This window comes from Aythya fuligula, chromosome 11 (assembly GCF_009819795.1).
Source record: "Aythya fuligula isolate bAytFul2 chromosome 11, bAytFul2.pri, whole genome shotgun sequence".
Lineage (NCBI taxonomy): Eukaryota > Metazoa > Chordata > Aves > Anseriformes > Anatidae > Aythya > Aythya fuligula.
In genome coordinates this window covers 5,791,118-5,856,607 of record NC_045569.1, presented here as the reverse complement: position 1 = coordinate 5,856,607, position 65,490 = coordinate 5,791,118, and the positions used below count along the sequence as shown (strand labels likewise).

Below are 65,490 nucleotides of genomic sequence, written 5' to 3'. Positions count from 1 at the left end.
AAAAAAAAGCTTGTTGCTTGTATGATAATGACCCAGTTCTTTGTTTGTGTGGAAAATCAATGTAAACATGAAAATGGAGTTATACGGGAGTTGCATTTTCCTTCTCAGACAACTGAGAGGTAAAAGGCACCTTTTGAGGTAAATCTCATGAAAGTGCTTTGCCACAGAATAAAATTAGAATCCTTTGGCATAGAAATTCTGCCCAATGAAGCCTGGCAGTGTGTCAGGAGCCTGAGAGCCACGGCCAGCCTAGCTGAAACAGATACAGTTCCTTCTGGATGGTGGTGTCTAAACAGTATCTCCGCAGTACAGATGGAGTGAACACTGCCTTGTTGTCATTTGCCTCTAGGTTTGAGTAACACAAAGCCTCTTCCCCATGCTTTTGGGTAAAATATGCAGGAGATGCTGCAGCAAACCGTAGCATCTCAGGCTAAAAGTGTGCCCTATGTCTCCTTTCAATATGGGTTTGCAATCAGGTATGAACTGAAACACAGCCATGTGGGCGTAATAGAACCGCTCGTCTCTCAACTTTGCAAACTGTATGCACTTATGTTTTAATACTAACAAAAATGAAGGAATGATTTTGGTTTTGTTGCTCAAGATTCCGAGTACTGTAAATACAGCCTTTGTATAATGCACAGTACAGAAAACGCTGTTCCCGTGGAGCCTCTCAAGGAGCTTTGCATGTACATGATACCAATCTCAGTTCATTCGTCACAAACCAAGGAGAACAAACAAGATTTAAGCCCAGATTAAGTAATGAATGGAATTAGACACTCAAACCTAAACATTGAGGAGTTCCCAGCCACAGCTGGGACCATAGGCCAGCTTTGAGTTTTGTAGAAAACTCTGTCCAAATCATGTAGGTTAGGTCTGTGCTCTTTCCCGGGGAGGAGCAGTTACTTCCATGTGTTTTTCAAGCCCACTGTTCTTACCCTGGTAACTCCATGTTGTGTTTGTAATGTGCCAGCCTTACCATGATTCAGCTGTGATGCAGTTTTTCAGAACTGTATGGCTCTTGTGTTCCTGTTGGGATCAATCTAGAGCTTTATTGTTCAATTTCAAGTAGTAAGTTACTGTTATAAACTTTTTGTGACATCTTGAAGTTAACTGTTGCATGGCTGAAAGACTTTGTTCTCCTTGGAAGGCCTTGTTCCTCCTCCTTGATTCTTGTGACTGACATTTTTGTATGGGAACAGTTGAATGAAGCATTAAAAAGATCAATGCAATTCACATGTATTTCTGACATTCGGTATACTTTTTTATGTGTGCATCCTACACAGTCCAGTGTTGTTACAACCCAATGCTTCTCAGATAAGGGCAAATTTTGTAGGACAATCCAAAGTACTTTACATAAAAGGTATACAAAAGGGACGAGTAGTGATTTGATCACAACTTTATACTATATAATGTGCCCTCCCCAAATTGCTTGTATATGTTATTTTGCTACCTGCTAATATTTTTCCTTTCACATTCTACTTCCCTAGCCAAGTCCTAAAGCTCTTTCTTCTCATTTGTGCAGGATATTTTTTAAGCCTCTGGCAGATTTTTCTTCTATGTTAAGTTTGTATATGGAGCGGCTTGTCTGCACAAAGATTTGAAATAGCATGGATGTCACACTCTTAGTTTATAGAAGTTCATTTACTCATTAACAAAAGGTCTCTGTTCAATTATATAACCAAAGCTAATTAATTATAAAAATGAGGACAGGTAATGTGACCCTTTCTAATAACCTAGCAAAGTCAGCATTTTTAAAACCGAAGAAATGTATGATAAATGTATTTGTCACTTCAGTCCATGTTTCAAAGAAAGATAGTTGGCTCTCACCAAAGCTTAAGTAAGGTTAACAAGGAATAAAGAAGACTCACTATTTTTTTGTTGGCTAGTGTCCTGGTTTCAGAATTCAACTTTCTGGTAGGCACACCACCTTTCTTATTTTTCAGAGCTTGAGTTTCTTACTGTCTTCTGTAAGTTTATACTATTTTAGCAAAGATTGATTTTGGATTTTAAAAAAAAAAAAAAGTATATATATCAGAAATTTATTTAAAGCTGAAGTGACTTTACAGGTTTCTCCATATTTGACAATTTTCATGCAAAACATGGTGTATGAATGAAGTGAATTTATCTTTTTCCATTGCCTTCCCTATTCATAATTTAAAGATGCTATTGGTTGCAGTTACTTTTGTCTGCAAAGAAAACACTTGATCATTTTTAAGCTGCCACATGTTTAAATCCATTTTTCAAATGAAGCGAGCATTAAACAATGTTAAAGGATAATTAATATTTTTTGTTGTGAAACGTGTGAGTTCTTGAGAACCTTTTCTACATACAGTTTTCATTCTAATTCAATTTAAATGTCATTTTTAATCTGATCCATACTTTGACAAAGATGATGTGTAAGAGCTGTTTTTAGCAGTTGGATTGTTACTTTGTAAAGTATTAAGCACTAAACCAATTTTTGCAATAGCTAGTAAAACTTGCTTATGTTTTGAAAAACTTCCAGTTATAACTGTCGCACTTTTTATAGCAGAACTGTATTTAATTTCTTTCTTTTATGAAAGATTACTCCAAGTAACTGATAGCTCTGTAATCTGTGTGAGTTGGCTTCTCCATTATTTGAAACGGAGAGAAGCTATAATGCCTATTCAATAAAATTAATTTATTTCTAAAGTATTTGTTTGCTTGAATTCTTATTTGTGCTTTTTATGCATTCTCCTCAGCGTTATGCTGGGGAAACGCTGAAGCATGGAAGAGGAGCGTGCAGGGAGCATGCTGCAAACCAGTGGGGTTATAATTGGCTCGTCACAAGCTTCCATTCTGTTGCCATAAAGTCACTCAGTTTCAAGATTAATTTGCATAAACTAGGTAATTGGCAAAAGCCAGAAATCAGGCACTGTCAGGCCTGTTCAGCTTTAGTTTTTATGGAGTATTCTGAGCTCCTAGGCTCTAAAGGCACAAGGCCCTCCCATGCAAGGACTGCTGCAACACCTTGGACTGTGATAGTTGTTACTCTCCTCAGGAAATTCAGGCCTAGAAATGACCATTCATTAATTAACCATTTATTTAAGAACTTTTGTTTCTAACACAAATTTGCATAGTAAGCTTCTGCCTTTGGATCTCATTTCACTCCTGAGTAGTTTGTTGCCCTTGGAGTGCTTGTACCCTGTGACGGGGCCATTCCTTAACCATCTCTGTGTCAAGTTAAATAGCCTGAGCTTTCCAAGGGTGTTGCAAAGGTGTATCTCCAGTTCTACAACCTTTCCCATGCCCATGCTTTGACTCTCCTCCAGCTTTTTAGCATCTCCCTTGATCTGTAGGTACCTGAATCAGACTGACAGGTTTTTTCTAAAACACACTCCAGATTCAACAAGAGTTAATTCAGACAGATCCTGCTGCAGGCTGTGGTAGGAGGTGAGTCAATCATTGCAGCCTTTCTTCTGAATTAGTCTCTGACTCCATGTAAGAATTGATAGTTTTTAAGTTTCAGTACCAGCTTCCCTAACAGAAAACATTGTATGTTTATTCTCGAAGATGTTTTTAGTCTTTTTGGGTATAAGATGTGCAAAGAACTCTCATTCAGTTGCTCTTTGACCTAGTCTTTTTCAGATTTCTTACTTCCTGAGCTAAAGACCTCCATCTGGTGAGTAGCTAAGGGTGTGCATTAATTTTTCCTAAATGTCTGACTTAATCTTTATTGTATCAAGCCCATATGGTTTGTTTGGTTTTTGATTTTTACTGAGCAATCTGTACTAGCACCCTATCATGTATTTTTTTGATAGTAATTCTTTTAAGTACTTTTCCCCCGTGATTGATAAAATTATATGATAGTGTAGGGCTGGCCCTCCTTTGAGACACTGGACTGGTGGCAAAATGTTTGATCAGTTAAACACCTAATCTTTTCCAGTAAGCTAAAAAGTTTTGAAAGGGCCTATTTTCTCTAACACAATACAGTGTTTTGTTTTGTTTTTATTTCACCCTTCTTTCATTCTTGATTAAAATTCCATCTTAACCACTTCATTATTTTGCCTATGTTCACAGTACACCATTACCTTCAGTAGTTGTTGTTTGACAACCTCTTTGAATTGGGGATAAATCAGTGATAAAATAATTTCCAAAACAAAAATCAAAATCTTTCAACGCACCTACCTGTTCTGCAGTTCTCAAAGGTTCCATGTGCTTCCATCTATTAATGTGCCAGCCTGCCATTAGGATTTCCTTTATTCCTCATGCAAATGTACTGGATCTAATAGGCAGAAAAGAAGCTAAGGATCAGCAGGGGTTATGGAACTGCTCAGATCTATGCATTTGCTGAAGAGTCTTCTTGACTGATACGACCAGACTAACTGTGCTGAGTATTACAGAAGGAATGGCTTAGAAGAGCACTAATGCTGCTCGGAGATCATTGCTCTTCCCAAAACAAATAGTAGAGATGTTCAAAGAAAATTTCCTCTGAAGCTTAATAGCTTTACATCTGTCTCCATCTTCTGACCAGCAGTCAGGGAAACACTGCTACCAGACAGGGAAGAAGGTTTAGGACTCTGTCACAAGAAAAGAAATCAGTGTGCAACTTGAAGAACTGCAAACTGAGAGAGCTTCCCCATGTAAGAGAGCTTCCTCTATGTCAGACAGTGTAGTGCCTACAAAACAGTATTTCTTGTGATAGTTTTCTATTGACTTGACTTCTTAAACCAGCTCATTGTGGGGTAATGTGAATACCAGCACTGGCACAAAGGAAGCATTTGGAGTTCAGAAGAAGGGGAGGAGAGTTGCAGGACCGCCTCCCATGTCAGCAAGCCACAGGATCATACGGTCCAGGCACGTTATAAAACATATCCTTCTGATGGGAGAGAAGATGGAGTAATAGCCAGAGAAGGAAGGGTGCAAGGGTAGAAAATTATCCTTCTATCTGCTAACCCAAGCACAAGCTGAAAGTAAGTACCTAAACTTGCTTAAAAATAAAATGAAATGCAAAATTAAGCCCTTCAACAGTAGCAACTAAAAATCTTGGTCTGCATGTGGTATGTCTAAAGCACTGTATAAATCTGTTTCTTAAGCAAAATAGATTGCCATTTGAACCAAAAATATTTTGAAATACAAATCCTTGGACTATTTAGTAGAGCTATTTGTGGACATAGCTTTAAATGCTAGTTTTAAGGAATATGGGTCTTTATATATAAGGACATTGTAATATTAAACTTCTCTGCCTGGCTGATTGATGCTGGCATTGTGTTACCTTTATTGCAGTGGTACACAAAATAATTCATCTGTCCTCTTTTTGTATCGATTTAGAGGCTACAGTCATGGAATATGTTCAGTATAATCAGATTTCTGCATCCTTCTAGAGCTATATCAACTCCAACAGTGTTGCAGGAAAAAACAAGGCAGATTAGTTTGCAGAACTGGAATTTACACTCAAGAAACACTTCAGGACTTCCATGGGGAAAGGACAGTAAAGCAAAGTAAGGCAGCATGTGTTGAAATCTAGCATTGGTTGTCTTTCCTGATTAGCATCCTAACCAAAATCCAAACACTCGGATTCCCTCAGCCTGTGCTAGCTATATGTTTCCTTTTTACTCAGAAATACTCCGGAGGAATACTCAGTCAATACAGAAGTTTTGAAAATAGCATTGTAATTTATGCTGCTTGTCTCTAATCTCTTCTGTAAGAAGATTTGAACAGGAAAAATGGTGCTAGTAAATAATAGCTTCTTTGGGGCCGTACTGTAAAATGGCTGGGCTTTGGGTGAGCCTCCTTCATGGGTGGTTTGCTTGCTGCATAACCACAGAGTCCTCCCAGACAACTGTTACCAGTTACCATCCGTTGGTCTCCTGCTGTGGGGATGCAGGAAGCACTGCTGGTATTACGTACCACTGGCTGCACAGAAAACTGGTGATGGATGCTCATTCTAATGGCATAGAGTGAAAGTCTGATTTGTTAATGAAAGAAGAGGAACTAGCCCACATCTGCAGAGTGCTGATAAAAAGGAATTCTCCTCAGCCTGTTGGCATTGGTGCAAGTGATTCCATTTTTCTTCTGTGGTATTGTTTTCCTCACAGACTAACTAGCATTTATAGTGTTGTGGTTTTTTTTTTTTTTTTTGGGTAACTTTAGATCCTATAAAAAAAAAAAAAAAAAAAAAAAGTACATTAATTTACTAGCAATGTTGTTTAAATGTAGAAGTAGTATCTTTGCTACAGGAAAGCTTTTTTACTTCTCTTTTATTTTTCATTCATTTGCATTTTATACAGATGGCTCAGTCAAACTGCATGAGTAAGTGGAAAACATTTCTAAAAAGGAGCTTTTTTTTTTTGAGTTCCCATGAGTCAAAAAGTCTAAACCTTGAGATTTGAGATTGATAAATTGCAGGAAAGATTACTCATCAGGTAAGCTTTGCCCCTAGCACTGGAGGGCAGCTCTGTAGCCAGAACAGTTAAATAGGATATAATATACTGCTTATCTGACTCAAATATAATACTGCAAATGTTTCAGTAAATAACTAGCCTGAAAACAACAACAACTAAAAAGGATTTTTACAACATTAAATGTAAGTGCAAACTTGATTTTACTTTATACTTACGTTAAAAAAAGCACAGCTTTCTTCATAACATGTTGCTATACTTTGCAGCTGAACCCTTCTCTAGTGAAGCAGTTACTGATTGCTCAACCTCACTGGAGGTGTTCTCATCTCTCACTGTTCTTACCCTTTATTATTCGATCTTAATTCTTTACTAATCATTTCTGAGTTGTTCTTCATTGCAAATAGTTCTGGTCTTCAGTTTTTACATCTGGCCTGTACTTCCATGGGCTTTTCTTCATGTTCTACTTCCCATGGTCTCTTTGATCAAATCTGTATATCACTGAGTTGTTACCACATTTGAAAGACTCCCTCTACTTTTAGTGCTGCAACATTTTTATTCATTGAAAAATTTATAAAAAAAAAAAAAAAAAAAAAAAAAAGGAAGTGATTCAGGATGCTTTTTAAAGGAATAATTTGGGAACCTTTTCTCTAGTCTCCACCTTACTTAGATGCTAGGCACAGATAAAGCTGGTAATAGTGCTAAAGGAAGCAAAATGGAAGTAGTGCATAGCTAACACAGGTCTAGAGTAAGTACCAGTCATGTGGGGAAAATGTGTTTTTTCCTCCCTGTTGTAGGGGTTGAGTCTCCCTTGTCCTATTTTGGTGTAAAGACGATTGGTGACAATGGAACTGCACCACTGAAAGTACCTGCACCACAACTGCCAGGTGGGAAGTATGAGCCACAGCTCAGGGGCCTACGTAGCATAAATGGGGAGTACGTTGCAGTTTGCCCTTCGAGGTCAATAATCTAAAAACAAGATAAAAGCCAGAGATGGAGAAGTCAGAGGGACAGAAGGATCCCAAAACAAAAGCAGAAACTGTGGCTGTTTGTGCCAGGTGTGTATCTCCAGGAGGGACAATGAAGGCTTTGGGGAGAATTGACAGACCTTACAGGGCTATGCCTGGAACTAACAGTAATGTTTAACAAGACTTGCCAAAGGGCTGATCTGAGCTCAGAAGGTGCTGTGAATCTAAGACTAGAAAAGGACAAAAATCAGTTATTACAAATGTCTATCTATATGCAATGTAAGACCTAAGAGAAACCGGACTGGTGAAGCAAAGGCCGTGGTGGCTATCTGAGCTCCTGGGCTTGGAGATATCCCTACATGATCCCTGGCCTCCCTCTCCCTGCCCCATTTTACACTTGCAATTTACACTGCCTGTCTGTGTGGGAAAATGTTAAGTCACTCTGTTCATTCAGGGAGATCACAGAACCACACTAATAGAAAAAACATGTCTCAGTGCTGTGCAGAGTAATAGTGAACTCAATTTCTTCGTTCTACAGCAAATCATCCTCGGAATTATGCAAAGGTTGGAAACTGTTGGAGTGACTGGAATGAAAGCAAAGGAGACCTAGCAAACTGTACCTCTTATGCAAGGTTCAACAGCATGTAAGTTATGGCATGTCCAAGTTCTTTTGAAATTCAGAATCTCACACGTTAGACTTCACCTGCCAATTATAATAAAAACCCTGATCAATTAATTGAAATAAGTAGTAGGAAGGAGATGGGCCAAATGGCAGTGGCTAGTGTAGGACCCAGTTACTAATAGGTGTAAATTAGTAAGTGAATAGATTTACTGCAGGTAGACCTGCCTGCATAAGGCCCTGCCAATGCAGGATGTGTAGGAACAGCAAGTAAGCTCTTTGGTATGGTTAAGGAGAGAACAAGCACCCAGCCTGGCCCCACAAAACCTTCTGCTAACCCTCACGGGTGATGCTGTCCCTTTCCTGACTTCCACAAGTCAGTGTCCATGCTGTTTGAAATTACATTGCCTTGAACCGCACTCCTCCTGAGGCAGATGCTGCCGTCAGCTCCGTGCCTGCCACCTGCTCTGCCCCTGCTGGCTGTTTGGCTGGGAGTTGCCCTGATGCCACCAGGCGCTCCAGCCCCAGGTTGAATGCTGATGAGTAGAGCTTCATGACTGCAACTTATATGCACTTTCTGGTGCTTGTACGTACCACCAGCACGCTAGTTTTGGCACGTGGATAAACATAATACAGAAGAGTTCAGTTAGATTTGAAGTCCAGCTTCTCATCCAGGCCATCAGGACACGTTGTGTCTGCTCTAGGAAGGAACCTGAAGGCAAGCACACAGCACTGGGGTTCAGAAATGACAGGGATATAACTGCAGGGGAAAACTCCTGTGTCTCTCTCCACAGTGCTGATAGGTAACGTTCTCCAGTTAACATCAGTTATGTGAACAGAAGGAGAATCATGAATTTAGTGTGGTATCAGTTGGCTGCAAAACCTATTATTGGCTTCATGGCTTCTGCACAATATTCCGGGAAAACAGAAAGCTGGCAGGAGGTTTGTTTAAAAAATAATGCTTTCCTTCTTTAAAGAAAGCTTTTAACTTTGGAAATTATGAAGAAAAGGAAAGCTGTTTCCAGACAGCGCTCCGTGTGTGTGTCTGTGGGGTAGCCATGGGTGTCGGTGGCAGTGACTCACTGAGTAACCACCTGAGCGCTGGGTGAGCTCCGTGCGCTTATTTCCTGTGTGGCAATGACAGCTACTGCTCTTGGATTGCCTTGCTGGTATTTGCTGTGTGTGGGGCTTAGATTTGGACAGCTGGGCGGTGACTGTGTATCTTACTGCTGATTAAACCTGTACCACAGCCAGTCTGCTTTGCTTTTAGCTGCTGCTGTTCATACAGTGACCTGCTTTTTTGAGGAAATTATCAGAGAAGCCAGAAGCTCATTAGCTCTATCATAAATATCTTATGAATCTGGGCTTCTGAGATTTCTAGACAATACTGCTCTAACACTTCATTATCAAAAGTAATTGGACACATACGAAATATAAATGCTTCAGCTTAACTTTTACTGTATAGTGCTTCATATAATTTAAACGTGGCTAGCAGTGAGTAGTTCAAACACTCATCACAGTCTCATTCACGTCTGCAAACCCCTTTGAAATTAGAAAGAGTATTCATTACAAAAGACACTCTGTAGTACATCATTATTCTCCCAATTGGTTTGTAACTCCTCAGAGCTGACCTCCATCTCCCTGGCTTAGAAATAAACAGCTCCTCAGCCAGTGGGTTTGCAAAGAGGTTCTGTCTAATTAGGGGCATGGGGCAAGTGTTTATCAGGCAGGACAGGTATGATTAGGAAATAATATTAATTCCCAGGGATTTTTCCTAGCTCCAACCCTTCCCAGCCCTCAGTCATGCTTAGAGGAAATGGCAGTTCCAAGTTGAAAAGAGAAATTTTTGTGTGATGCTTCCCGAAGTGAAGAGCCAACTCTTTTTAGAGGCACCTAAGAGGGAGGTACAGTTTTAGGTATTGTTTGACTGCTGCCCCCTGCCATGTTCTGCTGCTGTTAGGTATTTCACACAAATGTTCCCTGTGGTGTCAGGAATTTACAAGCTGGGCTCGGTCTAAAATAAGGTGACCCCTACAGTAGAAAAAAAGTGTGTCTAACGGTGAGTGTGGGTTGTGGTTGGGTGGTAAGGAGCCAGTGTTTCTCCTTGGAGGAGAGTGATGATGCCACTCAGGTCTGTAGTGACTGCAAGGTGCCTTGCAGATGCTGAGCAGGCAGGCAAGGAGGCCCTGCTCTGAAGCAGGTCCTGTTTGGAAAGAGATGAGAATTGAAGATGGAGATAAAGAAGAGTGAGGGAAAACTCAGATTTTTTTCTTCTGCAGGCAGTGGTGACATTACAGAATCACAGAATTACAGAATTTCTAGGTTGGAAGAGACCTCAAGATCATCGAGTCCAACCTCTGACCTAACGCTAACAGTCCCCACTAAACTATATCCCTAAGCTCTACATCTAAACGTCTTTTAAAGACTTCCAGGGATGGTGACTCCACCACTTCCCTAGGCAGCCTGTTCCAATGCCTCACAACCCTTTCAGTGAAGAAGTTCTTCCTAACATCTAACCTAAAACTCCCCTGGCGCAACTTAAGCCCATTCCCCCTCGTCCTGTCACCAGGCACGTGGGAGAACAGACCAACCCCCACCTCGCTACAGCCTCCCTTGAGATACCTATTAATACCAGTTCAAGTCTGTGTTGTAAGGCTGAGGGACGTGAATCTAAATCACTATTATCAGTAAAATAATAGCTGAATTTTAAAAGTATTGCACGTGTTGTTCCATCATGTTTCAGGCAGGTTATTTTAAGGACCTGCTTTTTAATGTCAGAAAATATTTCCATGTTTTGTAGAATAATACAGCCACGCTGGGATGGGTGTTGCATGTGGCTCACGGGGTTTTCTAGCAGACGGCGAGGGCATTAAGCAACTTGACTGTGATTTTTCTCTTACTGACTTCATGCAGAGAGCTGGGCACAGCCCGTGCCAGTTGTTCTCAAGGTCGCAGCCAGCCCCTCCCCAGGCGGGATCACAACATGCTGAGATGCCAGCAGCCTCTGCACAGCTGACAGCTCTACAAAAACACGGCCAGGGCACAGCTGTGTTGTAAAGCTGGGCACTCACTCCTCTTTAATACCAGTTAAGTGGTGAAATGCTGCCTTCCAGAAATGCTTCCTGTCTCTTAGCAAACACCATGTAACATACAATTTTTACAGTGATTTGTAGCATATTTTTACTCATGAAATATAACCCTTCCTTTCCTTTTTACTCCTCCTTAATCACAGTGGACAACTTTGTGGAGAATACAAATTTTTCCATTCTTGGACTCGAAGCTTGATATTTTCCTTCCTTATTTCCTTCTGCATTAATTGTCCCTCCTAAAAATAGAGAGCTGGAGTCCAAAAATATCCAGCGGAGCCTTAATGGAAGGTTCCTTGCAGGGAAGCCAGCAGCCAGCCCCGATTTCTTCACCCAATCCTGCTGTTTGGGCGGTCCCACCCTCGCAGGGTTCCCTGGGCTCGCCTCTGTTTCCTCAGCCGGGTGATTCAGTCCAGCTGCATGCGAGGGCGCATTAAAGGGGAACCATCCATCCCTTACCCGGTCTTCAGACTTCTTGCTGTGCAGAAGCCCGGCCATGCTGCGGCTGCTCGGAGCCCTCTGTCCGAGGGTGGCTGTCCCACAGGGGTCTGCCTGTCCCCGCAGCCGGCCCTCATGGGGTGCCCAGCGCTGGGCTCACTGCAGAGGTGGCGAGGAGGGAGTGCCAATCCCAAACTAAATTTTCTTCTGTCACCTTCTTGACAAACCATCTAGGGGGCTGAAAACTGCAGTTTGAATGGCAGCCCTGTAGTGGGAAAGCTTGGAGTTGTTTTTGACTAATCCCAGAGTCAACCCAAAGGCCATGTTTTAAACCAAACCTCTGTGACTCTGTGATGCCTTATTGTCTTGTAATACCACAGGGCATAAGATAGTTCTCAGCACAGGTTAGAGACAGAGAAAATGCCCTTCACTCGATCAGTGGTGATTCTGCCTTTTGGTATATGAAGCCATGGCGCAACCTGGGCTGGGGGCAGGCAGCTTGAGGGGGTGCCCATTTCCTTACTCCTCTCTGGGGAGATCACGGTTGTGATGCTGACTTTTAGAAGCGTAGTAGGAAAGTTAGGCTGCAGTCTATGAGCTTCCCAACGTGGCATTTTGAGAGTCCCAAACTGCCATCGTTTTTGCAGAGGGTGGGGCACGAAGCTTAAGAGAAGAAGTGAGGGGTCTTTGAAGTAAAGCGCTTTGAAGTTAAAAAGCTAGCGAATTCCTGATGCAGCTCACTCTCTGTGGAAAAGCCATTTAACTGAGGAGACTGGATACAATATTTACAAGACCAGACTGGAGGCTTGCAATTGCAGCTTTCATGTTTTTAGCTGTTCGTGCAGTGGTGGAGAAGGTGACCTTGATTCGAAACATGTGCGCCATGCAGCGCCATCAGCCTGCCCCGTGCTTCTCTGCCGCTGGGAGGCTTTGAGGGATGGCTGACGTGAAATGCGTGTGGTGAACGGGGAGGGAGGGAGGGCTTTCTCTCTTCCCGTTGCTATTGTTTTGTTATGTTTTGTGCCTGTTCCGTTTGTCTCCAGGATCAGAGCAATGACTCAGTAAGTTATCTCAGCAATAGGAGAGCATGGGAAAATACAAACATCGGGCTCTTAAAGATGCATCGTGCTATTTGTTATGTGCTGGCACAGCTCCGCGTCCGGCCTGTTGGGAATGTCACCGCAGGAGCTATCGTGCTCCTTCCCCCAGACCTCCTTTTGAATCTTGCACCTTATCCCTTTCTTTTTCTCTATGTAAAAGGATACAGAATTGCCCTAACCTATCCTTTCTCCTTTTTCTACACCAGTCTTCCTTCTCTTAATCTCACATTCCCCATTTATTGCACTATTGATCTGCTTCCCACATTTTTTTGTCTCATTCCTCCTGTTATACTGGAGCTCTCTGCCTGGCCAGCACACCTCTCTCTTGGCCTTCAGCTGGCCTTTCTTTCTCATTGGTGTCCTCTTGTCCACCCTCTGGGCATCCTGCACCTTCTCCTTGGCCATGTCCAGGTTGTACAGGGTAGGCCTTGGGAAGGATCCCTGGGTTAGCTCAGAACCAGCCGGCTTGGGCGGTGTAACCACAACTGCATTGAGATGATGCTCTGCCCAGTGAGCCGAGGGCTGTTTGTCAGTCCAAGCAGTGTCACGTTAGTATCGCTGAATCACCTCCGGAGTTAGCTTGGACATCTCGACTTGTTAGACACAGCCTGAATCTAACTCAGCTCACAACAGGCAGGGAACATAAATCTTATCTCTATTTGCAAAGCACTGCTTAAGTTGGTGATGGCAAGCTTTAAGAGACAAATCCTAGAATGGCAGCACTTCAGGATACCTGTGTAACTCTTCAGTGGTCTTTTTCTCCTGCAGTCTGAGGAACATGGAAAATAGGGGTCCGGTTCAGTTGTCCCTTCCAGCTGACTTCTTGCAAACACAGGTGAGTCAGGAGGGCAGGCTCCAAGCCTTTAGTTCTCATTGGAAGTACAATATTGGCCTTCTGATGTTAGTATTTCTGTGCCCACTACTACTGGCTTGCTACGGTACTTGTGCTGGGGGTGACAGGGTGGTAAAGGTGTGACGTGTGGGCTTGGGGACAGCATGACCCGAATGTCATGCCTACAGACAGCACGACAGAAAGGGTGGTGCCCGGATTTAGCCCCTGCGAGGGAAGCAGTAGCAAGAAGTGTGGTCTGAGGCAGAGGATGTGCTGCGAGCGTGGCTGTGTTTGCGCCAGCCTCCGGAGGCTCCTCCCGGCAGCGGCTCGGCAGGCCCAGGCGCGCTGCGGTTAGGCCCTGACGCAGAGAGCAAGCAGCAGCTCAGCACAGGCCTGCCAGCAGCAGCGCCTCAGAGCCTCTCGGAGCCCAGCCCCTGATGCCAACCCCTCTCTGCCTGTTGAACATTCGTTCCTGCCAGCGGGAGCCAGAGATTGTAACTAACTCCTGCCGGTGCCAGTCGGGTTGGGCGGGTTGGTCCTTTATTTACAATTATGATGAGGCACCAATTACACTGTAGAGCTGCTTGCTCTCGGTGAGGCAGAGTTATTACTAAGATGTAAGCGTTTAGGTTTTGTTTGCAGTGCTCATAGACCTTTGAGGCCTGTTCCTGCCTAAAACCTCACTCAGGTTTTCTCAGATCCCTCTTCCTCACTCTTTTTTTCTCCACATTTGTTTAATGTGCTCTTGCTCTCTGCGCTGCCCAGAGCACAAAGCTGACTGCCACAGCCAGTGTTCATTCACGCCTCCCTTTCCCCCTCTTGCTGCCCAGATGGCTGGGCATCCAGACTCCCCATCCTGGGCTTGTGTATGGATTGAGAAGACTATTAAAAAGTCTCTTGTTAAACTCTTAGCCATGCCAGCAATGCGCTGTAGCTAGCTAGATGTGTGATTGCCCACTTGAATTACTCTTTGATGTAGGACCCTTTTCTACTGCTCACAGAAAAGGTGCTGTGGTCCTCAGTATTTGGAGGTGCTGCCCAGCCTGGTCACCCTGGAGTTCTTTAGGAAGCCCCACATGTATTCTGGTGCCATGGGAGCCCTTCTGGTCAGCAGCTAGGAACTCTTGGCTTGTCTCATTTCCCTCATCTTTTTTTTTTTTTTTTTTTTTTTTTAATTTCAACCTGTCTTCCCTTTCTTCTCTATCTTTCTGTTGATGGTATATTTATATTTCTGTCGCTTTAATCTCTTGCAGTCAAATAGCAAGGCACATCATGGCTGTGTTTCCTTGAGGCGCTGGTGCAAAGAACCTTGAGGTGAACTGCTTTGGAGACGGCAATCATACACAGGTAAACGTGAATATAAAAATCCCATCCTACTTCTAATAGCATTTTCTCTTTTCTTCTGAACTGATGGACTGCTGCCAAGCCTATGAACATCTGATGATGAGCGCTGAGTCATAGGCAAGACAGAAACCCATATATTTAGCAACCAAGAGGAGCAGTTTCTTTTGTGGATGAGAATGTGTTACATGTTTCAGTGTGGGTGTCTGCGTGGGGATGCACGTTAACATTATGGAACCAAGGCAACAGCTCCATGCTCAGACTGAGAAGGCATATCCTTTCAGAAGGATTTGTTTCTACTTTCCTCCTTCCAGAAAGTTCAGAAAATGGTCTTTTTCTGCTCCTCTGTTATCAAACATGAGGTGGAGCCTTCATGTAGGAAGGCTTCGGAAGTGCTATTTTTCAGAATCTATTTTCACGAGTACACAACTCTTTAAAGGCACTGTTTAACCTGTATTTTCAAAAATGTTCAGACCTATTCTTTAATAGAGAAGAGGAGCAAGAGACTATTATCAACTTTTTCCAGCAGCGGTGAAAAAATGCACCTCACCACCTTTCCATCTAGTGCAAACAGTGAATTCAGATGGAGCAAGTGGCCAAAAACTGCGCAGGGGTAGTAGTCAGAAATGTCCTTATCCATAGGAACCAAGTAGCAGAAAGCAATTAGTCTTCTAAAGCAGCTGCGCAGCCTGCCTGCTAAGGGGTAAAAATGGAACTAAGAAATGTGAATGCCGTGAAAGGACAGCCGAGGATGCAAACTCAAGGGAAGGACTGCCAGGAGCAGGGTGGGGTTAATTACTTCAGTTAATCTGAAACTGAAGAAGTTCAACAGTCAGACTGATGGACAATGAAGTACGCACGCTTTGGTATTAGTTTACCAGAATTTTTGCCTAAGGACTCTCATAACCTGTAATTTCCCATTTATACCAAAGACACTGCGAATAAGCAGACAGCACCCACATCATGCCAATGTTTGTCGAGAAGAATGAAACAAGACTGTGGTTTTCTGCTGGACACAGGCATTTTATCTTCTGTTCCAGCGAGGTTCGCTAATAGAGTCAAAGCTATCCACTGCCTGCCCAAAGAGTATGGTGTTCCCAGATAAAGATCCCATAAATACTGCATTAACATATTTAAGCATTTATGTGATTTAGCTAGTTCCTTTGTGTAAATTATAGAACAACAGTTGCTCGTAGATACATAGAGATGTACAAGCTAACTGGCGTGTGGTCCAAGATAATGAATAGCAGTGACAGTTCAACACAACCATAAACACATGGGGAAGGCTGCTGTTAAAGATAACGACTCTCCAAGTCACTTGCTCTGAACAGTTTTCATCACCCCCACACAAGAAAACGTATTGATTTTAAAGTAATTTCCACAGTTGTCCCTGGCTTGGTGAGGATATTTTAGCTTTCATCTTTCAATAGTAGTCTACTCTTTCAAATTATTTTTGCAATCAGATGTAATGTTCCATAGACAGTTAATCACTGTAGCACACAAAATTGTTTTCCTGTGGGTGTGGTGTTAATTCCAAAGGAGGACAAAGACATGTATCTGCAATAGCCTCACGTCTTTGAGGAAGTCACTCACTTATGCTTCAATTTCATCATCTCTAAAATGAGGTAAGAAAACATTTGAGGGCACTATGAGATTAAATTATAACTGTTTTGATAGGACATTGCCATTTGTGGAGAAGGTATCAGAAATTTGCAAGGAACTATGCTTTGAAAGAAAGGATGGTTGACTCTGAGCTTCAATTTGTGTATATTAATCCCGTAACTATCTTGTAAAGAAAAATGGAGTATATGCCAGCCTTGAGAAAGGAATTTCACTATGCAGCTCTAAAATATGTATTGAAGAAGAATACAAAACAAACATCACACAAACTTTTTCTCAATGGTTTAAAAAAATCCTGTTTTAAACAGTAGCGCTGATTGAAATTTAAACAAAGATATCAAACAACATACCAAACCTCAAACTAACAGCAGAAATACTACCTAGTTGATGCTTTTTAACTGATACAGAAAATGAAATTATAGGTAAGGCAACACTTCATATTATAAGTTTTATTTTGGAAAATGTAAACGTCACTAACCATGCATACACGTTAAGACGATGCTTTACAGCTGTTAATTTTCTTCCTTTTTCCTTTTTTTCCTTTTTACTGTTGTTGTATAGACATTATCACAATATATAATCTATGCGGTACAAAATACATAAAAAGTTACAGCAGAGCAAGAATAGATGAGCATATAACTGTACAACTATAATACTTCAATGTAGTGATTTATAGAGTTGAAAAGTGACCATGGAAGCATCCGTGTGCTGTTGATAAAACTGTCCAAGAGAAGATGACACCAGTTTACCAAGGCTGAACGTATGTACGTAAACGTGCACATTTGCACAAATATTGTCACTCACAGAGGCATACACATGTGAATAAGCACATGTGCGCACACACACACACACACACACGTCCCCCAGAATGCATATATACACAAGTAACTACAGCTGTAACCAGAGATGAAACTAAACCACAAATCTCAAAAAACAGATGCAAACTTTCTAAAGGCAATGGTGTTTGGATCCAGGACTGTGGTTCAGACCAATCTCTAGCCATAATGAAACGGACACCTAGTTTTGCACTGTAGACATCCCTTTGTTATTCTGTGTGTAGTATATGCACACTGCTGTATATTTATGTATACACACACACATAGTATACAATATACACATATTTTATATATATATGTGCATATGCTTATATAAATCCATATATGTATAAAACCTATGCCAGTGGATGGGCTTTTGCATTCTGTATTCTGGTTTATGGGGTAAACAAGAATAACAGTTATTTTCTACTGCCTAAGGCTACAGTTTTATCCCCCAAAACGTTAAATATACAGACGTTCATCATACCATTCACTGACATAGACTATGTGTTAGCACCCAATGGACAAAAAGATGGTGTGAAGGAGTAAAAGAGCACCTGAAAGTCAGTTTGTAGGCATCACCTGGTGAAATTAGTATATCAAATGGCAAGGGATAGGCAAGCTTTAATACGTAGAGTTCATTTTCCTTAATCTTTCCTCATAAATCATATTCCTCAAAACAACAATGCATTTCACACTAAAATTCCTAGAACTCACGGCAGAGAACTGCAGATAACATTCAGATGTTTGAATGTGAATAGCTAGAAACATGTAAGCTCCTCAGACAGCCTTTTCCTGTCTGGATGCAAGGAACAAGAAAAGCACTGAACTTCTGGACAGAAGGTAATGAGGTTTTAAAGATGTACAGAGGGCTCACAGAGCTCAAAGTTATTGCAAATATCAATGCAGTACAGAGGGGAGGATACGCACAGGAATTAGGTGTTACCATCAAACAGGCTTCTGATGATTTGTTATAAATATATACCTTTGCAGTTATGTAATTTAATGTAAACAAATACCATGCACATATTACAAAAGCAAGGAACAAGTAATCTGCAGATACAAACAATTCTCACAATAAAATCTAGCTGCCTAGATTTCAGGACTGCTTTCTAAGAAGGAGGAATTCATGTGGCCATTAATGCACTTCAGGCCTTTGTTTAGGATGAGGTTAATGGAAGGGGTGAATGAGTTTGTATCAGTAAAAAATTGATTAGCACTCTGGAGGACACTAATACCTTTCATTTCTGCCTGTGTTCATGTACTACAATTAACAACTTGACCCAGTGCAAATATCTGAGTTGACAGTTTGGAGAGATTGTGAGCATCTATAGTTTCAACTGAATGATAGTAGCAAGGTGATGACTTTAATTTGCACCCTTTTTCTACAGCAAGGTAATTCAGCTCAACTCTGAGAGGAAGCTAGAATCATGGCTTGAAAAAAGCATACTTTCTTAATATTAATAAACCTGCTACTGTGCTCTGAAATCAAAAGGAAAAATAAAATAAAGCAAGTTTGTAGTTTGTGGGGACCCACCTCAACGGATTACATGGGTAAATTGGGAGGCCTATGAAAAGATTTGTACCTTGCCAGAGCAATTATTTCCTGCAGGTGTCGTGCCTGCTGCTAAACCAGAAGATTGGATTAGGCCACACAGCTGGGCGAAACAACAAAAGGGTAAAAATCTGATGTTAGTTTGGGTAAGTAACCAGATTTCAAAATATAATCTGAGCTGTTCAGACTTCTCATATCTGTAAAATTTAGGAGAAGCAATCATGTGAATAGTCTTATGACCTAACTGCTGTTTCTGCTTCCCAGAAGACGCTAGAAACCCCCAAATGCTGGTTTACCATATCAGAATGCTGAGAGAAGTTTTCTTCACATTCAGTTGTGAAAACTACTAGTGGTTTGGACTTCATCTTTGGATCATAGAGCTATCGTTTATTTAACGTTTAATGGAGATATCTGAAGCTCTAGCTAGGATTTTAAAACTTGGTAATTTGACTGTCAGCCTAACAGACTCTGAGGTGCCTACAGCTGAGATGTCAAAAAAAATAATTTAAAAAAAAAAAAAGGCAAATTTCAGAGAATTTCCTGAAAGCATAGCTATGTTGGCTTATATATAGTCTCCCAGCCTTCTTATTAGATGAATTGGCTGAACTGGAAATTCAGCTTTGACCCAGTCGTTTTGGCCCAACAAAGCCTTGGAGAATCATTAGTAATCTCTATGAGGAAAATGCATAAAATGCTTTAGTTTACTGCCTGAGTTAAAGATTAACTAGTTCTTGTCTCAGAATAGGTTATTGCATAACCTTTACATCCCCATAATCCTAGTACTAATATAACATGGTGGGAATATCTTTCTCTAGGCTTTAAAAAAAAAAATGTATCTACTGATTCGTGGTGAATATTATGCTCTAAATGGATGGACTGGAGTGGTTCTTCCCTTGCTACAGATTAAATGATGGTCTTGCTGGAGAAGGTGATTTTACACCAAACTGAGGACAAAACACAAAACCTATGATTGCTGCTGATACTAGTGTCCCCTCCACCCCCTTATCCCTCTATTAAGGTGTAATGATAATGACAAATGTGCTTATGACTTGAAGTATGTGCACAAGGCACAGCTGACCTGTAAAATTCCTTTAGCTGGGTATCTTAATTGCCTCTTTCCTAACTACAGCACAAGAACACTTTGATCAGTCACAGAAATGATTGGAATGTGAATTCCTCTTACCTGAATAGCATAAAGTTGTCACCATTTTTTATCTCAGTAGATGAGATTTCAAAAAAGAAAATAAACTTGTGGAAGTAAACATATCTGGCTTTCCCCTACTATGCAGTGGTTAGGCAACTTGCCACACAAATTCAGCAATGCTTGTCTTCTTGCAGCAAAAAAGAAAACTGCAATATTACTTCATTTTTTGTAAATGTGGCAGTAGAATTGTGCCTAGCATGACTTCCAATTCAGAAGGAGAAAATGTGGTTTTCTAGAGGTGGAATCTGAAGTAAATGAACATGAGAAAATACTGAAATATCTGCACTTTAACTGTCTGCAAGTATTGATGCATACAACTATATAGTTAGGAATAAAGTAAATATTATGGAAGTACCCATGAAACAACTCAGGATTCTATATTAGCCTCTCACAGTTAATATACAGTACAAAAAAAAAACTTGCAAAATTGTTATCAATGCAAAGCAGCAATTATGATACAAGTTCATTTGGAATGCGGATGCATTAATTTGATATCAAATGGCACATTTGGCATATAGAGTTTTCTTTCACCATGCTACACTTAACTGAATTTAGACTTTACAGTAAAAACAAGAACACCCCCCTCCCCCAAATTCCAGAATCGAAAGGACCTGAATTTATAACATGCACCATCAGAGCCAGCCATAACAAGGAAAGCATATTTGCTGCTAGTGAAGTCTCTAGTACATCACAATGCTCTGGTCTTTTGCTGTTTTTTACCATATAAAACATAAAGATCTACTTTCTAGTGCTTTATCTTATGCCCAATATTTGAAAATTATTGAAAAACAGCCAAGATTCCCTTTCTGTTTTTAGGCAGTTATTCAGAAATGGGAGATCCTTTCTTTATGCTGGTATGTGTCTTTTTGCAAAACTTGAAGGACTGCTGAGCTAAAATGCCATTTTTTTGTAACACTTAAAAATGCGTATTTATTCTAGTCAGAAGATACCTTGTGATTTTCGCTTCCTTTTATCAGACCATGTCTGTGATGCAACAGGATACAAAGACTGTCTTAAGCAATTTGTCTTGCTAACATACAGCTGTACAGTAGGTAAGTACCTCGATAAAAATTTTGATGGGCATTGGTTCAGTTATGCTATTTCCATAGTTCATTAAAAAAAAAAAGAAAAAAAAAAAAGGAAAGGATAAAGAAAATTGTTCAAGTCAATGTGGTTTGGTTTGAGTATTCTGTTGGTCCCATACTGAGCAGGCAGCGCAGATAGCTTAATGACTTGGCGAGAGAGAGAAGACAGAATGCCTCTGAGATTCCATGCCACTTGCAATACAGTGTTACCCAGTGTAAATGTGTTTCCTCATGATTTAGGTTATTTACTTAAGGCATCACATTTAGATTTTTTTCTCAGAATTTTATCTGGTATAAAACAAAAAGTAGTAGTTTATCAACTTCACAAAGATTTTTGGAATAGTTGGTTTCGGAGCATCTTCAGCATGAAGCAAAAAGGTGACTTGCTACCAAAAGCAGCGGGCAGTTTGAAGAAAGGAAACTCCTCTCTGGGTGCTCCCAAATGTAGATGTATAACCAGGAAAACAAACAATGGAAGAGTCTGGTACTATATTCCAGTACTGGTTTGGTTTTTGTATTGTTTGTTTTTTATTTTTTCCCCAGTGTGTGAAAGAACCCAACAAAAAGCTTCTGAGTGCAAATATATTTACATAATAAGGCTGCGGTTAGGGTGTGTCTTCATTGTAGTTATTGTGTAACATAAATATCCATCCCTGAGAAAGGAGAAGGGGGACACAATCCAACACAGTTGATTTCTAAGTGTATGTATGCTCATGTTGTGCAATCTGGTCTTACAAAACTACTTTGACACCTGAAGTGATATTTTTTTTCTTTTTTAGATTTTCTCATTTTCTTATAAAGAATAATCATGAGGATATGTTATGGTTGTAAAATGTATGGGATACTGAGACAGCAGGAGTCACTAAGTAGAACATGTAAATCCATCTGTCCATGAGGTTAGAATGGCCACTCGTGTGGTTGGGTAAAGAAAATCTGACTGAAAATTGCAGTGGGAGGCAGCTATTTACTGATTAAAAAAAAAAAAAAAAAAAAAAAGAGGTGAGGGGCAGGGACAAATTGAGGAGGGGAAGTGACAGAGTTTTTAAAACATGTGCAACACAAACAAAACTCCACATTAAGTATTAGAGGCAAAGTGCTGACATCCAGTGCAGGTAGGTCTACGGGGAACTGGCAGGGCTAATTGTAGGACTTGAGGCATCTGAGCGGCTGTAGTCACTGACAGACCCTGTTCTTGAATTGCTTCCACTTCGCCTCTTGAGCATGCTTGGGTGGAAATTGGCGTGGCGACGGGCATGCTTTGTCAGATGGTCACTGCGCATGAAGCGTTTCTCACAGAGCGGGCAACCAAACTTCTTTTCTCCAGTGTGAGTGCGGTAATGGCGCGCCAGCTCGTCAGAGCGAGCAAACTTCTTGTTGCATTCTTGCCAGCTGCATTCAAAAGGCCGCTCACCTGCAGGGATTGAACATGGCATAATTAGAAGAGACACAGCAGTGTTATCCATGGTTTTCACATGCAGAAGTTAGAACAGAAAGGTTGGGTGTGAGGCAGATGCTACTGAGCACTACATGGATGGAGGTGGAGGCATTCTCCACCGCAGAGGGAGGCCACTGTGGGGTTCCAACATTTTAAAAAGTGCTGGAGACAAACGATTGATACCTTGTTTAATAACTGGATCTTCAGGGATTCTGATGCTTTCAGGGACGTCACATTCCGTATCTCTGGTAGGCTGCTGGATTTTACTTCTGGACTTTGTATCTGTACTGAGCTCTCTAGGATACTTGGTTCCGAGCTGTCCCTATGCCTGTCTGACTCGCTGTAAAAATTCAGAAGGTGTGATAAAGCCTCTCTCTACAGCTACTTAAAAGCAATTACAGTGAAAATACAGGACAGCAATTCTGAGGCACTGAATGTGAGGCTCTCGCCTTGTATCCTCTTGTGTTTTCTGTATCTGCTGCAAGATACAATATTTTTTCTTGTTCACTGCCTTAGGTCTCATTTAGGTGGGAGGCAGGTAGCACATTATCTCTACTAGGTAAATGTGCCACTTTGAAGGGAGCCAACTGCTGTCAATAGCTATCCTAAAAAACATGACCTGTGATGCTTGGAGTAGGACCAGTGACCCAGTGAGCTCAAATAAATATCAGTCGGGTGACCTGATGCACTTCTCAGCAGACCTCAGGCACTGGAACCATCTCCCATGGGACCGGGTGCCCATGCACAGCAGTGCTGCAGGTCTGCAGCTGGGCACTGTAGCAGCTGTGCAGCCTGAGAAGGAGAAAAAAGCAGCTAAGATGAACGGGACTGCTTTCAGTTTGCTTCCCTTGAACTAAAGTTTAAAAACCTAGGTCCCCACAAACTTTGTGGAGAATAAAAACTCCACCAACTGGTTTAATGGACATAGTTTTGTTGCTTAAAAAAACATGTAAATCCATTTGGTGTCCTCCTGAGCCTTCTCCTGCAAACTGTCAGGGACTCCTCTCTTGTTCTGCTGATGGAAATGTGAAACATGGGAAGCAAATATAATTTGGCTGTTTGTCATGTATCTAGTCATCTGCTGGATATGCTCCTGCCTATGGTGGGATGTGCTAGTCTGTTGCGCCACCGGATACATCAGTCTTCTCCCCGTGTTTTGGTCATACAACAGACACACTTCTATGACAGGGGGAGGACTTTGGGATCCTTGGCAAGAAGGGCAATGAGACATGGTCTGACTGCTGGCTCTGGCCTGCAGGTTTGAAGTTTCTCATCCCTGAGCAATGGCATCTTTTTTGGTAAGGCAGTGGTCTTTGGACGTTTTTGTTGCCTAAGTTAATTTTCTCCGTGTTTTCATTGCAAACGAAATCAGCAAATGTTCTTCACTAGAAGGACTGCCCTGTGCGATGTCTGCTTTCAGACAAGGAAGGCAAGGGTTAAGATGCAATGTTTTGCTTCTGCTGTCCACAACACCATGAAGCATGAAAAAGTCCCTTTCTGCTGATCAGCTGGCATGGCATCAGTGTTCTTAAAAACATCTAGCATTTGTTAGCCAGAAATAGGCCTAGCAGTTCAGTTCCTAATGAGGGAAGAGGTTCTGGAGCAGGATTATGTAATAACTGCGTTATCCAGCACTACCAGGGAGTTGATGAAGATATTGCACAATCTGTCTCCCCCTCTCCTCACTGCTCATCAGATCTGGCTGGGAACATTCATGTTCATACTCATCCGTCTGATTTGATATTTGTGATGGTGGTGGTGATGATTTGGGTTCCGAGCCAAAGACAATGAAGCACTGTGCCTTTCTTACACTAGTTTTCTACTCTTTTCTGTTCTCCTCCTTCCTAGGAGATATTTTTTCCCCCTCAGCCCTCTCTAGTCTATATCTTCTTGGAGTTGCCTTTAAATTTCTTGGCCAAGCAACTTTCCCTTCACTGCACTGTCTGACAGCTGGCATCACTCTAGTGGTGGCAGTGAGTTCTCTAGAGCGCTTCCCACCTTTGGTGAGGTTTAGCAACAGCTTCTCAAAGAACAGCCGTATTGTCAGGAAATGCTGAATGTCTCATGTGAAGATGGGAAAGTCATTATTGTTCATAAAAAATGAGCACACGGTCTGGAACGAACTTGCTGCGGGGTATTAATTAAGACAAGACCTAGCTACTGCTCCAAAATCAGTCTGTCATCAGTCTCTTCTCTCTACCAGAAGGGATGTGGTTTTCTGTGCAGGTTAAGTTATATAAATGTCCTTTTACTGGCAGTAAAGCAATCAACAGAATGAGAGATTGTAAGAATCGATTGCCTAATCTCATTAGGGAACACGCAGTCAGAGTACAACTTCCTTGCATAAGCACTAACTCACGGACATGTTGTACTCAGAACTTTGTCATTCTAGAATGACTACAGAATTCGATCCTATAAATTAATGGCAAAATGTTAAAATAAATAAATGAATCTTAAATACTGCAGTGAACATGTCAAGCGTGCCAATGTGTATATTGAGATTCTTAATGCTATGTCCTGGCCGCAGAATATTTGTATGCTTTTTGAGTATTAGTAGCAGTTCTCAAAGAGGCAAGTCTTCAAAAGAAAAACTGTTATGCTTGAAAAGAAAGGGAGCAAAAAGAAACTACAGCTTCTTTACTATTCAGAGACTGACAAGAGATGCCTTTCAAAGATAATGAATATTCTAATAAATACTCTTATTTTTTCCAATTTTAAATAGCTTTGGATTTCCATGTTCTAAATCCCCATGAACTGCAACCTTTCCAGATCCTCTGCCAGAGCACATGACATCATATATGTTGTGTTTAGTTATACAACCTAATGGAAAAATATCACACTTGAGAATCAAAATCAACTGATCTTAACTGGAAATTACACGAGCAAGAACATTTTTGGCTTCTTCCTGAACTCCACCCAGTTCAAAAGAAAAAAATGTGCACAGAACTGCATTAAGAAACTCAAAGTGCTCACAGAGTAAGACTAAGTGAGATCTGCAGGTGCACCGAGTCCTGAATTCGTTTCAGTGGCACAGCCCTGGGTGCTCCTGCTGATTGCATCGTCTGCCAGAGCCCAGTGCCAGAGGCACCGCAGAGTTACCCAGACCGTAGAAGCAGCATTAAAAATGCCTCTCTTCTCTCTTGCTGGAAAGAATTCAGAAGCCAGCAGGGCCAATCTGTTCTTACAATGTTATATAAAGGTCCTCTGTATTATTCTGTATTTGATAACTGTTATTTATATTGAGACAACTATATGTAGTCATGGGAAAGATGGTGGAACTACAGAGATGGTGGAACTACAGAGATGGTGGAACCAGATCTGATGTGTTCTGAGCTTGATTTGCTCTGTCCTTTTAGGGTACTGTTGACTTTACTCTGACCCACATGTTTTGAGGCCTCCCTTCCTGTACAGTGACACTCCTATGCAGTCCCTGCAGTAATGTGCTTTCTGTTTCACTAGCTCATCTGCGTGGTATCCAGCATTTGAACGACAACTAAAAATGATACTAAGTACTGTGTAGGTCTAAGCACGCTTAAAAAAATAACCTACAAATCACTGAAATACCAAAGCAGGTTGTGAGACTTGGGATACAAACCAGTTTCAGAAGTACAGTGTGATAATTAGAAAATAGTATCGGAACAATTGGAAATGTGGTATCTGCTGCCCTACAGAATAAAATGCTAGTAAGTCTAACCACTTACTGGTGGCTATCTTTTCAATTTATCTTAAGTAGTAGCTTTGCACATTACGTTAGCATCTTCAAGCATATGCCAAGGCCATGAAGTAACAAAGAAATTCTTTGTATCTTGGGACTTCTAAGAGTGACTGCAAAACCAGAAACAGTAAGCCAGAAACAAATTGCTCTGTGATCTTTCTCTGTTCTGCTGCTTCACGGAACAGAATTCTATGTTGTCATGAAAACAGACGAGAAAACTGCACATGCCACTGTGTGCTATTCTTACATTTCTACATTTTTATATGCACAATTAAGGGTATATTTGGAAACACTGACCAGGCTGGGTGGGGAGGATGAAGAGCAGACAGTTAAATAGATGTGCAACTGAAGCACTCTTCCTCCAAGAAAGGAAATGCTATCCTGGGAAAAAAACATTAAGGAACACAGACTGCTTGGCTGAAGAATGGCTGTTATTAAAAAAAAAAAAAAAAAGTCATCCTTCAATAGCACTGACATATTTATGAATATTTTCATTTATGTTATTCTCTTGCTTATAAACAAGCACTTTTGGATATCTGAAAAACAAGCCTTTAACCTTCTGAGTGCAAGAAAGAGAATAACATAGCTTTGATGTTAGACAAACGGTAGTTTCTTTATCTACTATTGAAAAAGGAACCAAAAAAAAAATATCTGAAGTCTCAAATTTCTGAATTCCTATAAACTAAAATGAAGCAGTTTTAAATTCATGATTCTGGTGGAGACTTATTTCATAACCAAACAAGCCAAATGCAATCATGTTTTTTGCATCTGCTTTTGTGTTTCTGTCCAACAGCTTTTAAATGTCTTTGCTAACTTCAACCAAATCTGACAGAAGTAGCAAATTCAGCAGTATTAAGCTCTACTAATTCCACAAAAATTAGGAGGTTCAAGTACTGTTCTCAGTGAAAACATTACTTCTTTTACAGGGTGAGTTTGACTTTCATTAGAAACCAGAAGCCCAATATGGGGGAGTGTTACAAATGCCCAAATCCACAAAGAGCTTTGAAGCTGACATGTTACTAGGCACTGGGACATACGGCTTGCCCCAGGCCTAGGAGACAGAGCACCAAGGAGCTAGGTAGGATGCATGACAGAAGTGTGCGTGTCCCTGCTATTTCTATCATCTGTGGTGTGATGGTTTTTTTTTAGGAACTGGAATTCTCAGGTTTCTAGCAGGCATGTACCCAGGCATCTAGTACAAACTCACTTTACGGTGTGGGCATCTTTATTTTAATCTTAAAAATGCAGTCATTAAATCAGTAGGTTACTGGCTCTTTGTATTCTGAGTGCATGTGGAACTGCTGCTGCTGTGCAGGAGCAGCACCAGCTACCGTACCATCATTTAAATCCTTGATTTATTTTCTGTGTTGTAACATTTTCGTTGAGTTGTTTAGACATACGTTAATATTTCTTGAAAGGGGAAATTCATAGCAGCAAGTTTACATTTTACGTTAACGTCTGTTACTGCTTGCTCTCGAAGTGCTTGTGTAATTCCATTTAGGAGCACAGATTACACCCTGTGACTTACCTTTATCAACACAGCTAACTAGAACAATCCAAAACAAAATGATGAACATGCATTCAGATACTACAATGGCAATGGCTACAAGGACAGAGAAATGTAAGTAGTGCAAAATTCTTATCCTAACCTCAACCACAGTCAGATCCATCCAAGAACCAAAATAACTGATGTTCCATGCAGCTATCTGATCCTTCTTTAAAATATCACCAGTTACACTTCTGACCACAATGGAAAACATCTTTTTTTTTTTTTTTTTAATTACATATTACATTCTATTATCAGTTGCATTTCAGGCCTTTATTTCAAGCTCGCTCAATAGTGTTGGCCAGATCTTAAATCTCAGTTCATAATAATTTTAGCTATTTTACTGTACTGCATGTTCATCAGACACATTTGCATTCTCTTTTCCCAAAGCAGAATAACCCTAGCCTTTTTAGGCTTTTCTTTTCCAGGATGCTCCATCACACTCTTTCTGTTTTCTAAAACATGCATTCCTTGAATTTATTGGATCTCTCTTCAAGGTGGATGCCCAAGACAGACTGCACTGTCTGAGTTCCTGAATGCTTAGCACTTTTTAAATAATTACTTTAAAAAAAAATACCTTTTCCTGCGTTTTGTTTGAATTAAGAATATGAATTTGAACTTCTCCTTAACAAGTCATTTTCTGCCTAACATGGTAACTTCTGTTTAAATCCTGTTTAGTTCTCACTTTGTACATGTATCTGCTGAAGTGTGGTCAGTACATGAAGCTCTCTGTTCCACTCCCAGCTACAGCCTAACTCCAGACCACTTCATGCACACAATCAGCAAGTAGCTGCATGTTAAAGTCCAACATCTGGAAAATAAATCCTAAAGCAAAACGGTTTTAAAAATAAATTGGCCACAAATTATATATATCTATATATCTATATATATAGATATAGATATATATGTATATATATATATATACACACACATTTTTATTGTCAGATATTTTATCTCCATTCCCCAACTGGAGCTCTGAATATCTATATCAAAAGGGAACAATTTCATTTGTGTTTTCAACTTCCACTGGGCTCCCTGTATTTATAAGCACAAGGGATTCTTCAAGACAGCCAGCCAGGACAGGCTAACAACTTAAGTGTAAGAATGATGAAATTTATCCTCACCTTCACAAAGAAGTCTTGGAGTGGATTTTAGATCTATGCTGAGAATGTGGCAGAGAATATGCCCCCGGCACTGCAGTGTGGTCTGTGAGTCTTAGGTGATTCCCTACACTGTAGGTACATAACACTTACTTTCCAGCGTCACAATAAGCTTCTTTGGTTTCTTTGTGCATTTGTGTTGCTGAGCTGTTTTGGAAACTGTTGGTTAGTAATGTTCGCACTACAAAATAATACCTTTGCACATCTACAGCAGGACTTTCCTCCAGGATTTGTGTATTAACAAAAATAATAATAATCAGCACTTGCGTCACAGAATCACAGAATGGTTGAAGATGGAAGGGACCTCTGGAGATCATCTGGTCCAATCCTCTTGCCAAGCAGAGTCACCTAGAGGATGTTGCACAGGATCACATCCAGGTGGGTTTTGAGTATCTCCAAAGAAGGAGATTCCACAACCTCTCTGGGCAACCTGTGCCTGTTCTCTGTCACCCACGCAGTAAAGAAATGTTTCCTCATATTCAGCCAGAACTTCCCATGTTTTGGTTTGTGCCCGCTGCCTCTCGTCTTGTCGCTGAGCACCACTGGAAAGAGTCCAGCCCCATCCTCTTGACACCCTCCCTTTGCATATTTGCATACGTTGATCAGATCCCCTCTGTCTTCTCTTCTCCAAGCTAAACAGGCCCAGCCCTCTCTCAGCCTCTCCCTGTATAAGAGATTGCAGTCCCCTATAATGTCTGGGGGCACGAGGTTGTAAAATTTCTCATCTCCCCCTTGCCTTCTAAAGTGTGCCCTATGGAGTCTCACTATGCGGCTGCAAATAAACATTCCCCTCCCACACAGTTGATGAACTGGGGGCAGAGGCAATTATGTAATACAAAATATAGTTAAGTAGCCTCAGTCTCTTTTTCTCTCTCTGCTAGAGAGTACTCAAAAAATTGGGAAATCCTGTTGGGTAACTGAGAAATTCAATTCTTTCCCACATAAAGGTCATCAAATCCCCTTTTGGAATTCCATACTTAGAAATTCACATCTACGTCTGCAGACCTGGGTACTGAGAGTTTGATGCTATGGGTTTTACTGCACCTTTGTACCAAGACACATAGTACTTGTTATCTCTCATATTAGGCTTTCTCCTCTGCAGCTTCTCAGTTCCTGGTTTCTGAAGAGTTCACACTTTCTCTCTCCTCCCTTCCTCACACAACCCCTCCCTACCTTGTATCTTCCTTTTTCGAAGTACAGAACAAATCAGTTGCACTATCCTAGTGGCTTGTGAAGCTCTGAATTCAGTTACACAGAGTATGTCAAAACTGGGACTGTGTAAACATAGTTAAACTTGTTCTGGTAAATTTATTGAAGAGTTTTTCTCTTGCAACACAATCAAGAGCAAAATCACTAAGGTGAGTTCAGCATTCAAGAAAAGTCCTTTCATGATGGGGTCTAGATACGTAAACAATCCTTGGCATGCATCCTATTAGGAGTAGCAGACGTGTTATAAGCCACTTCAGCAAAAAGGCTGCATAAGCTGAATAAAGCATTGAACCAAAGGTGCTTTTATAACTTTCTGAATAATTCATGTACTCTGTCATACGGTCACCGCTTAGGTAAGAATGTGTGCATCTGCCAACTCAATTTGTTGCATCAGTAGAACCTAGTGGGACAGAAAAGCCTGCGGAAATACAACTCAGAAACTAAAAGCTGAGAAAGGGAAAGTGAGGGATGGGTATATGTCTAATTTTTGCAACACTCCTATGGTTTAGAGATTCTTCAGCGTTCTTCTAACCAAGGGTCACAGGCTACCTTCAACTACCAGCAAAATGAATGGAGTTCTTTTAGTGAAGGGTGATGAGAGCATCCTTGTCTTTGTGGTCTTTCCCAGCTTCCCATCATAAAACTGCTAGCAGCCATGATAAGAAGGTAAAGAAACAATATTCTTGTTGGTATCTACAGGGCTAAAATTTAGCAAGATAGCTCTAAATAATATCTACAGTGCTGTGTTTCCATGAAAATACATGTATTTAATGCTTCATAGCTGATTCTCTCATCTCTTTGTAAGTAACTGTTAACGGTAAGACACAGGTGATAACTTTGAATATTCTGATCAGCTGTCAAAGAGCAAGGTTGTAATGTCAGCATCATTTGTCTATTTAAACAATATATATTATGTGACCTATTCAGCTCATCCTCATCAGCACTCTGCATGACATGGTTTCACAGGAAGGCTATGCTGTTCCGTGTCAGTCTTGCTTGCCTAAAATGCCAAGCTGTTTCTTTCAAATACAATGAGGTTACGTTCTGGCCTCTCCAAACAACTAATGATTCTGTAATCCATATCTTCATTTGCATTGTGCCTAAGCTTGGTGAGAACACTCTTGTTTATAAAATAATGATTTATGTATTGCTTTTCGTTAGTCTCAGCTGTATTGTGTCTCAGGCTATAAATAATAAGTTGCAAACTAGAGAAAAATAGATGACAGTAAAAGATGGTGTCAGACAAATGTCACTATTCCGGTCATCTTTTTCCTCCCTAGTCTGAAAAGTGGAATGGTTAAAAGGTATGGGAAAGTAACAGAAAAGCAGGAAAGAGGCAAAAGGAAAGGGCTTGCAGGTGAAATTTTGTGGCCTTACAGTGAAATCAGAGTAGGCGGTGGCAAAGTATGCCCATGGCCTCCTCTACAAGAACTATGTTTTTAGTACATGCTGATTTGCTGCTAGTAATGCCACCTGGCTTCACAACACATCCTAGAGATGGAAGGACAAATCTTTTCCAGCCTAGGTCAGTGACCAAAACTAGCTGCCATCGCTTCCATTCCCCAGTCCTGGGTAGGGCAGTACTTTGTACGCTTAAAGGCCAGGATGTATTTTCCTCTCCATCTTTACTCTTGCTGATGTTCTTAGCAAAGTGTTTCTGGGGGAGTTACTGATCATATCCAGATGCAGTGAGACCAGTTTTTTTTAGGATATTAATTTGGTTATTAATAGTTTGAGTGCTATGGTTAACCATATGGTAACCATAGTGCTATGGTTAGCCATGGCAGGTATGAAAGAGACACACATGTATGTGTTCTCCTCACAGCAGTATAATGAGTGATGTTCCAGGTAAGGCTCCCTTCTGATGGCCAGCGAAAATAATGCACAACTTAGCAGTGGCAACTGTGATACTGCTGTATACCTAGATGGTCTTGTCAAGATCTAGATGCGTAATACTTCTCTCAACTCTTTTCTGGCATACTTGCTGTATCTTTTGATGTGATTGCACTGATAGTATACACACATTAAATGCACTGCACTTGAAGTGTACTTCGCTATCTCTTAGCCTATACAATTGTGACTTCTCAAAACTTCAGCTACCTCTTACAAGGGTGATAATCCAGCAGCCGGAGGAAACAAACATGCTAGTAATGATGTTACATGGTTATGAGATGGTGTTTACAATGCATGCACTTTCAAAGACAAGCTATAAATGTTCTTACAGTTCTATATGGATTCATTGTTGTTATCTAATGCTGCTTTTCTGTTGCTTCTATCCTTATTCAAGCTTTACATTCACCATTTCACTCTCTTTCCCTGAAGTTCTGATACGCAAGCAAAATGGACACCTCCCACCTAAGAACAGAGGGACATCTGAGCCATTCGGATACCCACGAGGAAGGAAACTTCTTATCCTACCTAGCAGGGTGAACTTCCACGTGTAGAGGTAAGCACGCAGACCAGAACAGACCTCCTCTGCCCACAGGAATAGCTGCTATCAGTCGTGTTTCCTTTAAGCCCCATGGCTTTGTTTACATGGACTTCTGCAGCACCCTATTATAAAAGCAGGTTTGTTCCCCTCTGCTGCTGGAATCTCTGGGTAACAGTGCTCTTTACAGAGTGCCAATGACAGGGCTAAATCTCGGGAAATGAAAGGCAACAGCCTCAGTGCCAAAGAGCTTATATTCTAAAACAATGTGATCTACCAAGCATTGCTTTTTCTATGAAAGTTAGGTCCCTGTAATTGCTGTATGCAATTTCTGTTCAGTAAGCCTAAAACTCGTACTATCTCCTTATCTCTGAGGCATCAAATCCTTGACCAGTGCTCAGTGAAACAGCTGAAATGTCACTAACTTAAAAGCGCAGCAACTTCCACTTGATTTTCTCTCTCCTGTGGCTTGTTCCAAGGATGAAGATCAATAGCTGACCCTTTGACTTTGCACTTAAATGCAGGATAATTAAACTGTGTTACGCTGAAATGATGAATACTAGGGGGAGAGGAAGATGTGTCTTCGCTATATCATTTCCAAACCACGCTGAAGTATCAGTCTCCTCGCATAGTAGGAGCCCCTTGGGACTAGTAGAGCAGCCCTTTAACTGCTATCTTCTTCTGATTTGTTGTTCTACTCCGTTCTATGAAAGTAAGAATGTCAAGTGAATATTAAATCCTCTGTTGTGAATAGAAAACAAGAAACAGTGTAAGTAGAGCTTTTAAACACATCTGGCTATTACGGAATGACAAAACCAAAAGATGGGGATTTTTTTTTCCTTTTCTAATGGTCAATTATACTTTTTAATAAATATATTTCAAAAGAATACCGGGGCTGCAAAAACAAAAACTGTAAGTGCTAATCAGCAGATCTGACCTACCGCATCACCCTGACAAAGGAATTTCAGCCTAGAATCCCTGCCTCGAGCCAACAACTTGTTGAGCAAGGGGCTCTCTTCATTCCTTAGGTAAAAAAGCTTGTGACTTCAGCATAGGTCAGAGAAATCTGGCCTCTTACAGTGTAACAGGAATAAACATCAATAAAGGTATGTGGGATTTTGTTCCTCTTTTTCAGACATGATGAGCCAATTCAAGCCTCTTAAAGTGACAAGGCACTGGAGGAGGGCTCTCCAAGTATGTGTAATACTCAACACTGTTTTTATCAAATGAATCCAGGTAAAATCTGAAAAGTAAAGTATTAACATGAACCCTGGTGAAAATATATGCTGGACTGAGATCTTGTTTATTCATTTACAGTCCATGTTTCTTTTGTCTCAGCATGCCAGTGTGCTGTGTTGTTGTATGCTACAAGCTGATGATTTCAGCTGCTATGATTCGTTAGAGCAAATAAGGTGATTAATGAAAATGTTATGCAGACAGCAACTGAAGCCAAAAAGGAAACTCCCCAGCCTTGATCTCCCTCCTCCAGGAAGGGGAAAAAAATCAGACCCACAGCTGACACAACTGAACCAAACGTGTCTACAGGGAATGTATATAATTAAGGTACCAACAAAAACACGAGGTTTCCATTACAAATGGCTGTCTGGATCTTTCCTCTTCTGCCTCAGAATTGCTCAGTCATTACCAGTCCACTCTGCAAACTCCAAAGAGCTCCAGACATCTGACTGTTAGCAGTTCCATGGGAGCTCTTACGATTATTACGGTCCCTGGCACCCTCTCTCTCTCCAGCCCACTCTTACAGTGGGGAAAAAAAAAAAAAAAAAAAAAGATCCTGTGCTCACTACAGAAGGGCACTTCCCTACCTTCTCCCAGTCTGTGCTACCTCCTTTTGGAAGGCAGGATTATGTACCGACAGAGCAGACAGGATAGCTGTCAAGCCCTTCATTCTCAACCACATAGTCTGTCATGCAGAGAAATTACATGTAGCAGAATTAACCAGTAGGTACTCATGGGTAAAACGGCAAACACGAAAAAAGCAGTGTGGTCATTTCTAAATGTATCAGCTGCTTCTTTGGAGATTCTCTTGCCAGAGTATCTCAGAAGATAATTGTGCTCTTCTTCTGATCAATGGATGGCCTGGCTTCCCTCAGCCATCAATGTGGGGTGTAGGTTATTCCTTGCTCTTCAAAAAATCAAAAGTTCTTCTGATAGCTTAATTAGGTGGTCTTAAATTTTAATGTATCTGAGTTCTGATCACTGTGGAAAGTAAGAACTGAAAAGTCTGACCAAACCTCAAGCCTCAAACATGAAAAAAGCTCGTATTGCAAGAACATTTGAAAACAAATTGAAATGTCACAAACCATCCCTATCTATACCATGAGCACAAAGCTACCTCTGTAGTGGTTTAAACAGTGCCTTCAATGAAAGTTTACTTCACAAATATTTTTGTGGTGCATTTCAAAATGTCCATGGTAATGTTTTTGATCCCTAATACGGGAATTTAAATGTTTTAAGTGGGAGAGCAACTGAATAGGTAATGACAAAGTATATGTAACTGGTATGAACTGTGGGTGAATTCATGTTGAAATTGTGAAACTTTGGCTCCCTGAGCTGTTACCCAGCACTTGCTTTAATAACTGTAAAGAAAGAATCATATGACTCCATGAATCAGTCTTTTCTCTGTTGACATATAAATGACTTTTTATTATTCTATTCTACTAAAAACAGGAAAGTGCTTGTAAAAGCAAAGCTTAACAAATTAATGCAAGGTTGTCCTGCTATGCAAAATAACATACTAAAGGATTATTCTTCTAAACCAAGACGTGTGCTTTATTTATCTGAATTCTGGAAGATGTTGAATGTGATCTGCCTCCAACTGAAGTCTTTGGCATGAATAGACACCGAGGGTGAGTTATGACACATGACATGCACAGCACTTCCCAGGACTTGGTGACAGAATGAAATCTTATTTTGCTAGAAGCCAAGCAAACAAAAGTTAGTGAGGCTGTCTTTGGTTCTAACTGTGAATTGTCTCTTCGTGAACTTTCAAATTGTTTAATCATCAACCTCACAGTAACACAGCATACACGAAATGTGACACTGATTCAGAGCTTATAAACACAGCTTTATAGCTGAGTGAAATGATCTGATACTCAAAGTTTATTCCAACTCTATGGAGGAGAAAGGGAGTGGGAATTTTATTGTTATTCTGACTCCGGATAGATTGTTGTGCCAGAGTGCAAGGCAGTGCTGAGTGCAAGGCAGTTTATGAGCAGCATCAGCCAATGACCATATAGAGCATCCAGCTCCAGGAAACAGGCAGCTCTGGGAATTAGTTTTATGGGCTGATAATCAAACAGTAGGTCTGCTGCCTGGCACCAGGTAGCTGTCGTTCAAAGTATGCACAAATCTGTTGCATGTACCTCGGAAGATCTTCTTCCCAGACTGTAAAGCTGCACTTCCCATTTAAGCCCAGATTCTGGTTTTTAATAAATGAATCAGATTCTGGGAAAACAGTTGTACTCATGTTCTGATGTGCTCCCTTTTACAGCAGGTCAACCTTTTAGAAAAGCAGTTCGACAACAAACTCTTGCAAGTCTCATTTATATACACTATTTCCTGTTTATTTTGCATCTCCCCATCTGATAGTCTCCTTTAACTGTACTAAAAGAAAGAAAAAGAAAGAGCAAGAAAAGAAAAAAATTCTAAGAAGAGCAAGAAAATAAAAGAAAAAAAAATCTAAAAGAAAAAAAAGAGCAAGTTACTTGCTCCTTTCTACTTTCATCTTGCTTTTTACTCTTCTCTGTGTGTTATTTCTTTAAAACTACAAGTATGTGCGTAAACGCCTAGGCCTCATTCTCATACATAGGCAGAAGATAACTAAGAGAAGATTTTCAACAATCATCTATTATTTTGTTGTCTTTTAATTTTGGCTATGTTTGTTTGTTATCAGTGGAACAAACTTGTAGTTGTATATATACTCAGGTTTCTGAAAATCAGGCTCCTATCCAAGGTCTCAAGCTGCTTCCAAAAGCGTATGTTACCACTTCGGCCATATTCTATGCAAAATAGAAATGAATGGTTATTAACGAGATGTTCCAATGAGATTTCCTTAGGATTCCTCCTTAGATAGGCCTGCAAAGCAGCTTCACCCAGCGTCTGTGAGATGTCAGCTATCAACAGTTAACGTGGTGGGGGGGCGCATTGTACAGCAGAGCAGAGGCTGTGGTAGACGAGCATCACTGCTAGAGAGCTGTTCCCGAGCATTAACACCCACGGTGTAACATGCCTAGGTGCAGCTCAGGTCCTGAATCTCTCCATGTTGTATTTATTTATATTTATGATCATTTTGCTGGACAGCTGGTTGTAAGGTCATACGCTGGCCTCACCAGCTGACTCTGATGTGGGATCAGGGCGTAGGAGAGAGGCCGTGGTGTGTGCTGGAAATGAATGAATGATGTGTTTGTGGAGGAGTGCAAGTTAGGAGCCAATGATCTGAGTATGACGTGACATAACTGAAATGCTAAGATTTTACACAGAAGACAGACACATTTCAAAGACAGCTTTGTCAAGGGCATCTTGGTATACATAACTTTGAAAACTTCTCTCTTTACTTTTGAAGAAACCATCTAATCATATACTTTCATACAGGAATCAACTAGATTCCTTTTTTCAAAGTAGTACGGAAAGAAACATCTTTACTATTTTGAAATTTCTCCAATTATATACAAACATAGCTTCTTTGCCAAATGTAACTACTTTTCCTTACATGCTTTGTTCATGTCTTCATTGCTTGCCTGTACAGAACAGCCTAGCATTAAAATCAGTGATCTCTCAATAAAGAATGGGGCTTTACATATAGGAAGCATGCTAGAAGGGCTTGTCCAGCAGCCAACACTTTCTCTATAAGCACTATAACAGCCTCTTGGATGTTTTTATCTCACTATTTTACTGTGAGAGTGACCGCTTAGCAGAGGTTCTGAGCTCTGCAGGTCACATGTAGCACAGAGATGCAGATGCTCTACAGGCATACACATTGTAGTAGAAGTTCCCTGAAACATAAATGACAAGTGCCTCCGGTACATTTATTCACGCTCTGCTACACTTCTTCATTTAAGACACTAGCAGGCCTACTTCTCTAACAGTCCTGCTAATTTGGGTGAGAAGGAAGCCTTCTGGCTCCTTGCGATGGCACCCCTTTCTGTCTGCAACAAATTAGTTGAACACACTTTGTTTGCCCAAAGCAGGGGGGCTAATGAAATATTCTGCCAAATAAACAAGTTTACTATTGCCAGGGGTTTTCAGGAGAAGCTTTCTGGATGGAAAAGTTCTGTGAAATATAATAGTAAATACAGATTATTTTAAGCTATTATTGTGACATTCGAACAGGTGATCCCTGACATACAAGCCCATAGACTAGCTCCAAAACCCTATTTTGAGGACGTAATTTTTACTTTGAAAAGATTATAGAAGTCCCCATTTGCTCTTATTTCTGTTTGGACTCTTGTTCAATCTAGTTTTAAGACTGGGAACTACACAATGATCTGAACCTGACTCCCTGTCCATTTTCCTACCTCTTGCTGAGCACAACTCAGGCATCTGTTGAGGGATCTTGGGTTGGGATTCAGGAATTGCCATGTGCAGAGCTGCGAGGTTCATAAACTTGAGTAATCAAGGGGTTCTATTACAACAGGCTGATTGTAAATAAAACCAAAGAAAACAGGAATTGCAACTGCACGAGCTATGCTGTACCCTGAGTTGGCTTTGGGAAATTCAGATGATCCGACTATTGCTGTTGCAGCTTGACAGTGCCAAACAGGATGGTTTATTATTCCTACAAATGATGTGTTGTACACAATACTTTGATCTTGAATTTCAGTTAATTTTTTGAAACTTGGCTATACTTTCTTTTGAAAAGAAAACTTTTTACAACTCAAATTTAAGATTGTTACTCTTTGTGAATAATAGACAAATGAGAAAATCTGTGAAAAATACAAAAAATTCTTACTGTTTTTGTACTTGAAATGACTGCACTCAGATGGAAAGCATGCTAGCATAATCACTTCTTCATAAAGGGAATACCACAAAACTCGCAGAACACCCAGGAGAATGCTACAGCCTCTCGACAACTACTTAGCGGAGAAAACAGTTAAATGATAGCTTCCAAATGAGAGTACAGCTCAGTTCATCCAAAGCATGCAATGAAGAAAAACTACGTGTATCCTCATCTTTCTGCAAGAAATTCATCTCAGCATCTTTGAAAGCACATCTTTGAAAGCAATTCTTATAATAACACTGGAAAAACGTAGCTTACAGCAAACATTTGAGTCCCTTACTGATATATAAGATCTGCTACAAGCAGCACTGATCACATCCACTTTACAATATATATGTCAAATATAGAAGTGTATAGCATAGTCTGCACATGTCTATGAGGACACCATCCACGAGAGCAGAGCTTTCTCACAGAGAAGAACTTTAAGCAAGCATAAACACTTGAGTTCCACACAGGTGTCATATGCTAGTAATGCTTCTCCAAAATAATTAGGCTGCAATTCACCAACAAATGCTAAGCTTGGCAGCACAAGGCAGGGTACTGATTATGTATCCTCAGAAAGTGTAGCTGCTTTACTATGTGTTCATTACAAAAATAAATCATTAGCTAGGTGGTATTCTCTTGGACCTTTTTTGTTACCTACTAGATTTTTAATGGCAAATAATAACTTTAAAAGTTTAACAATTTGTACATTTAAAGGGAAGGAGTCTGCTACATGCAAAAATTGAATTATGTTCCTATAAATAGTCTGTAAGAACATCAGTCAAGATAAGGATGAACAAAGAGAAGGAAAAGGGCTCTCACCGCAAAGTTTCATGTCAGACTTGAGAGAGGGGAGACTACCCAAAGCCTTATTATGTTATCCTGTCAAGCATAGTGAAAGAGCTGAGCTATGACCTTTACTTTCTATTTTATAGAGCCCTAAAGCTTCGAAGAATTAACAGCAGCCATAAATAAGTTCACTTTAAATGATGGGGCAGAGAAAAGGAAGTACCAAGTCCAAGATGTAGGTTTAAAATAGCTTATCATTATACAATGCTTTTGCTTTGATAAGGTCAGTGATAATTGTTTTCTGCAGAGGAAGCACTGCTCAAAACATTCATGTGCAGAAATGCACAAAAAACAGGTGAGTTCTACATGGGTTTCACCAATAAATGATGTTAGCAATAAAGTCGAAAAATGTATAGCTGTTCACCCTCTCGTATCTCGTAGTATGAGTCAGGAGAGAGTTTATACTTGCAGTGAAACAGCATGTTTGCTTAGTACAAGCTGCTTATCAGAAATGTTGGTCAATTCCACAAACTGAAGCTACTTTGATAAACAGAATAACAAAATGTTCTTTATTGAAAAAACAAAACAAACAAACAAAAAAACAGTAACAACAACAAAGCCACCCTTTGGGGACCTCCTGAAACTTTGCTTCTTCCCTTAGAAGCTGCTGCTGAACATCTGTGCTCCGACAAGCAGTGTTCAGAAGCTATTTCTCAATCACGTTTTGTCTCTGCATTATGTAATGAGAGCTTCATAAATTATTGCCTTAATAAGGTGTCTGATAATCATGTTCCTAAACACATGTCATCTGTATGTTTCCCAATTGTATAGGTCTGGGACAGGGTTCATGGTAAATCAGTTGTGCCAACCATTGTACAATCTTTGCTTATTTCAGTGAGCACAGCGAGGATAACACTGATGGGCTGCTCGGCCATCCCATCCTCTGGAAGTCATCAGTGAGACCTGTTAATTAAAACAGCTCCCCAGAAGTTAGACTGTTGCTGCCTCTAAACTCCAAGCTCCAAAAGATGTAGGCTTAAATCATGGCTGATTTGGTCAATGAGGTGGTGCCATTAACAGTACTGTCCCACAGCCTGAAGGGAGATCCCAGCACAACAAAATTGACTGAAGCTGGAAGGAAAACATAGAAAAATTGCAAACGATTCCTTCAGCATATATGAAGTAATTATTGATCTTGTGTGGTATCCAAACATGCAGATAAGATGCAAAGAAAATTGTGGAATGTAACCACAGTGGGATGAATCTTGGGTGGCTTTATGTTCCCACGAAATTCAGCTGTGCTCCCAGTGAACACCTCCAGGGATGGGAAATGGAAGGCTGTACATCCCTGCACAAATGGAAATACATCTCACTGGGTGAAGCCTGGCAGATAAGTAATTCTTTGGGGGCATCTAAGACACTCGGTTTTGTTTTGGCCATGCACCATTTTAAAAAGCATGCTTTGCAAACACCCCCATTTTTATCATACACTAAGACTAGCCATCTGCCAGCAGCCTAGCGGAACTGCTCGTATGGACATAGATGTGCTGGACAGACATTTCCATTGACTTAGAGGGACTTTCAGTCCTCTGCTAGTTTCACACGTGCATTAGAAAGCTGTATACAATTCACATTAGTCTTCCAAAATATATTGCCAAAACAAACAAGAACTTTTAATGCTGAAGAAATTGTGAATTTAAATTCATTAAGCCCCCACAATACACAAGAGGAATTAGACAGTGGTTCAGTAACATTTTAGCAGCATCCCTGTTCATTTCTGTTATAGGAGAATCCTACACTATGAGGTCAGGAATTCAGGAAAGCCCAATATACACCGCAAGGTTTGCAACAATCTATAAAGCCCCAGTATAGCATGTAAATTTCTATCAATGTAATTTCATTTATTTAACCCAAATTTATCAACAAATATTTCTCTGATTTATTAACAGTTCACCATTTCAGCAATTTTTTTCAGGAAGCATCTTAAGGCAGACCAGGCTGCCATGTCCTAACCCTTCTCAGCTGGCCCCATTGTAAATTCCCCGTGTGGAGCTACTTCCAGCTGGTTAGCTGAAGAAGCTCGATGGCTCCTTTTTGGCTGCTGTACCTCAGGTGGTCTTACTCAAGTGGAATCAAGTGGTTAGTACTTCTGTTTCTGTCCCTGAGCAGTTTTAAAACTACTGTCAAAGACAGTAAAGGTTACACAGCTATGTGCCCGTTCTGCTCATGTCTTTGCTGCCCAGGGTTACTCTAGCTTGCTGCAGGACCAAAGCAGACAGAAAGCTGCGAAGTGCACAGCAGGAACAAAGCTCTTCAGGTGCCTCTGTTCCCAAAGTCACGTAACTGAATAGCAGAGAGCAGTCTGGTAGGCACATTGTGTGCAATAAGTGTAAGGTAGCTTATTAAAGACAGCTGGTCACAAATATTTTGCCTCTAATTCCTGAGAACACTACAAAAATGCTGTAACTGATTACGGAAAATCCTCCCCTTGCATGAGAGGTCATTTAAGGATACGCTCACTTCACTACCATTTGTTTTGTGCCAAGTTCCTGGTAAGTAAATGTTTTTTTTTTTATGTTAGGGCTGCAAAAAAGCTTCTGAGGTAGTTTTTCCAGCAGTAGCTACAAAAATGGCACTTTTAAAAACTTTTCTTCTACATTAAGTGGAGGCCATGTAAGATCTTGCTGAATCTGCATGACATGAAAAATACAGGATATGTGTCTGACTTGAGTGCTTACACATAAAAAGCCATATTGTGCAGCTATTGTTAAACTATGTGCAGCTAGAGAATGATCTCACTGCCCATGTGAATCTACCTAATAAAAGCCTAGTGGGTAACAAAGGGAAAAAATGCATGTGTACCTTTAGAAAGACTGCAGAAAGACCCTTCAAAGGCTACTTTGCATTTAAAGGCTGTTCTGCAAGAGTAGAATATTTTTGTATCTGTCACTACTGACTTCCAAACAGCTGATCCAAGTTTGGAAGGACGGGGAAAAAATTGGAACATGCTTAAGTTATAAAACAGAACCAGAAACCTCAAGTCCAATATAAACAAGTTCCAGGTTTCTGCTCTTGGATGTGCCATAACCATGTTCAGCTACACAATAACACAGTGAGATGCTTGTGCTTTAAATAGTTAAAGGCACCTTCTTTTCAGGTGAAATCTGACTGAGTTTAGTTCCAAATGAACTCCAGTGAAGTGAAAGATTTGTTTATGCACAACTCCTGTCACATAGACACCCTTTCCAGCATCCTGCAGAGAAGCATTGTACGTGCTACCGCACAAAAATCATCTACAGGTCATTCAGAACACATTTTCTATGAGACTGAGATTAATTTCTAATACAAACACACCTATCCTGTGCAACTCTCTGTCATTAAGAGACTGTTTGCTGGTATACTCTGGGCTATCTGTAAGACAGAATTTGCTCCTGGGAAGGAAAGTGCCAGCTACAGGTTTCCAGGATGAGGAGAGCAGCAGGATGGTGATCCACCCTTACCACTTCCGATGTTACTAGGTGTTATTGTGTTAGACCAGACCAGCACCTCTGTGCTAAAAGGAAGATGGTTTGTGGAAGGAGAGTTCTGTGAACTTTCTGCATGTTTTTCCATTAGGTATCCGAGGTTTGTGCCCCGTAGAAAAGGTGTCCCTGATCACTGTATTTTGTGAATGAGGTTGACTGGAACAGCCAAACCATAGCTGAGATTTATTTATTTTTTTGTTGTTAATTACCCTCTGCTCTCCTAACGTATGATCACAGGTTATGCACATTAGCAACTCACTGCCAGAGCAAAACCTGTCTCAGCAAAATGTGATTTCCAAAGAATTGCAGGAGTTAAAAGTTGTTTTTCTTTCTCTGTTTGTGTTTCAACACAACATAACCCAGCCATGTGTCCCTCCTCAGATTCAAAGCAATGCTCCTTCGTCTTTTACACAGATTGTCATCTTCCTCTTCCACTCACTCAGCAAAAGCAAAGGAAAAATTTGGAAAAATTACAGAGAGAGAGAGAATATTTAGCTATGCTGATTATCCCCACTTCAAAGATGGTGGCGAAGAGGGAAAAACAAGAGAGGATTTTCTTAGGAGATCCTCTCTCCATCAGTTACAATAATGAGATGTAGAGTTTTGCTTTAAAGGGTTGTAGGCTCCAATACCTAAACTCTGTCAATTATTAGCAACAGCTTTATTTCTGTAACAAGGTTGGCAGAGAAATCTTCCCTTCTGAGCCAGATTTCTGAAATACTTGCTCAATTTGTTTTTTGTTCTTCAGTGATGCAAAGCTGTCACTGACTTCCACGATGATGAGTAAATTCTTAGTAAAACCTGATCTTCAGTGGATATATGACCCTAATGGTAGGACACAGTGTTTTTCAATTCCATGAATTTGTATCTTTATTCCCATTGCAAAATAGAGCAGTACATAGTTTTTGATTTTTGTATGTGCTGTATTATACTCTGGGTTGTGGTAACCAGACAAGTACAAATTCATTCTCGGTGATTCTTCTAAACTATCCAAAACATACATATCTCATAGATAAGAGAACAGCTTTCAGGCCTGTCCTGTCATTAATCATTCAGACACTACTGAATGATTAATATTTCATTAAAGACTGGGGGAGGGAGGAGAAAGATACAAGTCTTTCACAGAAAACCTGTGTAACAGTCAGGAGATTTAGGGCTTTTTTGTATCTAATATTATTCAAGTGTGTAGTAAATACAGCTGTCAGCTAATTGGATTCCCCTCAGAATCAGTTTAACTCTTTTGCAGCTGAGTTGATTGAACTCTATTATTCAATCCTGAACCAGTCAGGTAAAAGGACAGAGCAGCAGCAGTTTTGCCTTCCTGACTTCAGTTCATCTTGGAAAATGTAAGTTTTAAAACCTGCTTACTCCTTCCTGAACTTTATGCCCTGTACTTATTATTTCAGTAATTTCTAAGATTAAAATATTTAGAGCATATATACTGTTTGTTTGTTATCTTCAACAAACACAAACTGTCTGTATCCTGGCTTAGAATCAATGCTCTTAACTAGGAACCTTATTCTTGGAAATTGAGTGCTAGGCTGAGGGCTTTGGCAGTACTGTTTAGGAAGTTGTTTTATGTTTTCAACTATGCTTTTTTGGTGTGTTTAAATATTTTTAGGAAAAGTTAAAATGATTCTCAGGAGTTGCAGAGCTTGTTCACAGAAAACAAAAGCAGTGCTTTGCAGTTCCGTGTTGTTCTTAAAACTGTGGGCTTATTAAGACACTTAAGAACACCAGTTTTCAAAAAGGTGTAGAAACAGGCACTGAACTACTTCTCGCTTATGGGTCAGGCTGTAAAGATGACTATTTCACAAAGCTAGTATTTGAAACTGTCCTGAACCTACTTCTTGTTCTAGTCTGAAAGAAAAACCTATGAGAGGTGTTTTTGTCATGCTCAGTAAGGAGAAGAGGTGGAGGGCAGTAGAAAAGCATTATAGGGTAGGATGGCCTTAGAAGCACCCTAGAGCTTTTTGATAAATTGGCTGTATGCCAATGCCAGTGAGTTAGGCATCCAAAGCTAGCCAGCCAGCCATTTCTAACTTCTAATCTAAGTCAAAAACAGGAGGCCTAGCTGCTAGAACTGAGACTGCAGGGTGAGGTGGGGAGGACCGTGTTCACTTAGCCAGCCCTCCTGCCCGTGGGAAACCACCATTGGGGAAAGACCTTTCTTCTTTCAAAGGGCGAGACCCTTTTCTTCTGGTGTCATGTTCAGAGTGTGGGCAGTTCCATGCTTGGTCCTGGCATCCAGAGCAGCCCAGCTGCCAACTTAGAGGATGGACTGAACCAGTGCTACCCACACGTTTCCTGCTGTTACACCCAAGCATAACCTGCAGCCCTGTTTTCCGCTGCTCTTGGGTGGCACAGGAGGCATTAGATCAAGTTTCTCTTCTCGCAGCCTTCTTTTGTGAAGGTCTGGTTCTTCACTAACACTGCCTGCCTGCCACCCATGTGCATACGCCCCTTCTGGAGCCACTGTGTGTGTACAGGCAAGCTAAAAGGAAACCTAGCTCAGATTTTGAGCTAACCAGCTAAGCTTCTGGTAATTGCCAGGTGCTAAAATATAAGATGAAATTTATTTCACTGACATGTGAACTTGCTTCTCCTTATGCCTGTCAATCAGTTTCTTTACATGAGCTTAGGTGGCACCTTGATTTGGACCAGATTCAAAGAAGTTGTGCTTTGTTGCTGTGTTTTAATGTAGTCAGAACAAAGCAGATTTGCTAGAACTGAAAGTGAAAACCATCTTCCTTTTTAAAACCTTACCAATCTAAACAAAGGTCAAATACTTTATTTTTTTCTAACCTAGTTGTTATGCTGTTGTTACACTTGTGAGAATGACTGCTTTGTATTTCAGAAGGTTGCTTTCAAATACCAAATATATTATGAATTTCCCCATGTTCATATACCCCTGTTACGAATTCATTAGAAAAATTCTGCTTATGGAAATGACATAGTAACTGAGAAGAAAGGGTCCTTAAGTTATTATTTTTTTCTATATGGGTTTCTCAGTGTTGCCCTTAAAATTGTGATTATAGAGACTTAAGCAAGCAAGTGAATGGAAGTAAGTCAGTTTCTTCTACTTATTCAAATTTAGTTAATACTTAATGAATCAAAGTTAGACTAAAAATAATAGATACTAACACATCCTTCTTCAATCTAGTTACCTGAATTGGTGCCTCTGGCAGATCAGGCTGGGCTACTGCAAGGTTAAGCAGGCTTAATTAAAATGTCACTGCCTGAAGTCAGTCTGCCAGCTAGAGACCAACGAAAGCCTTGACCATTTTCTCCTCAACAGGCCCTAACCTGACATCTGTGAGCAAGAACAATGCGCCCAGGGTGGCCGCCTCCTCTTCCTATGCCTGGGCAGCCACGGTGAAGGCAGCTATGACAGTTGAGCAACAGCACAAAGGAGCCACTGTGAAGTCACCTGGCCCATGGGTTTGTGTCACTGCCAGGCTCTCCCAGCAATATTTCAGACTGCAACTGGTGGCCACATCTTTAGCATATGCTAATCAGCACAAACACATTCAATTCTAATAATTGGAAACTTGCTCTTGCATTGTGGTGTAGTGGACAGCGAGCAGAATTAGTAAGTTCAGGAAGAAATTTCGCTGGAATTAAAAGCTTTCTTCTGTGCTTTCTCTGCATGTAATGCAGATTGCTAAAAGCTCTTAGAGGTCACAGTGATTTTCGGGAGGGCTGCAATACACAGGATTCTTCAGGTCCCTGCCCAAAATGTAGTCTTTTTTCATACGTGTTTGTATGTAGCATAATTGAATAAGTTGGTGCCCTCTGTAGCCTCTGAGCACATAGCAGGCCCTGACAGTGCTCTGTGAGGTCCTGGCCTGAGATGGCTATTAGGCTCTGCACCATCTGTTTCTTCCCACTGGTTTATCAGAGACAACCTGGTTTCCAGTGACTCCAGAGAATTGCCAAACCTTTTTAGTGAGCCCACAATGAAAATCAGCTTAAGAGGAAGGAGAACTTTGTCATGTAAATGGTTTGTCTGATTTTCTGAAAGTTGTTTCTATTCTGAGTTTTCTCAGGAGGGGATTTTTTTTATATATTTTTTTTAAACTGGTAAGCCAGTGGAATTTTTGCCTCAATGGGATCACTACAGCTTGGGCCAGAGTGCTGCATTTGTGGATCACAACACAGCCTCTGAGGTCCACGGGAACCTCAGTGGAAAAGAATCTGGACTTGACGTTACCCACTGACTCTAAATATAACCTTCTGGTAAACATTAAAACTTCAAGGGCTTTGTGGCTGATGATCATGTTAAACTCCAGGACATCCAGTGAGAGGGTGGGGTGGAAAATATAAACATGAAAAGAAACCTAGGGGGAGGGGAAGGGTTTGTAGGCTGGGGGGAGGGCTCCAGAGACTTTGTTGACTCGTACTTTCTGCCTTGCTCAAGGTTGTCTTCAGTTAGTAAAGAAGCAGCATTTCGAAGGTTGAGCTAGCTTCACTTGCTAGTGTACAGGACACTACAGTTTGTTCTAGCACATTCAGATCTAACAGGGAACTTCAATCTAAAACCCTGTACTCTGAGCGATGGGCTAAGGACGAAAGGCAGATAATGCCTCCTTGGCTGTTCCACCTCGTTTCTTCAGCTTGAAATAGGATAACAAGCATCCTGTAGACTACTGTGTATGTTTGGCACATTTGAGCATTAAAATCTGGCTAAAACAATCAGATTTTACATGGACCAGCAAACAGCCAGAAAACCCTGCCAGCTTTCAGTCCTTACCAATGTGGACTGGCTTTAACTGAGTAACACTTGAAAGGTTAGGGATCTCTTTGCCACACTATAACCTCAAAAATAAAGTCTGCCCTTGCTCTGAACACAAAGAGCAACATCTTTAATTTGTGAGCACAGTAGCAGACAACAACAAGCGAGCTTCTAAAGCAAGTCATAAACTGCACCATCCAAATACCTCCAGCACTATCATCAGTATCTCGTAGCCTGCAGTACTGTTCTTCAGTTTGCCCCTAACTACTGGCTGGGGTAGGCATACAGCACATGGAAAAAGTTTTAATCCATGGCAGAAGTTCTTGCTTGGTTCTTAGTAACTGGGTTTGGGAGTCACTCTGGCAGCTTACCTGAAAGGTTTAAAGTACCATTTGTGTGCTGCTGGTGAGGTGGACAGCCATTACCTGACACCCCTGGCAGGCTGATGCGTATGTGTTACCCAAGTAAGTTTATGGACACTGGAAAGCAGGGGAGACCCAAGACCCTTGTTCTAATCCCATAAAAGCCACTATGTGTTTTGTAGTTGAAACAAACAAAACCGTCTGGAAGTCACTGCATGTTCTGTTAGCTTTTCCAAGTGTCATACTAACTTTTTTTCAAGCCTGTCACAACTTCTTTAAAAAACAATAACAACAAAAAAGCACAAACACCCTAGAAAGCATTCTGCAACATGAGTAAGAAGCATTTAAGCCTGTTTAAAACAGAATCCAAACAGAGAAAGACCTGTTGCCAGCGAGGAGGAAAACTTGGCAGCTTTGTTTAAAGCTTCCCACACAGACACTGGAGACACAAGAAAACAAAGAAGCTCTAGTCCCCGAGGGTCCTGCCACTCCCAGGGCAAAACCAGTCCCTTCCCCGCTTTTTCTCTAGCTCTCACACACATGGTTCTCTTCCTCTGCGCCGTTAGCTACAGCAAGAATGAATTAAGCCCTGCAGATCTGGAAAAAATACAGGAAGTGAAGAGTTAAAAAAACAGACAACAAAAAACTGAGAGAACCTGGAGGCAAGCCAGTGTCCTCGAATGACTCGGCTCAGCGGCAGCCTGGCGCACGGCTCCCCCCGCTCCTCTCCCTGCAGGGCGGACGTGGCCCAGCCTCCTCTTCATCGGGGAGAGGAGTTCCCTGGCTTGGCTTCCAGTTGGTTTGGGAGCCCAGAAACACGGCTAAGTTTATCTCTTGCTTCTAGGACAATGGCAAAGGCCAGAAATAAGTGCAAAAGAACCGAAAGTCAATGGAGAAAATTCCCTGAGAGCGAGCACCTTTTCTCATGAACTCCGAACAGGCAAGGCACAGCCGCAGAGCGCAAAGCGGGGCAGGCTGCCTAGGGTGCCAGGAACATGCTGTTCCTTCAGCCGCGCCGCATGGGGAATTGTCCATCTATATGCTTAAGCTTGATGGGGCTTTCTTCTCTGCCACAGAAAGCAAACATCCTCAGCTTAGAACAGCTCTTCCTTCATCCTAGGAAGGCAGCAGGAAAAGCTAGGTATGCTTGAAGAGGTTTGTTTGGTGTGGGTGAGGCTGCCGCTTCTGAGCTATGATGGTTCAGGAGTCATTTGTAAGGTGTAGTTCTGAGGATCTTTTCCTTAACGTCCTTTATAAGGAAACTGATCACGGATTTTAGTCGACTAATTTATTGTCTGAAATAACTCAGTTGGACAGCTCACCTAAGTTTGTTCTCATCTGTGTGGTGCTTTGTCATAGACACTATGACCAGTGTCTCCAGCCCAGATCAGTCTCCTCGGTTTTCAGAGCTCCCTGCGCAGCTGTAGGCCGTCCTGTTCCACGACAGAAGGTAGAGGCACCAAGTATGGCATGTCACGGGGCCTTTTTCAATCTAGTACTCCTAACTCTTTCAGTAACTTCTATGGTGCTCGCAAGACTTCAACTTTTTTTAGGTGTATATGTCTGGTAAGTTATGATAGCAACAAAGAAGCAGTCAGATGAGACTTCACCTGCAAGTGAACACTAATCAGGAAGAGATACTGTTTGCATTCAAATGTGTTTTGTTGTTGTTGTTGTTGAAATCAGTTTTTACCCAGTTGCTAAAAGCTTTTTCGGAAGCTGCCCATGTCCCTCTACATTTACGTTCAGTATCTCCTTGTGACTCATATTCAGCCTCTCAGCTGCCTTCCTGCCTGCTCTAGCTTCACAAAATTGCCTTCTAAAGAAAGAAACAGAAACACGGTCATTCGGGTGCCTCTCAAACATTTAATTTTAAACTATTAAGAGTACTGATGCTTGTATGGGAAGTGATAAGCAGGTATAAAGGTACTGACAGGCGCACAGTGTTGGAAAAAGTAGATGGGGGAGGTAAGAAGCATTGTAAAGGGAAAGTCAAAGATGAACCAAACGAGAAAAACAACTAAAAATTACAGTGTGGTAGGATCCACACAGATGACCCACGCACTGTTCCCTGTGATATTAAGTAATAAAAGGCAACATTAGCTTTGAATCTATGCCCAGTAAGGGTTTATTCCCAGAGGGCTTTTGTTTTTTTCCAAGCTTGAGTTCTGAAAGATGAAACCGTAATGGTGGCCAAATACAAGTTTGTTTTTGTTTTTCAACATCTTAATTACCGAGCTGTAACAAATAAATCTTTGGCTGGATTGCAACTAACCTGTGTGGGTCCTTAGATGAGCTTTAAGATGGGAAGATTTGCCATAAACTTTTTCACACCCCACATAGTGGCATTTGTGCTTTTTCTGGGGTGATCCGGGGTCAGTCCAGCTTCTCCCGCGTTTGTTCTTTTGTCTGGGGCTTGGCTCAGTTACTGCAGCCAGGCTAGTAGGTGTGGCTGCTTTTCCTCCTCCACGCTTACCAGCCGAAGACACGCTTTCTTCCCCAAACTCCTTAGGAGCGATAGAAATGTGTATTTGTTCTGTGATACCAAAGGTCTCTGTTTTTTCCATTTTGAGAGCGGGTGAGCTGGGGACGTGCTGGTTCAGGTCTGCCAAAATGCTAGCTACCACGAGTAAGGATGATCCATTGTCCTTCCCGGTCTCTCTGACCTCCCACTCATCTTCTCCGTTTGACGAAGGAGGCATCGCTGCATCAGCTTGGGGACCGGGCTCCCCTTTGGGACTGTGGATAACAGCACGGCTGGACATAGAAACAAGGCACTCTGCTGCAAAATGATCCACGTACGCCGCTGTTGCCATTTTTCATAAGTTTTAAAAGCAATCCAAACCGGAAAAAAAACACTTATTTTTTCTCCTTTTAAGCGCTCAGGCAAGCAGACCTTCCCCTCTCCTTATCTCCGAAGCTCTCCCGGTAGAAGCCAAGTCTGGTCTAGCAGCCATCGACACCCCGCTCCGCCACGAGGCCGCCCGTCCCGTCCCGTCCCGTCCCTATGTCCCGCGCAGCGGAGCGGGCGGCTGCCGGCGCCGTCTCGTCGCGGGCGCGAGAGGCGAGCGGAGCGCGGCGCTGCCCGCCCGGCCGCGCGTGGCGCGCTGACAGCCGCCGGGGGCGGGGCCGCCGCACGCATCTGGCCGTGACGTCACCGCCAGCACCCCCCCCCCCCCCCCCCTCCCCGCGAGTGAAAGGAAGCGCCCGATTGGCTGCCGGCCGCGCCGCGGGAGCGCGCCCCGGGGCCGCGCCGCGGGGCACCTCGCCCGCGGGGGACCTCGCCCGCGGGGGTGGTGCCGCAGCGGCACGGGGCTGGTAGAGTGTGGAGGGCTATAAACGGGGCGAGGCTGCGGCTGGAACAAGTGATGGGGGAAAAGGGGGAGAGTCCGCCAGGTGGTCTGCGAAGGTTTTAATAAATTGTGACAGGTTGAGCTGCGTCCCTGCGAATAATAAGCTGTTGAAGTCACTCTGTCAAAGCACTCTGCTGCCCCTCAAGTGTTTAAAAGTACAAATGGAAATCGCTTTTTATTATTATTCTCATTTATCAAGAGATAACAGCTCAGCCAGTTTGTAGAGGTTAACGCCCGAATGAATAAATGGGTTGTGCGTGACCAGCTTACCAAAACTGAAAGAAATGCATCTGAATTCGGGTCTGAACACAGTTACTCTGTGGTGCTTCTTACCTTTGGTTGGATCACGTTCTTTCTCTAGACTAATTCTTGTGAAATTTGTGTCCTTAGTGCAGACGGACCCTTCCCCTGAGGCAGAGCCAGTCAGAAACCAGGAGGGCTTTTTGGAAGCCTTCCTGGATGGAAAGTTTTGGAGTTTGAGGGGGCGTGGAAGGAAGCGAACATCTGTTGCAGAAACTCACATAGTTGTGGTGTTGAGTAAAAAGTTGGTTTCGTGCATGTGAAAACGCCTTATTCAGGAGCAACGTGTGCCAGCACTACCACTGCGCTTTCTAGGCGATGTGCTTTGGGTTCTCATGCACTGCTTCCCCTCTAGGTCAGACCTGTTGGCAACCTGTGCCTATTGTAACCCTCCATGTCTGTCCTGTTACCCTGTGGTGCTCTGCGGGACTCAAGTCCCTGCAGCCGAGGGAGACGCAGGGCACGCCAGCAGCACAGGAAGATGTGGTTTCACGCCGCAATGCGCTACAGCAGTTGATGCAGACGTGTTGTACCATTTGTTCTGCTGAGCACGGCTACAGGAAACGCTCACACGTTGCCAAATAAAGGTCGAGTTTCAGACTCCCCCGTTTATTCCTAAAGGAAATAAACCCAGGGAAAACCTTTTCATGAGGAGACATTGGCTGAGGGTGGCTGCAGCAGACCCACCCGGAAGCTCCCCACAAGCAGCAGTCACCCCTCTGCTCCCCCACCTCGAGGAGAAATGGGGCGAGGAGAGGGCAGGGCTCGGGCCCAGGTTCTCCAGGAGAAGCGGGGCAGGAGTAGGGAGCTGGGGACAGCCCCAGCTCCACGGCGTCGTCCTGCCACCATTTCATGTTGGCCGCCTGCCCTGAGGAGAAACCCCTGGAGGTGAGCCGGGAGGTGTGATTGGCTGCCATGCTTGGGCGGGCTCCAGAAAGAGGCAGAGCAGCCAATCAGAGAAGACCTTACATGCTGCATGTGACTCCCCACAGTGGAGGTGGCCCAGGGCGCCATGTTGTGTCGGGGGCCCCTCGAGGGCTGGGGGCTTCCCTTGGGTGCTGTGCGGTGCTCCTGCGGGGGAGAAGAGGGAGAAGATGCCAAGTCACAGCACAGCTGGGCCTGTGGGCAGCAGCAGGATGGCAAGGAGGTGGCGGCTGGCCGCAGCTGGTGGTAAGGAGGGGTCCCAACCTTGTCTTTTATTGACAGGTCTTTAGCCTAAAGCCTTGTCCTGGTAGCTGCTCCTGTGATATAGTGCCTCTCCTGTGACATTCATAGTCACAACCGAGTCCCCAGCGAGCTGCGTGAACTCTCCAGTGTTTCTGCAGCTCTGTGGCTGGGACGGGGGCCGTGTTCGTGAGAAGCTGCTGCTGTTCTTGGTTGGGTGAGCCCGCGGGGCGTGCCTTCCTCCTTTGGGAAGGAGCGGTGTGGTGGTGGTTGCTCATACCAAAACAGCTTTTTAATGTGAAAGAGAAGTTAGTCATATTGAGAAGATGTGTGTAGCCAGGTTAGGGGGTGTTGTTACTGCCTTGTTAAAAAGCAGGACTAAGAATAAAAATGTGTCTCTGCCTTGGTAATAGCTGACCAGAGGACAAAAACGGTCCCTCCTGGAGCACTTAACCTGGAGAAGTTGCTATCCCATTACACGTACAGGAGCAGGGTGTGGTGTGTTTGTCATCTGGATGTGAAAATGCCAGCTGCCCAATGGACTTGTCGATGGGTTTTAGTGCAGGGTTGCAAATCTGAAATGCTTCTGTGTGAAATGATAGCCTCCCTGCAAACGGCAGTGGTGACGCTCCTTTGTAACACGTATCAGTCGTGAGGTCAGTGGCGCGAAAAGATCTTACGTTATCATTACAAGAAAAAGTTTACAACTAGGTAAATTTCTGTATTTACTTGACTATAAGTCTGTTATTATTATTTGTTGTGCATTTAATTTCTCAGAACAAGTGGAAAAGTGAATTTCTCCAAGTATACGATAAATGCTAAATACACCTCTGCTGAATATCCTGCAGCTGTTGACTTGTCAACCAAATGAGCTGAATTTTAGATCAATGAAAAATCAATAAAAATATACTCTAATCCCTCTTCGGTTTTCTTTATTGGATTGTTGTTGACATGTTCTCAGCTGCAGGCAGTTGTCCCATAGACAGGTGGGAATTTTTCTGTCTGTTAGGGCACTATTTTTCCATCTACTCAGATAATTCAGCCTGGGCCCTGTCAGTCTTTTGCTTGTTTTGTTTTAGTGTTTTCTAAATAAATAGTTTAGAGTCTTGTTTAGCTACAAATGCATAGCAACAGAATGATTTTAAATCAAATCCACCCTGTTCTGCACCTCCCAAAATAGCTCATTGTTTTAAATTATGGGAATGAGAAGCTCTGAAATACTTTGTGAAGTTAAACTAGTTTTATGAACTCTGTTAACCAGAACTTTAAACAGAATATAACAAAGTCTTGATACAGATGCTTCAAATCAGCTCATATCTAATTTTGCATGGCCAAAAAAGGGAAAAAGGAATTGAGCAATAGCAAGGTTTATTTTATTTATTTATTATAATGGTATAAAACCCGTTACAAGGATGCTGGAGTATCACACCTTATAAAGTAAACGATAGTGTAAGTCTGCAACATGCAAAGTTAATATATAGACAGTCTGAAGCAGGAATTTTGTGAATGGGAAATATGATAATTTTTCAGCAAGGAAAAATTTCCCATTCCTGAGAACATAAGTTCTAAACATTCAGTTTTATATTACAGGCATTTCATCAATACTCTTGCTGCATGAGTTTGCTCAAAACTTTCTTCTGTTTTCCTATACTTCTGCTTTGGATGCTGTGAGTCACTTGGAAAACATGTGAAGTGTTCAAGTCGTATGGACTTAAGTGAGTTTATGTTACTGTACATTGTCTCAAGAAGCTGTTCAGGAGAATGGAAGAAGTGAAAGGCCGTGTGGGCCCTCTCCCCGTCCCATTCCTACACAGTAGCTGTAGGATGAAAACACCTTAGTGCAAGTCTTAGTGAGTCTGTCCACATTATCATCACAGCCACTGTGTGCACAAATTATGCCTGTAGAACAAAGCAGGACTTGCCTTTGACTTTTCTGGACAAATCTAAAAAGTGGTGCATGTGGACACCTCTGGCTTCTCTCCTCATAGCACACTTCTCTACTCCTCTGCACGTAGGAGCTGTCAAAACTTAAGAATATTGGGAAATGTAACTTCTGTGCCATAAATATTTAATAGAACTTAAAATGTTGAAATCTAGTGCCTATATTTGAGGAACCTGTTGTGGTTTTTTGTTGTTGTTGTTGTTTTTTGGTGTTTTTTTTTTTTTTTTTCCCAGTAACTTAAATGAAAACAAAAAGTAAAGTAACACTCACATGAGGAAAAGAGGCTGTTCAGGTAAAGAAAACATGGGAAGGTGAAACGTAAAATTCTGAATTTTCAGTCTTTGTAACAGGAGTCTGAGACTTGGTAAGATTTTGCCATCAATAAAACACAAAGTGATGAAGTAGTAGTCATGCCTTGAAAATAATCACTTCCACTGGATTTGGTCCACAGAGTCATTCTTTTCAGCTGTGTTTAACTGATTTTGATACTGATTTGGTCTCTTATGATTTACCCATTTATTATTTCTAATACTTCGCTTATGTGTGCTTTTTACGTGGGTTGAATATTGCACGTTCCCACTTCAGTAAGCATTTTTTCATTCAAAACCACAGAAAATACTGACAAATGTCACCAGGAAGCTCTCAAATGAGTGAATTGACCTAGTAGTTTATTCAACAAATGTTGTGTAACTTTTATTCGTGTTTACGCTTGCAAGCCAGCCACGAATTGCAGGTGCACATACCATTGCAAAATATTCAGCTGAATGTTTTTACAATATGCTGTTTGAGGCTGACCGCTAATATGTTGGGCCTATTGAAATGGTCAAATTATCAATGGTCAAAAAATTGGCGTTTTGTACTTATGAAAGCATTATGAAGAGATGTAATTTTTTGTACAATGGACGTAATGCTTGCTAGTTGCAATTTGGTATGGATGGTTATGTTAAAATGAAAACTGAATCTGGACTGGGGGGGGTTCTCTTGTGTGTTTTCTGATGTCTCCAAGTTGGGCCCCTGCAATGAAGAAAAATCTTTTACATTGCGTAAGATGGTAAAATGCTGCTAGCTGTGCATCCCAGTGGAGTATGCATAGGTGAGAAAATGGTTGTTTTCCATGACAAACCATTACTTGTAGTCTGAACCTGGACATGAAGGTGAGGGTGTAATGGAGATTTAAGAGGAGTGATCACTTGAGGAAGCTGAGTAGGGAATTGTTTGTTTACACACCTTTCTGTGTAAGTCAGCCTAAATCAGCTCCCTCATTCTTGTGTAAAAAATAAAAGAAGTAAATGTATGCCTTACTGATTCACTGAAGCAGAAGGAAGCCCCCTAGCCATGGGTTCCCCTCTTCTTGATGCAGTGACTCAGTGCAGCTGAGGGCTGAGCGTCCTGTGGGTAGCAGCTGTTGGCAGGTTTGCTCTGTTCGGATGGTCTGCAGGTGGGTCCCTGAGCTGGGTCCGCCTGCCGTGGGGTTCATTTTCTTCATAGCAGCCTCTATGGTGCTGCAATTTGGATTTGTGCCCAAAATGGTGTTGACAATACACTGCTGCTTTAGCTATTGCTGAACAGTGCTTGCATGGTGTCAAGACTTCCTCAGTTTCTCACTCTGCTCCTTCCCGGTGATGGGCAAGAGGCTGGGAGGGGACACAGCCGGGACAGCTGACCCTGGCTGACCAAAGGGGTGTTCCATAACACTAACATCATGCTCTGCAATAAAACTGGGGGGGAATTTTCCGGAGGTTGCTGTTGGTCAGCTGGTGGTGAGCAATTGCTCTTTCACCCCCTTTTCTTTCCTTTTTTTTCCTTTTTTTTTTTTTGTTTGTTTGTTTTGTATTTGGTTTTCCCTTTTCTTATTAACTGTCTTACCCGATTGACTTCTGCTTCGATATGGATTTCTTGCTGGTGGTGGGAGATTTGCTTGAATTCAGATTTTTTTTTTCCCCTTTGGCACCATTATCAGCTCTTTTGCAGCCACGAACTTTTTTTGCCAGTTCTGCAAAGAAGATTTATCCAGCAGATAACCCCACTCCCTGAAAGTGGGCCTGAGAAGCTGAGCCAACCTTTCTTTCCCATCTGTGAATGTGCATTGCTTCACTGCCTTGTGTTACTGTAAATTCTGCGATTCATTGCGTCTCCTATGTATGTAGCACATGTACTGGCTTAAATGCAGCATTTGTATGATTTCATATAAACAGAAGCCATTTATGAATCTGTGTTCTGCTTTTCTTTCCCTTTCTGATTATTTGTTGCCCATGTTGCTCTGAATCCAGACTATCAGTACAAGACCTGCATCTGGTCCCTGTCCTGCTCCTCAGCTGCTATGCTGACATCTCTCAATTGCATGACAGTGTTAGAATTCCTCCTCATCTTCAGAATAGCCTCGATATCTACATCCTGAAGCCTGAATATCAGCCCTGGAGCTTCCTAAACCATGGATTATTTTGACTGAGGTGGGGTGTTTACCCACAGCAATTCACAAATGCCTGTACTTAATCCATGTGGCAAGCTAACATTAACTAGAAGCCCAGCCAAGCAAAGTTATTGTTCTAGGATGAGAACTGTGATGCCCTTCTGTATTACTGGGAAGTCTGATCTGTACATTTGCAGAAATGCCCAGGCACAGGGTACAGGTTTTGCTGGCACCTGAAAAGCCAACTTTATGCCATTAAATGGAGCAATCTAAACACAGTAAATTATCGCATTAAATGTGATATGTAGACAGGTTTCAAAGGAGTTCTTTTTCAGTGACACTGGATGAAAACAACATTACTTCAAATGACAAAATTCTTTCCTCTCCTGTCTGAGTCAGTTCCTGATACAGAATATGTACTGTAGCTCTAAAGCAGAGAAGGGCAACTGCAGAAATGTGTAATCAAACTACCAGAAGGCTCAGTTTGTAGTGCGAAGTACAGATATGATCAATCGCACTAAGCATTCTGCAGAAACTTAGAGATACTTCCAAGAAGCCCAAGCAGTGGGGGATAGTTGTACATTTCATACGACACAGGAGCCTGAGCTATACCAGTTGGCCCTAATGGAGCTGGACCACAAGTTTCCGAATCTCCCAGTACATCCCTGCATAGTCATTTCAGTGCCATCCATTTCTTAGAGCCCTTGGGCACACAGACATTTTGATAACCGGGTTGCTTATTTAGGTACTTTTTATGTAGCTTTGGACACCTAAACCACTCCTTTTGTAAATTCTTGGCTGTGATTTCTTCCTTTTAAACTACCAGTTGTTTAACTTGTTCTAAAGCAGGGACACATGCTACGAGCTGTAAGACAGAAATTTCTTTTGGGAGTACTAGAAATGTTTATCTCCCTGGAATGAATGTACTGAGAGAAGATTTCCTTGCACACCTACTGGTCTGCATGCTGTAAACATCTGAAATCACGTAATATCCTTAAGGAAAGGCTCACTACTTCCAGTGATTATCTCAGTGGCTCGGGCTTAAATAGGCTTTGCCAGGATCAGTGAATGACTTCTCACAGTAATGGTTTGCCCTAGGAGTTACACAGCATTTTTTCCCATTTGTCATTCAAGCTGATCGTCCCACCCTTAAGGAACAGCACGTGCCGTCTGTAAAGCAGAGCTAACAAATAGCTTCATGGTGCAAATAGAACTGTACATTAGGGGTGAATCATTAAACCTCTTCCTCTGTCCTTAAATGATTAGTGTGATTGTTGCTGTAGTTCTTGTAACCCTTCAGTGCTTTTCTGTATACCATCCTGTTTCTAGTTCAGCTGAAATCAAAGGTACCTTGCCCATAAGACTTAAGAGATTTCATCAAATATATGAGGACATGTCTTTGAGCAGAAAGAAGGAAGATCTAGACCTCATTAGAACACAGAGGAAAAATTGAAGTCACCATACAAGTTTTGCTCAAGGAAAAAGAGTTTTAAAAAAAAAAAAAAAAAAAGAGAAAAAAAAAAGACCATGGCTCTGGATTTTTTTATTATTTTTTTTTCTATAGAACCCAGACTTACTCAGTTGTTTCGTGGCTGTTTCCTACTTAATAGGTCTTGAGCTTGTTCTGTGAGTTCAACCAAATTCAACAATGCAATTTAAAAACAACTAGCTGCAAAGATGTCCCTTGGAAACAGGTGTATATCTGGAGGACAGGTCCTTCTCTGGGCTGATGGGAAGCTGCAACAGTTTTTCCCAATTTGGATATCAGTGACTACACACTGAAGTCCCTAGGAAATGCTTTTTTTTGTAATTCAGGTGCTCACTGAGCTGTCTACTTATTTTTGAGCTGCCAGTGGATATATTACAAGATATGGTTTGCTGTTTAACACTATTCGCACACTGAACTAGGGAATTATTCTTGGTGTGCAAATTGCTTATAGACAGGTAATTGTGAAAATTTGCAATTTGTTTTATTGGTTAGTTTCTTAATTCATGCAATAGTTTCTATTTTCTGACTCTAACTGCCATCGGAAAGCACCAGCAACATGGAGTTCCAGTGCCCAATTTGCATTGTTGCAGGTTAGTTGTGTAATCTGGAATTTACTTAGAGTATATATTGAAGTTCACATCTGTTGGTTTGTATAAGTTAGCTCTTCAGAGCGTTACCATTCATCTGAATCAAATATGTTCACTCACGTGTTCGAGGAAACCAAACATAAGAGGGCTTAAACAGAACTGACTGAAGAATGTATGTAGAATATAACTACAGGTAGTTTCCTAAGTGAATTAGTCGACTGACTCTTAACCTGGCTTTATTTTGCATTTATCTTCTTTCAGGAATAAAAATGTAGCGGTAACTAGGCGGTTGGCTTGCGTTCTCTGCAGGTAGGTGGTTGAATACATTCAGTGTTGGCGACATTCGTTGCCTGTCTGAGAAGCTTGATTTGCTGTGGTGGTTTGTGTATTGAAAAATGGAAGACCTTAGTCAGTAAGAAGATGATGCAGTGACAATCAGCATATAACATGCTGATAGCCATCTGCATTTAGGATGAGGACTTACCTGCAGGTTCCCAGTGGACAATTAATTTGGGATCCCTGCTGGAACAAGAAGGGGTGAAAGGTTTAATGGGCTATGTAATAGCAACCACCTTAACTTTTGGGTGCGTTCTGTGAGTAGCTCTTCTTCAAACTCTATCTTAGCAGCTCCTGCCAAATGTCTGCAGTGGAACCCCACCTGCAGTGTCTCCACAGCTAGTTCTGTCTGTACCTGCTAGAAAGGATAGATTTTTTGCCTTCATAGAACTTACAGTAATTTTCTGCTTTTTAGTATGCTTTACTAAATAATACCTAGACATTGCAACAGTTGCTTGTCTAATTCTCTCCAACGTGGTTCTTCTGTTTTTAGCCTTCTCACTTTCCAGAGGATAGTTTTATGTCATGAGGGAGGGCTGCATGGCAGGTGCTGGTTAGTTGCATTCATTGGCCTCACAGCTGCCAGTGTTCTTCTGCCCAGCTGAGCACATCAGGGTTCATTCAAACCATGACTCTGGTCATCAACGGCACAGAACAAGGGCGCGCTTGTCCCACTGGTGACAGCAAAGCGCCACGGGGCACTTCTGGCTGGTTAACAGTTCTCCATCGTTCTGTGTAACGCAAATGTTGAACAAAGCACAGTGAGGGGATGATGTGATGTAATGCGTTTTCCAAGAATTGGATGGAAAAGAAAATCCTAATAAATCTCAGCAGTGAGTGGGACGTTCTTTGGGGAACTAAGTGGGCTATACTCTGCAGCCTCCAACAGCAAGGGTGCCACCTTTCTGATCACAACATAGTTATTCCCTAGTGCTGAACTGCTACATTGCACCTCAGAATAGGGAAACAACATCACTAATGAGGCGTGTTCAGTCACCCAAGTCCCCTAACAGTCTACATGTAGTTTTTCAGTTACTTTATAAAGCCTGACGCTTGCAACAGAAGTCTTGTGCAGGCAAAGTGAGGATGCAAGTTTAGTTACTTGTGCTAATTAGTACACTGTCATGACAGCACTTGTTTGTAAATTAGAAGCCCACATTTAATAACTAAGTTGGATTTTATTTTCATAGCGTGTGTTTTGAATGTTGCAACCTGCAGTACCTTTCAGAAATAACACTGTACAGGCAGCTCAGCTTAGAGTGTGGTGATACTTAACACATGGAAATGCTTTAGTGAAAATATTAAATATGACAATGCAATTGTTTGGGTGAAAGATTTGAATACATGTATTATGACTCAGAGCATGCACGCTCTGTCTAGAACTCACAGCACCCCCAGAAGTGGAGATGTTGCCTTTGTATTTCAAAGCAACTGCATAAGGAGGGGGTTGACACCCTAGCTCATCTTTGAACAACAGATTTTCTTTGGGCTAGGGGATTTCCCAGGTGAGAAATCCATCAGATCAGGGAACAGCAAGCATCTTGATGCGGAGGCAGTTAACAGCAGCATACCCTCAGTGAAAGAGCAGGTGAGCTGCGGTTTTCTCCATGCAGGAGGGAGCCCGGGATCGGTGTCTAACAGCTTCTCATCAAACAACAGGATGCAGGTGCCTTCGGAGTAGGAAAAGAGCCAAACTGCACCCCTGATTTCTCTTTCAATGGGAATTGTGCCAGCTGGCAGAAAAAATCTGTTAGGAACAGGGGTTCTTAACAGGGAAGCAAAAAGAAGATCAGAGTTTCTCTCCTTTCTTCCTTCCTGTTTATCCTTTTTCCACTTGGTGCTTGTCCTAAATGAACCAGCGGCATGAGTCTGCATTGCCCAGTTACAGCTCAGATAGCAAGTGCTGTGTACACGCAGACAGCTGTTAGTGAGCATCCAGAGAATAAAAATGTTTAAGAAGAAAAACTGAAGGAAATAAAAGGAAACAATGGGGGTAGGGAGAGGCTAAATGCATCAAAAATAATAGTGAGAGTAAATACTTGCTCAGTTAATCACCATCTTGAGTCTGGAGAACCCTCTTCTATTCCATATCTCTGAGTTTCCCAAAGCTGGCTTTAGGGGATACATCACACATGTTACAGGCTCTACTCCATCTTTTATGGAGGAGACTGGAAAGACTTTCTGCAAGCAGTGAATGGCACACAAACAATGAGCATTTTTAATGCATCTCAGAGGCTGGTGTGAAGCATGGGGTGAGGATGCAGGATTGTAATGGGGCCCTCTCCTCCAACCCTCAAACTCACTGCTCGTAACCCAAAGAATACTTCCAGTGTACAAAGTCCCCATTGTGTTCTGCACACATACTGTTCATGTATATTTCAAGAGATGTAATGTACTGTAGGAAGTCAATGGCACAATTACAGACAAAGCCTATGGAATATGTCTCGGAGAGGATTTGAGCAATAAAACGTTACACTGTTAACTGGCATGTTCCATGTGAACAAAAAAGCTTTACGCTCAGGAAATGGAAGGGCTTGAAAACTTGACTGTAAATTTTGCGTAAGCAAATATTGCAGTTTACCTCATGGGAATATTTCCTGTTCATAGTTTATGCAGGGTGGGGAATAGGGAAGTTCTGTATTCAGTGGGAAAACTTACAAGAATCTTTATTACTTCCTGCCATCCTGGAGTAGGATCACCACGTCACTTTTCCTTAACTCTACTATTCATTTTGAGCTGCATGCCCCTGCCATTTCTGCCTTAAATCTGTTTAATTAAGGCCTGATAAATATTTGCAGAGGTGCATCTTGCCAGCAAGCTACTGCAAAAGCCAAGGCTCTAGGTCAGAGACAGAAGACGAGCTCTTAGTACAACGGAGTTTATCATTCTGTTGTGTCTGGTGGTATATAGGATCTCCATAAATAACCCAGTAACAGGATAAGACTGCCTGTTTAATTTTCTGATTACGATGATGGGAAACCTTTTTAATAACATTTGTCGAAGACCCATTTAACACTACACTTTCTCCACTACAGCATCCATAGTTCGGTGTTCCTAGGTCTTCATAACCGTGATGAGTTAACATTTGCCCTGTGTTTAGGTCTTCATCAGCTTATTCAAGTTACACTGCTATACAGTAGTATAGTATATTTCAAGAAATTTACTTTTTTTTTTTTTTTTTTAGCTGCATTTAATTAATATATTTCTGCCTAGTAGAAGTAACCAATTTATTACTATCTTTTTACATTATTGTTCTTCATGATGCGTTGCTGGGCTTTTCTGGGCAGGCTTCAGACTCTTCCCAGGGAACTGAGGTTCTGCAAGGGCTGCTTCCACCAGGAAGCATGGCACTTCTGGGGCTGAAAGCAGTGCAGTGCTGACAGTCTCTGGGGACTGCGGGAAAATCCCTCTTGCTACAGATCTCACTATTAAAATGAGCAGGAGACACAGGGTTTTCCCAGTTCAGCAGGTGCTAAGGCACAGGCTGAGAGACAGGAGAGAAGGCAGTGGAAAACACTTGTCTTGTGAGCAGCCGGTGTGGTCGTGATGGCTGGGGAGGAGGAGGAAGGGCTAGGAGTCCTGCTGCCTTTAGGGCTGGGCTTTTGGTGAAGAGAGGAAGGAGAGCATCTGGCGCTTTGCTTGTCTACAGTGTGTATGGGGGGGAGAATTGTCAAGGGCTCAGAAAAGCTGAACAAATGTCTTTGATTTCATTAACTTTCTGGGAGTTGCACTTCACCTAATTTAGCTGGTAAGCTGTCTCAGTGAGAGAAAAATGGTCATTTCTGAGGGCAACGGAAGGGGAAGTCACTTCGTTGTGAGTTGTTTGCCTCCCCCTAAGCATTTTAGGAAACAACCAATTCAAATGCTGAAAAGAAGAAAGAACTGAGTGGTAAAGGGCAAAACTTAACCATCTTTGTGTACATGCTTGCTGTTTCTCTACAAAGTCATCTGGATCACTGTGTAGTTTTGAGTTGGTTTTAAATATATTTTCTAGAAATTACTCTTCAGTAAAGACAGCCCAGCCCGTTCGGCTCTTGCAACAGATGAGCGTTAATGAAGAGCCTTAGGGTGTGAGGTCCTATGGGTGTTCCTTAGCCCTCAGTCAAATGTGTAACAGTCCCTGGGATAGTAACGATAGATTAAAGCAAGAGCTGTTACTGAGGCAAGCAGGTAGAGGTAAGACCACTATGATTCATGTAGTTCTGAATATTTTTCCCAGGGCAAGGAAATGCCCCTTCAAGTGATCACTGTCAGAATGGTAAGTGGTAAATATTTGTAGAGCTAGCCGTGGGATGAGAGGCTGAAATGAACCAGTTTAGCTGGAAGGCTGACCAGCATCTTTACTTCACATCATACTGCTGTAATTGATGCACTTCACTATAAAGCATAATCTTACTCGGTATTTTGTGGATGTCTGTACAGGGCCTGCATTCCTTGTCCTTTAGGAAGCCTGGGAGCATGAGGCCTATGTAATTGGGCCTACTTACATAGAGGGTGAGGGTTTCAAAAATACCAAAGTAACTTGGTATTTACTTTCCCTTTTCAAAAGTGACCAGTGCCTGGGACTTCCACGGTTATATAGTTGTTTTAGCACTTCTCGCAAACTTGAACACTCAAGTTGCTAGTTATTTTCAGAAATAGTTTCTATTCTAGGCTAATTTACATCAGGGCTAATAAGGAATTATATTTTTGTTGCATGTTACTTTCTTTGTTTGAGCAAAAATGACTTGGCCACAGTTGGTACCAAATGTAAAGGAAAAATTTCTGGTAACTGAACTTATGTACAGCATTTCTGGTAATATCAGAGCAGTGGTGCTGTGTAGCGTAATACCTTTGCTCTTCTTCTTAAGGCACTGTTCTGCCCAAATACTCTACATATTCATATGTCTATAACGTAGGGGAAAAAAAAAACAACTAGAAAATCTCCATGAGCCAGTAACGTGAGGTGGAAGATTTTCTCACTTTTTTTTTTTTTTCCCTCTTCTACCCACACCAGATCTCAACCGTGGATGATAGAAAGGGCAGGTCTGTATTTTATGGAAGGGCTACAGTCTTACAAAATGTGGTTATTCTCTGATTTTAGGACCCTGGAGGAAGCTGAGGAGCTATTATGCTTGACTGTACCTGGCAGCTGGACATGTGGGTCTCTAATTTCATTTCAGATGAATCTCTTTATTTGAAGAGGGGAAGGAGAGTGGAGTGGAGATGGGGAGCAAAAAATTGAGTCCGTCACCTTAGGATAGGATTTGTGCTTTAACTTTCCTCTTGTCTTCTCTCATTTGCAATCTGCTAATTGCATTTTCACCCAGGTTTGTGTGGAGTGCCTAGGCAGTCCTTAGGCAGAGAATAGTTGCAGTTAGCCATTTGTCTAAAGAAGGAAAACTGTCCTTTCTAGGGTTCAGAAACTTCACAGAAACAGTAAAACCAAGAACAATTATCTCTGTGTATTTTCTTTCCCACAGGTGATGCATTTTGTTTCCATTGTTACAAGTGAATGAAAATAAGTAATCCTTATCAGTACACGGCAAGCGGTGTGTGCAGCAGGAAGAGGAAGGAGGAAGAGATGTTGGGAGGGGTGTGTCAGTCAGGCCAGTACAGTGCCTTTGTGCAAAGCATTTCGTGCCACCCAGTCACAAAGAGCTGTGCTTTCATCACCTGCGGCATGCTTCACTTGCAGTAGGTTTGGCTCTTGAACTCACTGTGGCAACGATGGATTTGCCAGGTTGCTGTTTGGTGAAGGTTTTTTTGGGAGAGGAAGCTAACTGAATAAAATAAAAGGTAAATGAAGAACTGAGAGTACATGTAACAGCAAAGGCAAGAGAGAAGGAGCAGAAAACGTCGGGCATGTCTTTATGAGCAAAGTAAGGGAGTCTGGAGATCACTGGTTGAGTTTTGCCATATTAACAGGATATATTGTCCTTTCTTTATCATTCTGTCCTCCAAGACGATAGCACTAGGTGACAAACATCTAAAGTAGCAAATATCTAAT

The 65,490-nt window shown here is 41.7% G+C and overlaps 1 protein-coding gene and 1 long non-coding RNA gene across 2 annotated transcripts; one reads left to right on the top strand and one right to left on the bottom strand.

The window, feature by feature from the left end:
* Positions 1–4,786: 4,786 nt before the first annotated feature.
* On the top strand, positions 4,787–34,276 carry LOC116493347. The gene is made up of 5 exons (XR_004253743.1): positions 4,787–4,931; positions 7,863–7,968; positions 14,653–14,746; positions 32,407–32,530; positions 33,648–34,276. It is a non-coding gene; the product is annotated as an uncharacterized LOC116493347 (long non-coding RNA).
* KLF13 (Kruppel like factor 13) lies at positions 22,047–50,934 on the bottom strand. The gene is made up of 2 exons (XM_032194658.1): positions 50,196–50,934; positions 22,047–22,430 (listed from the first exon to the last, which is right to left on the bottom strand). The coding sequence occupies exons 1-2, from the start codon at positions 50,734–50,736 to the stop codon at positions 22,138–22,140; spliced, it is 834 nt and encodes a 277-aa protein (XP_032050549.1). The 5' UTR covers positions 50,737–50,934; the 3' UTR covers positions 22,047–22,137.
* Positions 50,935–65,490: the final 14,556 nt, after the last annotated feature.

Coding starts and splice junctions, on each gene's coding strand:
- KLF13 (XM_032194658.1), bottom strand. CDS start 50,736: ATGGCAACAGCGGCGTACGTGGATCATTTTGCAGCAGAGTGCCTTGTT. Junction 22,431..50,195: donor TCATCTAAGGACCCACACAG/GTTAGTTGCAAT, acceptor CAATCCCTGCAG/GTGAGCGGCCTTTTGAATGC.